We start from the raw sequence: 60948 nt of genomic DNA on the forward strand, positions 1-60948 counted from the left end.
GACTTTTTCTTCACTTTTTTCAACATACTATACTATGACTTTTTTGACTACTATGTTTTGTATCACTTTTTTCAACATACTATACTACGACTTTTTTTTTGTTGACATACTATACTATGACTTTTTCTTCACTTTTTTTCGACATACTATACTTTGACTTTCTTCACTTTTTTCGACATACTATACTATGACTTTTTTTGACATACTATACTATGACTTTTTCTTCACTTATTTCGACATACTATGCTATGACTTTTTTTGACATACTTTTTTCGACATACTATACTATGACTTTTTTGACATACTATACTACGACTTTTTCTTCACTTTTTTCAACATACTATATACTATGACTTTTTTTGACATACTATACTGTGACATTTTTATCACTTTTTTTGACATACTATATTATCACTTTTTTCGACATACTATACTATGACTTTTCCTTCACTTTTTTCGACATACTATACTATGACTTTTCTTCACTTTTTTCGACATACTATACTGTGACATTTTTCTCAGTTTTTGACATACTAAATTATGACTTTTTTTTATATACTATACTATGACTTTTTTTGACATACTATACTATGACTTTTTATCACTTTTTCAACATACTATGCTTTTACTTTTTTTCACTTTTTCGACATATTATACAATGACTTTTTTCGATATATACTATACCATGACTTTTTTTCACTTTTTCGACATACTATACAATGACTTTTTTTGACATATTATACTGACTTTTTCTTCACTTTTTTCGACATACTATACTATGACTTTTTCTTCACTTTTTTTCGACATACTATATATACTATGACTTTTTCTTCACCTTTTTCGACATACTATACTATGACTTTTTCTTCACCTTTTTCGACATTACTATGACTTTTCTGACATACTATGACTTTTTCTTCACTTTTTTTCGACATACTATACTTTGACTTTCTTCACTTTTTTCGACATACTATACTATGACTTTTTTTGACGTACTATACTATGACTTTTTTTGACGTACTATACTATGACTTTTTTTGACATACTATACTATGACTTTTTCTTCACTTATTTCGACATACTATGCTATGACTTTTTTGACATACTATGTTTTGTATCACTTTATTCGACATACTATACTATGACTTTTTCTTCACTTTTTTCGACATACTATGCTTTGACTTTATCACTTTTTTCGACATACTATACTATGACTTTTTTGACATACTATACTGTGACATTTGTATCAGATTTTTGACATACTAAATTATCACTTTTTTTGACACTTTTTTTGACATACTATACTATGACTTTTTCTTCACTTATTTCGACATACTATGCTATGACTTTTTTGACATACTATGTTTTGTATCACTTTATTCGACATACTATACTATGACTTTTTCTTCACTTTTTTCGACATACTATGCTTTGACTTTATCACTTTTTTCGACATACTATACTATGACTTTTTTGACATACTATACTGTGACATTTGTATCAGATTTTTGACATACTATATTATCACTTTTTTCGACATACTATACTATTACTTTTTCTTCACTTTTTTCGACATACTATACCATGATTTTTTTTCGACTTACTATACTATGACTTTTTTGACTACTATGTTTTGTATCACTTTTTTCAACATACTATATTATGACTTTTTTTTTACATACTATACTATGACTTTTTCTTCACTTTTTTCGACATACTATACTATTACTTTTTTTGACATACTATACTATGACTTTTTCTTCACTTTTTTTGACATACTATACTGTGACATTTTTCTCAGTTTTTTGACATACTAAATTATCACTTTTTTTGACATACTATACTATGACTTTTTCTTCACGTTTTTCGACATACTATACTTTGACTTTTTTTGACAACTATACTATGACTTTTGTATCACTTTATTTGACATACTATACTATGACTTTTTCTTCACGTTTTTCGAATATACTATACTTTGACTTTTTTTGACAACTATACTATGACTTTTGTATCACTTCATTTGACATGACAAAAAAAGTCATAGTATAGTACTATACTATGACTTTTTTTTGACATACTATACTATGACTTTTTTATCACTTTTTTCGACATACTATACTATCACTTTTTCTTCACTTTTTTCGATATACTATATTATGACTTTTTTTAACAACTATACTGTGACATTTGTATCAGTTTTTTGACATACGAAATTATCACTTTATTCGACATACTATACCATGACTTTTTTTTACATACTATAATATGACTTTTTTATCACTTTTTTCGACATACTATACAATGACTTTTTTCGACATATTATACTGACTTTTTTTATCACTTTTTTCGACATACTATGCTTTGACTTTTTAATCACTTTTTCTGACATACTATGCTTTGACTTTTTAATCACTTTTTCTGACATACTATGCTTTGACTTTTTTTCACTTTTTCGACATACTATGACTTTTGTATCACTTTATTTGACCTACTATACTATGACTTTTTCTTCACTTTTTTCGACATACTATACTATTACTTTTTAATCACTTTTTCAGCATACTATACTATGACTTCTTTTTATCAATTTTTCGACAAACTATACTATGATTATTTTCTCTTTTTCGACATACTATACTATGACTTTTTTTTATCACTTTTTCGACATGCTATACTATGACTTTTTTTATCACTTTTGTCAACATACTATAATATTACTTTTTTATCACTTTTTTCGACATGCTATGATTTTTTTCGATATACTATCACTTTTTCGACATACTATACTTATACTATGACATTTTTTGACATACTATACTTATGCCTTTTTTCGATATACTATACTATGACTTTTTCTTCACTTTTTTCAACATACTATACTATGACTTTTTTGACTACTATGTTTTGTATCACTTTTTTCAACATACTATACTACGACTTTTTTTTTTTTTTACATACTATACTATGACTTTTTCTTCACTTTTTTCAACATACTGTTGCGAGGAGCGAGGAATAGTGGACCCAAACGCAGAGATGAGGTAGGCAGGCAGGAGAAGGTTGTACTCAAAGATTTAATTAACAAAAAACGGCAGTACAGTGACTGGAAAACAAGGGTAAAGATACAAAACGGGAACAAGCTGACGGCACGAGGACACAAACTGACTGGGCAAAGACACAAAACAATCTGATAAGAGGAAAAGGGAACACAAAGGTTAAATACACGAGGTAATGAACAAATGAGGGACAGGTGATACAACAGGTGAAACACATCAGGGCGGGCCAGGGTAATCAACAAAGGCGGGAAACACAGAGAGTAAAACTAGACATGACAAGACAGAAAACAGACTATCAAAATAAAACAGGAAACAGGAACAACAGACAGAAAACATGACATCAACTAAACACAGAAACTTGACACAACCCAAGAGAGAACAGAACACAGGGATTAACCAAAACGTACACAATACAGAATAACCAACAAAAACAGGGAACCTACAGAAAACAAGGAAGCAACAGAAAAGCACAAAACACAAGGCAAAATACAGAAACCATAACAGAAATGTCCAAACCGCAACACATACTATACTATTACTTTTTTTGACATACTATACTATGACTTTTTCTTCACTTTTTTCGACATACTATACTGTGACATTTTTCTCAGTTTTTTGACATACTAAATTATCACTTTTTTTGACAACTATACTATGACTTTTGTATCACTTTATTTGACATGTCAAAAAAAAGTCATAGTATAGTACTCTACTATGACTTTTTTTTTACATACTATACTATGACTTTTTTTATCACTTTTTTCAACATACTATACTATCACTTTCTCTTCACTTTTTTCGACATACTATACTATGACTTTTTTAGACAACTATACTGTGACATTTGTATCAGTTTTTTGACATACTAAATTATCACTTTTTTGACGTACTATACTATTACTTTTTTATCACTTTATTCGACATACTATACCATGACCTTTTTCGACATACTATAATATGACTTTTTTATCACTTTTTTCGACATACTATACCATGATTTTTTTCGATATACTATACTATGACTTTTTTTGACATACTATACTATGACTTTTTATCACTTTTTCAACATACTATACAATGACTTTTTTCGACATATTATACTATGACTTTTTTTATCACTTTTTTCGACATACTATACTTTGACTTTTTAATCACTTTTTCTGACATACTATGCTTTGACTTTTTAATCACTTTTTCTGACATACTATGCTTTGACTTTTTTTCACTTTTTCGACATACCATGACTTTTGTATCACTTTATTTGACCTACTATACTATGACTTTTTCTTCACTTTTTTCAACATACTATACTATTACTTTTTAATCACTTTTTCAGCCTACTATACTATCACTTTTTTATCGCTTTTTTTAACATACTATACTATCACTTTTTTATCGCTTTTTTTAACATGCTATATTTTCACTTTTTTATCACTTTTGCAACATACTATACTATGACTTTATCACTTTTTTCGATATACTATACTTTCACTTTTTTGACATACTATACTTATACTATGACATTTTTCGACATACTATACTTATGACTTTTTTCGATATACTATACTATGACTTTTTTATCACTTTTTTCGACATACGCTATTTCTTTTTTTCCGATATACTATTCTATAACTTTTTCGACATACTATGCTAGTATTCTATAACAATCATCAGAAACTTGGTTATTTTATCATAATTTCATTTCAGACAAGTTGGAACATGAGGTAATAAGTTCTGACAAAAGAAGCCAAAAAGATTCATGAATGACTGTACATGGCACACATTTTTATTTTGGATATTGTATTATTAACCTGTAGTTGTGTTAATATGTAGTTGAGTTTTATGAATTTTTGTTTGTTGCAGTGCAGAAAGTATCAAAAAAAATTTCAAAACCATAATGTTAAAATGACTGTGAAGGTGAAATAATGTAAAATACCAACAGAAATCTGAAAATCCTGTTACTATAATACTGTAACACAGGTAGTAGTTAGTTCTTACCATTAATTCGACCTCTCAGTTACCTCTACAATACTTTTTAAGTATGGTAGACTTTTTTTTTAAATTTTTGTTTACCCATTTATTTTACTCTTAAACACAGGTGTAGGTGTCATAGTTCAGCACCTAGCACAGTGGTGTAACACAACAAAAACAATAGTTTTCATAAAAAATACAACATGTACTGTAAGCTTGACAATATGGCCAAAAACTTGGAAGACTTGACAAAGTAAGAAAACATTATATCTTTTAAAAAACTTTTCAGTTTTTAGCGGGAAATTAGCGGGAAAGGAGCTTTATTGTAGGAGGCTCGAAATCAGTTTCAAACCAGATACCAAGTCAAGTACTGTCATTTATGTTTTGCGTTTTTCTTTCCCTTTATCATTACATCCTATGTGAAGACAAATCTTATCTTATCTCTTCCCCAAATAAACAAATTAAGAAAACACCCATATCCACACACTCTTTACATGCTGCACAGTAGGTTGATGTTGCAAATATGGCTTTCATCACATACAGTATGGCCCAAAAGCAGTTTAACCATAAACATGAGAGGAAGGCCAATGAACAAAAAAGGGTATAAAAGGGTGACGTGGTGTACGTGAACTGTGGCTGTCAACTGGACTTGTGAATAGTTTTTTAAAATAATAAATTATCATGAAACATTCTTAGTTGGTTGTAAATATGCCTTCAACTGGCACTTCCTGAGCAGGGGCTTCCTCAACTGATGGCACTGGGGTGTTCAATACCAAATGGCCAATGGTGTTCTTAATTCTCAGTTCAATTATTGCCAGTAAGGTAGAGCATTATAGCATTAGGGACTTCCAAGGTCTCATCTTTTAACAACACAATGTCATATGAGTCCAAGTAAGATTGCTTCCTCTCCTCCACCTGAGAAAAAAAACAAAAACAGATGAGTAGTGTATTAAAATGTCAGAATATGACTATTTAACATGGTAAATATTGGGAGTGTACTATAATCTTAGAGGGTAGATGTGAATGTATTTGAGTTCTGACATTCATCTCAGGGCAGCAGGTACTAAATATTATTGTCCAGCAGAAAAAGTACAAAGTAGGAAAGAGTGCAAATAAACAATTATAAACAATAAAAATGATTAGTTAGGTGCAAAAGAATTGTACACAATGTCATGAATGTAAACAGGTTAATGGTAAGTGTCATAAACTAGTTAACGGTATGGAGACATTGTAAAGACCATGAGAGTGTGAGATTGTATTGACCTTGTCATTGAGGAACCCGATCTTGAGAATGTTTTCCATATCGTGCACCCCGTCAGCCATGGTCAGATCTCCCAGAGAGTCTCCCAGCAGTAGCACATTAGGCCGCGTCCGCAGCTCCTGGAAATGGCCAGTGTTGAGCAGCGCACCTTCCCTTTTGTTGTAGATGTGGATCAGCTCTCCCTTGAAAGCCCTCAACTCTCCCTGTACCAGCAGATCAAGATTCACATACATCAGTTCAATGCCTGGTGTGGAGATCAAATCATAGTTTGTGGTGTGGCTACTCACAGACTCATCAAAATCCATGTAGTTAGAGAAGACTTTGACGTTGGGGTGGAAGACTCCAGCCTGGCGAATAACCTCTTCCAGGATGTCTCCTATTCCAGCAGAGAAGATGAGCAGAGGGATGCTGTGCTCATACAGGTGGTCAAAGAGGAGCTTGTAGCCCTCTCTGTTAAAAAATATCACAAAAATGTCACAGTATTTTTTTGTAATATAGTATGTCATAGAAAACATCATAGTATAGTATGCCATAAAAAAACTAATAATATAGTATGCCATAACTGTGTCATAAAAAGTCACAAATGTCACAAAATATATCATAAAAATTCACAGTATATATATATTTTTTATAATATAGTATGCCATAAATATTGGTAATGGGCATAAGCCATAGTATAGTATGTCCTAAAAAATGTGATTAAAAAAGTCAAGTATAGTATATGCCATATGTACAGTGTGCAGTTTATGAACCCATGCTAAAGTTGACTAAAAAGAGGAATAAAAAAATCATCTTTTGGAAACTGATCTTAATGCCTTAATTAAAAAAATGAGGAAAAATCCAACCTTTAAGGACACCAATTTTCTTTGTGAATGAATAATATATCGTGAATAAATAAATGTTCTTCCTTAAAATACAGGGGGCATAAGTGAGTACACCCCTATGTTAAATTCCCATAGAGGCAGGCAGATGTTTATTTTTAAAGGCCAGTTATTTCATGTATCCAGGATACTATGTATCCTGATAAAGTTCCCTTGGCCTTTGGAATTAAAATAGACCCACATCATCACATACCGTTCACCATACCTAGATAATGGCATGGGGTACTTTCCATAAAATCATCTCTCAATGCAAATCAAACCAGCTATTAGGCTAACTGAAATAAAACCACGCCAATCTCTAGGTATGGTGAAGGGTATGTGATGATGTGGAGCTATTTTAATTCCAAATGCCAAGGGAACTTTATCAGGATACATAGTATCCTGGATCCATGAAATAACTGGCCTTTAAAAATAAAAATCTGCCTGCCTCTATGGGAATTTAACATAGGGATGTACTTACTTATGCCCCCTGTATTTTAAGGAAGAACATTTATTTATTTATGATACATTATTCATTCACAAAGAAAATTGGTGTCCTTAAAGGTTGGAGTTTTCCTCATTTATTTAATTAAGGGATTAAGATCAATTTCCAAAAGATGATTTTTTTTATTATTCCTCTTTTTAGTCAACTTTAGCATGGGTTCATAAACTTATGAGTGCCACTGTGTGTGTGTGTGTGTGTGTGTATATATATATATAAGTCAAAATATTGTATGCCATAAAATGTCAAAAGAAAATTACATTAAAAATGTCACAATTCATTATATGAAAATTGTATAGTATGTCACCAAATTGTCAAATCAATCATAATACAGTATGTCATAAAAAATGAGAAATAAGACTTAAAAAAGCATAGTATTAAATAAATGTTGTAGTCTTCTGACCTCAGCATGGCATCAGACTCCTGCACCACCATGGCCAGCAGGTCTTTCCTAATCTTCTGCTGTACCAGCAGTTCATGAGCTTTAGTCCACCTGTGAGATATAAGTGCAGCACAGTTTATGAACACATTAAAGTACACAATATCGTATTTTTACTAAAACCTTTATTAGATACTCACCACTCCACCATAAGGGGCAGCTTTTCTTCTATTGACCGTGAAGAGTCGATCTCTATAGGGTAGTATGTGAGCAGTTCCTTCAGCTGACGGAGACAGGATAATACTCAGTAAACCAACTGGCTTGTAAACATCTACAAAATGGCTGCATTTCACCCAATTAGAGTGGGGGATGATCTTCAGTTTACAACTTGTCAGATTATATCCTAGGGGTTTGGGGATGATGTGTTTCTGTCTATGGTTACAATACTAACACATTCCAGACAGTATCTTGAAATTTGTAATATTTTCCTGCAAATAATACTTGAGCAATATGTGGTTTTATGGAAATAAATGCCCTATAAAAACATACAAAAATGTACTGAGGAAAAAGATTTAATAGCATGAAGACTATAACAAGCACTCTTCACATTTCTGCTACTACTGAATAGATCCAAGTCACAGATCAATGTTCAATCTGTGTGTATGTTTTAATTCTTCGTATTGCACACACAGACTATATTAATGGACAGCGCATGTGTGACGTTATCGAATTTGCCGTTACGGGCGCAGCCATCCTGGTTGCGGATGTGAGGATTTTAGATGAGAGGGAGGAGTGAGGGAGGAGCCCTTACACTCTACGTTACGTTAAACACTTTCACTGGCAATCACATCATACCCACGCCCTAAAACACCCCCTGCTTCATCGCCGATTTTAAAATCAACGAGACCATAATTCAAAAAATGAACATCATTCTGTGTTGCAGAAGACTTTAAACTAGCGATTGAGACCATAAACTCATTATGAAAATGTTTACTGAGGTAATAAACCAAGTGAGAAGTGGGTCACTTTCTCATAGACTTCTACAGAAACCGACCTCCTTTTGCAACCGCACGTGTCGCCCCCTGCTGGAACTCAGATAGAATGCAGGTTTAAGGCACTTCCGCATTTGCAGCACTTCGCAGAACCGGATGCTTTGTCCATTAATATTAACAGTCTATGATTGCACACTACAGGGCAGACAGACTAAATGATTGACAGAATGAATGGATAAATAAATGATCCACCAAATGAAATGAAATATTGTGAATGTTTATAGGTAGTCTCCTGCTTAAAATCGGAACATAAACATTTCTAAAACTTTGCAAATAAAAGCATATAAACGCGTATCGCACTTGTAAGAGCTAAAAAGTTTAACACGCATTATGATGTCTCTGCTGTGGCTTACGTGTGGAAAAAAAGACATTGGAAATTGTCTTAGTGGCAATACTCCTACCAATGAAAAACCTGCTTTGGCAATAAAGTCTCATTCCTACCTCTATTTTGCAGTCATTGGAGATGAGATTGCTGTTGTCAAGGATATCTGAAAATAAAATACACAGACAAAATGACAACAACGTTTAGCTGAAAACCACAAACTACAGTTTAGTGGACTTACTGTGACACGTAGGGCACCTTTTGCCATTGTATGCAAATCTTGTCAGGGTCATGTCAAAATCTGAGATCACCTGGATGAAAAATAAAAAATAATAAAACATCACTCACACATATTGTTCATATACAAATACTGCAAATACTATAGTGACACTGAAACCTTTCGTAGATCTGGATGTCGTATACCTGCACGGTGTTGGAGCCAGCCTTCACCATGGACTGTAGGATCTCCTGTACCCTCTGAGGGTCCCTCATACACACTGAGGGGTTGGACAACTCTGGAATCTTAGCATTGAAAATATGCTGTGTCAATGCAACTTAGAGAAAAAGTGGGTAATACACCATATCTTAGACATGCAAAACGCATTGTCCCTTCGGACATCAAACAGTAACGTTAGTCCTGCTGGATAGTTATAGTTATAATATTAATAATCTGTATAGTTTGTTGCAATTTACTGAGACGATACAGCGTTAACGTTAGCTAGCTAGCTAATCTTAGCCATTAGTGGTGAAGCTAACGTTAAGATAGCTATAGGTACGTTTAGCTAACCTAGGTAACTAGCTAGTATGCAAGTTTGTAGTTGTAGTGTGATTTAATTGTGGTGCTTGGCATCCCGCTAACAACTTTAATTTGAAAGAAATATGATTACCATTTCCTTGAAATTGGTTGCCGCTCAGTTAAAAGTTAATAAAGGCGTATAATCATCTGTTGTCAGTCGCCGTTGACGTTACAGGGACAACAAAATCATCTGCTAGAGCAGTGATGCTGCCTTCCGGTACTGTCGAAAGTGTCGGGACTTTTTTAACGTGACAAAACGAAGTGGTAACGATAGACAGTTCCGTTTATTTTTAATGATTATCCCATGTGACGTCTACTCGAGACCATGGATGGAAACCGTCTACTCAAAATATGAAACAAGTGAAAATAGATGTCATGTGGCCTAAAGCGACTAAACATTTCTTTACGCCTGATATCGAGCCTATGATAAACACGTGAAGGCAACACCACAACTTCTATTATCCCTGGTGGGATTGTATGTAATCTTCCCCCCAAGGCAAAGGCACTGATAGAAGGTTCCCACCCGTTTCTCTATTTTATACAGTCTATGCTCTCCACCAGGGTTTCTCTGCGAGGTGAATGTAGCTATACATTTAAAATGAATAAAACAAAAACAAAAGTTATATTTTTCATGAAAGCCAATACCACTGATTACATTACAGTGTGGTCGCCATAGTTTTCTAACCACTGGAGAATGACATTTAACTTTGTAGCTTCTTATTGTAACAACTAGAACTGTGAGACTAAGCAGTTAACACTAATTCAACAGTCTTATAGTAGATGCAGATTACATCAAGATTTGTGGGTAGTAACTCCTTTAACTAGTGAAGTCCAACACAGAAATAACCATTTGTTTTACAAAACAACTTTAATTGTAAGTGATGACATTAGCATTTCTTACATCCAATATAAGGTTATGTCAGGCTATCACATGCAAAGCAAATTACATAGCTTATTCCACTTAATATTTGCAGTGATATTTATGTTGGTCATAAAGTGGAAATGACTGTAATGTCTGCGCTCTGTAACCTTTATAACTTAATAGGTGCTGCATGGACAGCGGGAATTTCTGAATGTCAGTCACAACACATTCTTACAAACAATCCTGTTTGTTTTGCCTATACGTCAGATTCCTTTTCATCTCATTTCTAAGTCTCTTAACAGGGAGAGAGGAGACCACAGAACAACATAGCAGATCTGTAATATAAACCCAGCTGGAAGTTAAGTACAATAACGTTTAACAAGACATTTAATGTTGGAAATAAATCTGCAAATAATGATAACGTGTTTTTTCAAAGAAGATGAGAACTTACTGACTTGCTGGATGAAACAAAGCATTTCCAAAATACAATCACCTTGTTTGATATGAACAAATTAAATAAGCAAAGTCAAAGTGCAGTGGCAATTTATATCCCTAAGCTTCTGTAAGACTTTACAAACAATAAGATGTCAAAAGGTGCAGTTGTAGAAAAGCTCTGATCTGCAAACACAAATCATACACACTCCCTAACTCCCACATATATTTTCAATGTATTTTTGTTGAATGTATGGAAATATACTAAGCAAGAGACTGCCAGAGTGCAAAAGAATGGAATGATTGAGCCATTGTCAGTGAGTGGAGCTAAATGCATTTGGCCAAATGTTGAGATAACTCAGAGGAATCATGTTATTACATCTTATCACATCTTTTCAACATCACAGTTCTCGCATAATTTCAACTCGCCAGAAACCTGGAGAAAAAGTACTATTTTTCAAGTGTTAGATGAGCAACACAAAAATAAATAATTAAATATATTCTTTTGAAGGGAAACTGCAATCTAGAAGTAAACTAGTCTACAGGATTTTAAGATTCACAGCCGTTCTGAATTAATTTAAATTTAGTTGTTTAGGCTGCACAATAACAAGCAGAGCCATTCTAATATAGCGATTACGATATCAGTTAGAGTTAAGACATTTTGACTGATGTTCTACTTGCATGAAGAGATTGTCACAGTGTTAAAATGGAATGAGACTTCAATAAGCGAGTTGGATTGAATGTAGGAATGCAGTTACTGGTAATGTCACATACTGTAGCCTCCCCAGTAGAGGCATACAATAAAGGAATGTAAAATATCCATATAAATGTTTACATATACAGATTTATACTATTTATATACAAACAGATAAACAGCATCTATACCAACATACTTGACAAAAGGATATTCTGTTGTTGGCTGCTATATAACACTCTTATTCACATGTTTACATTCCCTTATCCCTCCTCACAGACCACCAGACACCAGTCCACACATTTCATGGCTTTCGACATATCAGCCATTAACAGAACAGCATGAGAGCTGATGGCACAGAGTTCATTTTAATGAAATCCAGTATGAGGGCAACAAGAGGGTTAGGGTTGAAGATGGCTGCAATGGAATGGATGCCTGCAGTGTATCCTCGGACAGAGCCGTGTAGTTCTTGGATTAAGCACCGACTTGCTCAGCACTCTATCTGTGACTGGAGCTGCCGGCGTAAGGTGAGCGTGCGCCGGTGAAGCTGCTGCATCTGCTGCATGCGATCTCGCTGGCGGGCCAGGTTCTGGGGCATGGGGTAGCGCTGGCAGCCATACAGGAAACGGTAGGGGATGCGGACATGGCAGGCGGTGGCTCGGCAGCGAGGCTGAGGCATGGGTGGCAGCAACATCCAGCGTTTCCTCTCAGCACAGTAGCGATAAGCCTCCTTGCGGTACTGCTTGTCCACATCATCACTGTTCTTCCAGCCTCCGATGATGAAGACATCCTCATCGAAGTGGCAGATGGCAGCACCCTCGATGCTGGTAACCTCTGGTGGTAGGCTCTCCAGGATCTCATCAGAGATGCGCACACTGATCTTTAGCTTGGCAACCTCATCCCGCTCTGTGTAGCTCTTGGGGCAGCAGGAGGCCGTGTGGTAGAAGTTAGTAGAGGCTACAGCCATCTGGAAGATGCAATAGTTGTCAATAAGGGGCAGGGAGTCAACATCTTGCCACTGGCGGCTCTCTGTGTCATAGCGAGTGGTCACCGTCTTCAATCCATCATCATTATCTGTATCGACAGGTGTGCGTGCCGTGACGTACACATAGCGGTCCTCCACACTCACTGCCTTCACATCCCGCAGGATTTTGGGTGCAGATTCCAGATTGTGCCACTTGTCCTGCTCAGGCTCATATATACTGACGTCTTTAAAACCTGGACTGAAGTTTCCATGGCCACCAATGCTGTACAATATATCCTTAATACAGGTGAGGCCAAAAGAGTGCTTGCGTGTGGTCAGGTTGCTCACCTGTTCCCAAGTGTTGCGATTAGGATTATAACGTTCCACCGTTTTAGCAAAGCCTGGTTCCATAGAACCGGCTACGTAGACGTGAGACTCTGTGGCAGCGATAGCATGGCCGTCCAGGTGGTTGTGGATGTGCGGCAGGTTGACCCAACGGTCCTCGTAAATGAAGTAGCCCACACACTCACTCAGGTAGTCCCCCCCCTCTGACACACCGCCTACTACCATGATAACGTCCATGTTCTGGCCAAAGCGCGGCTGAAAGGAGGCCATGTGGGAAGACCAGAACTCCATATCAGTTGACTTGAGGTTCTCAAAGCGGATAGCGTGGCCCTCTACTGCCTCCGACACCAGCCGGAGGCAGGCCTCATTTGCGGACACCAGCTGCTCGGTTTTCACCACCCTGGTCAGGTAGGTGGGCTTTATCTGTGGCAGCCTCAGGAGACGGAACAGCTCCTCAAAGTAGCGGCTTCGCTCCTCTGGGTTCTTCTGCACCCACTTGACCACAGCCTCAAAGAGCACCTCTTCAGAATCCACTGTGATCTCTGCATCAGACAGCCAGTCACGAACCAGGTGAAAGGGCAGCGTATAAAACTCGTCATCCTGGATAACCTTGTGGAAGTTGCGACGGATCATGTCTGCGGCCCGTAGAGCCAGCTGGTCCAAGGTGTACATATGGGCTAGACTGTGCACCGCCACACAGTTGGTCAGGCTCAGTTTCTTCTTAAGGAACTCACCACAGAAATCCTTCAGCTGCACCAGGAGGAACCTAATAGAGCCAACAGAGAAAATACAGTATAGGGATAGAATGAGCAGTTCTTGTAACTATAGATAATCGACTACTATTCTGTTTTAACTGGTAGGGGCCAGGCCAGTCTTGTTTTCTGCAAGCAGAGCACAAAACAATACTTTTAGGCAGTCACAGGAGGCCTCATGCTTTTAAAATCTCACTGACACAAAAACGGAAATGTTACAGACCATACCTGTCAGCAAGCTCCAGTACTTCATGTACATTGCAGGTGCTAACGCGTATTTCTCCAGTGTACATATACTGGATGACACTCTCCACCGTATCCGGGTCCGGCCCCAGTTCTGAGCTCCATTCCTTCATCTCTACCCGTCCAGACAAGGACTCGGAGAACTGTCCTCCAAGCAGGGGCGTGAAATAATCGGTGGCCGCAGCCAGGACAGACCTGTGGGCTGAAAACTCACAGCTTTGGACGCTCCCACTAGCCGCCCCGCTGCTGAAGGCCAGCGTCACGTCGCAGAACAAGCCCTGCTTCCTCTGCTCGTTCTGCCGCCGAGACAGCTCCGAGCAGTGGGAGGAGGAGGTAAAGTCCTCGGCCTCTTCCGCGTCCCCTTCTCCGGCAAGGACGCTGGGCGTGCTGGTGCCGCTACTACTGCTACTGCTGCTCCTGGCGGAGTCCTCCGGGTTTGGGGCCGCCGCTGCCATTCTGCTGCCGGCGATGAAGGTGAGCAGTGGTGGGGAATGAGGTAAACTAGTGAAGGAAAGGAGGCGACATACGCAGCCACACATACATGAGTCAAAACAGAGAACGACAACGAAGCGCGTTTCGTATTTGTAGCTTCATATCAGCGACTTAAGGGAGAGCATGGGTCAGTGTAACCATCTTGACAGTTCAGTTTTCTAAATAAAAAAAAAAATGGAAAATTGAATTCATTTTTTTTAATTGCATTGTTCGTCAGATTAAAAAACAAATATATATATATATATATATATATATATATATATATATATATATATATATATATATATATATATATATATATTTCGTTAATATATATTAACGAAAATTTTCGGAAATTACAAAAATGTGGACATGGTTGGATAGAAAAATGGAAAAACAGAAAATCTGAGAGTTTTATTTCTATTTTTGTCTTGTGCTGCCTGAGAGGGCGGTCTATAAGCTCCCAAATCAACTTACGTCTGATTGGCCAGCTGTGGCTGCCAGTCACGCTCCCATTCCAGTGAACCACCGTGGGGCCTCATGTTAGCTTTGTTAATATGTAACCAATGTATTGTAGTGACACATAGTTACAAAGTTGACCCTTTCTTTTTCCCTTAATACATCTTTTAGTGAGATATTATATTTTCCTTGTCATGACACCAGTAATCCTTGAATGCAGAAGTGATGAGTGTGCCCGGCCAACCAGTCAGACTTAAATTAAGTCGGGTGCCCAAGAGCCCGCCCTCTTAGGCAGCCTAAATAGAAATAAAAACTTGTTTTATTAATTTTACATTTTTAACCAACATTACACAAATAGAAAATTATAAATATAAAATCCAAAATGTTATTTAACATTTATCTGACTAAACAAAAATACAATTTTAGAAAAAAACTTCTGTTCAAATTTCTTTCTATTTTAAATTTTTTTATATTGAAAATTTAACTGATAACATGGTTTGCTTAAAAAAATTGTCACAAAGATATCGTTTTGTTATAAATGCAATATTATTCCGAAATCAAACAAAAGGGGTCAGTGTATCTTTTGGTCATTTGATTTTCCTTTCATAAATGGTTATTAAAAAACAAAAAAAAAAGAGTGATTGTTTGATTTTCGTTTTAAAATACAAAATGTAAAATTTAAATACAAGGCGTTTTTTCCTTTTCATGGTCAAAAGGGGGTGAGATAAATTTAAAATATGCTTTGATTTTTATTTTCTATTTCATTTAACAAAAAATAAAATCACTAGAAAACAGAAATAAAATAAAGGCCTGTTTTTTTCATATTCTGAGATTGGATGTTGTCATTGCCAAGGCAACAGCGCCAGTGTACCAGTGTTTCTGGCGTACCCAGCCTAAAATAGCTTTGGATTCCTACTCTGATGTGATTTTAGACCCAAAAGGTACATTTTACGTCAAACTAGATATAACGCAGCAATTATTCAAGGGACATAAATAGCTACATGTACATAATAATAACAACGGAATTACTATGCACAATGTCTAGGGTATTATTTGACATACTATTATTTGCATTCATAAACAAGCTAAGCACGTACCTTTCTTGTGTCAAAGTGATTGAAGCGTTGGGAAACGACGAATAAGGAACCAACTTCATCTTAGTAAACACAGACAGCTTCACTGACATGCGCAGTGGGTGAAAGGCGTAACCGCGTCTTTGACGTCAGTGGCTGGTTCCCAGTGCAAGCCGAGCTTTGCACATGGTGAGAAACTTGCACCGACATGCATAATGTTTGCTCTGCAGGCTCAGGGAAGGTCGAGCCATTCGAGCAATAAATGCACAGCCTCATACTGTACAACTTAGTATGTATAGACTCGTGTTCTAATCACTACTATATATTTTCTGCCTAACGCCTTGTGGCCTGAAATATGAGGCAGAAAAATCACAGGTGTAATTAATAGCAATATTGGTGGCTCTGTGATTAGGTGCTAGTAATTGAGCCAGATGCACAATAGCATGATCTGGCACACCTACATGGAATGCAAACATTATCATGGTATTACACCTGTTTCAAACGTTAAAATGGCAAGAGGCATTTATATTTATGCATGGTTGCAGATTCTACTGCACTTTTACACTTCATATAGTTTGCATAAAGCATGTTTACCTTTAAACAGGTGGAGTGAGTCTAAATTGATAAAGGGTGTGCAGATTTGTTTATCTCAAATGGGAAATAAAATAATTAACCTAACCCTGACATAGCAATTAAACAATTAAATCTAGGCAGATGTTGACTATATATTTAAAAGATAACTCTGCACATACAGATTGTATAACATTAATTGCATTTTATTTTACTCAATTACACAGTTGTCAACATACAACAAATCAGTACAGAGGCACGTTCAGTTCACATTGAGTAATAAGCACTGCGACAACACTGGTAAGGTTTCTGGTTGTCCGGAGAACTTTTCTATTTTTGTAACATTCACATAATAGATGACACTAGTGATGGTTGCCACACATTTTCTTTTGGACCTCAAATTGTGGGGAAAATGTAAAAAACAAATTTTAAAAGGCAATTAAAGAGAGTTTTGTCCTGCAATCAGAGTGTAATGATTATGAACAGATTGTCTACAGAAAGTTACTGTCCACTGGATACAAACATAGCAATCTGAAAGGGGTGTCACATTTCCTAAGGTGAGACTTATGCTGTCTGTCTCATACAATTGGTTTTATTCAAATAAAAAAAAAAGTCAGTGAGTAATAGATGGAGCAACATGTTCAATATTGGGCATGTAATGAACTTTAAAATCCCTAGTCTAACTGACTGAAAATTCACAATACACATTTAGACATTCATGTGAAAAAATACGTTAAGATATTAAATATATCATTGCATTTAACTGCTAAAATGATTTGCCATCTTATAGTGTTGATACAGAAATATTGTAATAATAATTCATGTTATTGTTATGAGATTAGTGCATTCATGTTAAAAAAAAAGCTTTCTACTAGCTGAGAGAGAATATTTCCTGGGGACAGCAGCACCTATCAGGAATTACTCATAAATTGGTCCCTTTTGCCACAGTAAGCAGACTTCATTCACTTGTGTATCAAAAGCATTAAATATAATCAAAACTATAACATTCTTGTACCATTTAATTTCCACTATTAATACACCTATACATAAATAAAGCTCTGATCTACAGTATGTTCTCATATTATAGGCATTATTGCACTACATGTTCACTCCTTGTAGCAAGCTCATAATTCTCAAGTGGCACAATGAAGAGAGCTGCACATAGACACAATAGTCTGTGATACATGCTAGGTTAATACAACAATGATATATGTTTGGGATAAATAACAGTACTTCACTAGCCATGAGAGTGGTGGTGGTCAGTCGTTGAATAATTCTCTTTTACTCCCTCACCTGATTCATCTTCAAATCTCCCTCAGTTGTTTTACTGGAGCTTCACAGTTTAGCACATTTTACTTAAATTTTACAGAACTGCAGCACTGACAGCTTTCCAAAACTAAAAACATTCTCTTTCTTTTTAATATTTGCAATTTACAGCTATATTAATAGTAACATGTTCCCTATATTACGCCACTGCTTCCGGGTGACAGATCATCACAGTTTGTGTGAGGAATTGACGGCTGGGGTGAGGGGATTTCGGGGACAGAAGGCTGACACTCTGGTTTAGTCCCTCTGATTACATGGACATATGTTCTGGGAGCACATAGGAGATGTCATCCCAGGGGTGGCGATACAGACCCTGCTTCAGCCTCTTCTGGTCCAGGTAGTGTCCTGAAGAAGAAGAAGAAGGATTGATTGTCATACAAGGTAGAAGTGTTTGCAATCTTGCATACGTTACCGTAGCAGTGTGTCAGCACACAGAAATGACTCACCAATAAATCCCATGCTACGTCCCAGGACAAAGATGCCATTCAGAGCTCCAATTTCCACAAACTCATCAGCTTCATCCCTGTGGTGGGCATGATGGACAACAAGGATAAGAGTTGATGAATTTAAAAAGATGGCTGCACACAATGTAGGCCTTAACTTTTGGCTGCTTCTGCGTCGAATCGATGGCGTACCCCCGCAGACCCTACGTGCACCTCTCGAAAAGCTAATCGCCATCACTCTCTCACTTCTCCCTCGCTCTATCACCCCCCCACACACACACACACACACACACACACACACACACACATAAACATCAGGCCACTTATGTAGGCTACGGCGAAAGCTCTGCGTGGAGCCTCCGCATAACCATAAAACAGGCTTTATACTACTTTATACCTAAACTCAGACATATTGACAATAAGTGAAGTGTAGGCGAACACTTAATTTATAGCAATTTTGGCATTAAGTGGTCATTTTTAGTATGGACAAATACAATGATTCCTTGTAGTCCCAGCATTTTATCCCACCAATTTATTATATGAATGTATAAATGACTACACTTAAGTACGTTTGGCTCTAAATTACTGCAAGGCATTATGGAGTAGAAGCATGAAAACAAAGAGAGTCTGAGTTGTCAAACAGCCTTGGATCTCCATTCTCCTGCTACATGGCTTCACCATAGAACTGTAACTTGAATGCCTGTTTCTCTATTTTGTCTTAAATATAGTAAAGATGTGTGAGAAACAAGGTGTAAACTGTATAAAGACATTGTAAAGATCGACAGTATTTAATGGCTCACCGTGTAAAGCCACCACAAGTCCTGAGCAAATCCACAAAGGCCACACCAATGAAGCCGTCCACATTCAGGATCAAATTGGGTTTCTAATACAACAAAATCAACACACCGGGAAAAGAGGATCATGTAATTTAAAAAATGGAGCACGTCACCGTTTACTAAAGGCTGTGAATGACAGGATGAAGTGATAAATCTTACTTTGGATGTGGTGATCTTCTCTACATCTAGAGCGTAGTCCAGCAGCTGGGTGGAGGGGAAGTGCTGCTTCACAAAGTCCTTCAAGATCTGGACTCTCATGTCTGGATTGTTAATCTGGGGAAGCATTCAATCAATCTGGTTTTCCTCTATCTCTAGTATTTGTCCATGACATTATATTTTTAGCAGTGTAGTACAGCCCTGTTTTCTGTATTATTCAATAATAACTCTGATTTAAAAGATCATTCTGCTGCTGTCTGCACTGGATACACACATGCTGAAGATCCATGGTACTCACCGACTTGACTCTGTGTCCAATGCCCATGATCAGCTTGCCATCCTTCTTCATCTTGTTGACAAACTCCATGGGCAGCATACTGCTGTCAAAAGCCTTGCTGAACTGCTTTGCTGCAGCATCCAGAGCACCTCCAAAGCGGTCACCCTGGAAAAGGAAAAACACATGCTCATGGTGGACTTTTGCAGGTCAGTAAATCAAGTACATAAATCACAGGCTAAGTCTTACAATGGTGAGAAGGCCGGAGGTGAGGCTGGAGATGAGATCTTTGCCAGCTCGAGCACAGACAATTGTGTTATGGGCACCGGAAACAGCAGGGCCATGATCAGCGGTCACCATCAGGCACATCTCAATAAACTGGCAGGCATACCTCGGCAACCTGCACACAAAAGGGGTAAAAAACAATGGTTATGTGGTACAAGGATTTCTCAAGATTTTGTTTATCACAACTCCTGGGTTAAGAGGTTTAAAGGCTGACCTCCTCTGGAACCAGAGAAGCCCTAGAGTTCCTCCCAGGCCTATTTCCGACTTGAAGACCTCAGTGATGGGCATGCCTGCGTAGATGAGCTCCTGACCCCTCTCGTCACAGATGCTGGTCATGAAGGAAGCAGGCTTACGGATCAGACCCAGCTCCTGCAGGGTAAGAAAAAAGGAAAAACTTTACTGAAGGGCTGGGCAATCGATATTATATCGACATCGACATATGAGGCTAAATAATGTCTTAAAGTGTTGTCTTTTCCTGTTTTTAAAGGATGCATTAAAGTAAAGTAATGTAAATATCTGAACTAACCAGAATTACTGGCTGTTTTATCATTTGCCTTTACCCACTTAGTAATTACATTTATATTACTGACTCTCATCATGAAAATATTTTGTGAAAGCACCAATAGTCAACCCTAAAATATTGCCACAATATCGACATTGATGTATTTGGACAAAAATATTGTGATATTTGAAATTTTCCATATCGATAAGCTCAACTTTACTGCGTATATTTGCTGTGATCCATCTGTTTAGTTTTAAAACAATATCATTTGTTTCAGCTTTGTTTTGCACTCATCTGATAGCCAGGAGCTTGATTCAAACTGTTCACAGGCTTACTCACTCGTGCCCAAGAGTAATCCATCGGGACAGTGGGAGGAGGCATCTCTTCAGCTGGCTGAATAACTCCTTTGGCAACAAGGTCATCATAAACAGAACTGCATGGATGACACAGAAGACTCAGGAATCATTATAAAAGAATACATCATTTTTTGTCATATGGTATATTTATATGAGCATGTTGAACTGAAGGAATGAATATGACAACGTGCACTGACTTGATGATCTCTCCCAGCTCATCAAAGCTCTTGGGGACGAAGGCACCAGCCTCCTTCAGAGCCAAGTTCTTAGCTACTGCTGTCTCAGAGGCCTGGCTGGCACAAGCTCCTGCATGGCCAAACTGAACCTGAGGGGGGAGGGAACAAAAGGTGCAACATGGGTCAGACATTTTATTAAAAATCTCTCATTGTGCAATGCACCAGACTCCACACCTGCCCTCTCACCTCTGAGGAAAACATGGTAGCACAGGTGCCAATACACCAGCACACCACTGGCTTTGTGATCCTGCCCTGTTTGATAGCCTCGCAGATCTTGTACTCCTCTGTGCCTCCAATCTGTGGAAGGCAGAGACAGATTCAGGATGTAGCAAATCAATAAAGCTGCAGGCACCAGTGTGTCTAGATTTGTTCCTCACCTCTCCCAGTACAACAATCATTTTTACTCCAGGAGTGTCTTGGTAGCGCAGCACATGGTCAGTAAACACAGAGCCTGGGTATCTGCAGAAAAGACCAAAATTAAAAGGCCAATTCAAACCCACATGCTTACATACTTAGGCAGATACTACTATACTATACTATACTATAGACAGATAAAAGACCGTTACATACCTGTCCCCACCAATGGCCACACCTTCAAAAACACCGTCAGTGGTGCGCGAGATTATGTTGTTGAGTTCATTGGACATGCCACCTGAACGAGACACGTAGGCCACACTGCCTGGGCGATAGAGCTTGGAGGCGAGGATGTTATCCAGCATGCCTCCTGTGTTCCCGATCTTAAAACAGCCTGGCTTAATTCCTCCAACCTGGACAAAAACACAGACGCAGAGAGTTGCTGGTTTGCTCAGATAAAAGAACAGTCAAATCACTATAAATCTAATGAGAAGTGAAACAAGACTAACGGTTGCTGGTCCAATGATTGTAACACCCTTCTCATCTGCAACCTTGATGATCTTCCTGGTATGGGCTTCAGGGATTCCCTCAGCAATGATGGCAATGGTGTGAATCTGAAAGCAAATGAATAGAAAGGCTCAACTTTATTCCTCAGCTGTTACGTACCTTGCAGATGGTGCAGGATGATGGTGCATTATACCTGTGGGTACTGCATGGTCTCCATGGTGCTATCAAAGGCTGAACGCAAAGAGGCAAAGTTGATGAGCACGTCCACATCTGGGTGCTTCTTCATGGCGTCACTCATGTTCTTATAGACAGGGATGAGGATCTCTTTATGGCCCCAATAGTACTTCTGTTTGTGGTCTCCACTGAAAGGCAGCCATGCAGAAAAGACATTTGTCAAACAGTGAAAGGACACCGTTTACTTAAGAGATTTTTATTACATTAAATTAATTATAATGAATTAAGAGCAATGACATCAGAACAAAGTAAACACAAACTAAAGAGGAAGGACAGAGCACACTTACGTGAACGGGTAGACCATGGCTGCGACAGATGGCTCATCTCTGGAGCAGACATAGTCAAAGTCCAGCATGCCCTGTACTGCCCGAGTCTGCATACCCCACACTATAGACTTGGTGTGTTTGCTGAAGAGGTTAGTTGCCTTAGCTACAGGGGAAGGAAAGACACTGAATTAAGTTAAAAAATAATAATTATAACACCACTGACATGAGGATTAACAGAGGTCAATGAGGCCTTTTCGGGCGTCAAGATCAATAAAGTAGACAGAAAAACTGGTTCAGCACCATTAAGCTTCTTTTTTTTATTAAACATAATTACAGCAAACAATAAAAGACACGTTGATCTTTGGATAAGGTGTGTATGTGTCTGCATATATCAGTACAATGAACTTCCATTTTAATGAGTTTGGATTGCAGAGTCTTCCTGCTGTCCAAAGGGGGAGCTATAATACCTAAATTCAACCATGTATGATCACAAGGCGTGCACCTATCATGCTGCCCTGCGGTGGACCCATGTATGAAAACACATCAAAGCCTTAGCATTCAAAGTACAAAGATTTCCCAGTGCAATGTGTGTGTGTGTGTGTGTGTGTGTGTGTGTGTTTTTTTTTTTACCAATGGGAGCTCCAGCTTTGACCTTCTTGGCTGGTGAGCCCTCAAGTCTGGCTCTGTTTTCAGAGAAAGAAGCAGTTCTGCTGGATACTGGGGTCTAGAAATGAAAAAAGAAGATTCATCTATTTATTTTTTATTCTGTTATGCACATTTTCAAAGGTGTGTGTTAATGAGGACAGCTCTGTTGAGAAAATGATCTGCTTTAACTGTAAAAACTGGCACAACAGTGGTCCTTTATACAGGGTTGTACAGCTTCATAAGAGTAAAATTCAAGCACTTTGACTTTTGTCATTTCAAATATAAAAGTTTTGGTTTACATGAGTGATTATGTAGAAACACCAGATTATATTGAAAATCAAGCATTTTTTCAAGGAGTATATTTAAAGTCTAGCATATTCCTAACTTTAACCTTAAGCATTTCCAAACTTTCAAAACTTTGTACGAACCCTGTTTATATAAGCTTGATGAAACAGCAGGGTAACCTCAAACCTTCAGGTTATTTTATAAGACAATACCTGCATACAAGTTACACAGTGAGTCTTAGTGTTCTTGATTTGTCATGCCATCGGCCACACAAGTAGAGCTTCGGATGAGCAACTAGATGTAAGTGCTTTAAGCTTTAGAGTGGAAACTTTCACTCAATTCTTAAACAAAAGCTTTAACAAACTCTGGTCATATAATTTGATAATAAAAAATGCATACCGGTACTTTTTTTTATGACTTTTGTAATAGTCTCCTATTCTAATCTAATCTAATCTACCTCTTCATTTGAGGCAAATAAATGCGTGTATGTGCACACATGTGCAGACACACACTCACTTTTTCTGAAAGCCTACGCACTGCACAGCCCTAATGGCTGCCTCGGGGCAGCTGCAGTGCATTACCGACTGCGGCCACGCAAGTATTTGAGTGAGAGCAGCCCACAATGCTCCGCAATGCTCTTATACAAAAAAGCCATTGGGCTTCTGACAATCCGGTTCACTAAAAGGACGAGACAGTAACTGAAACAGAGGCTGTGGCATGCAAGTCTTCTGCTCCCTCTGTCACTAAACTGCACAGCACTATTGGTGGAGTTGATAATATAAATTCACTGCACAGTGAGCCGACACCACATCATGACAGCCTATTCGTCTCCGTGGAGTTAGTATGTGTCATACCGATGTGCTGCCACTGGAGTTGAGAAGGAAGTTGGCAGTGTGGGCTGCAACAGGAGGCTGGTTAGGGATTGGCCGGTGGCCCAGTGCCATGCCAACAATGGCAGTCATGTGAGTTTCTGTGCCAAAGACATGGATGGGGATCCCAGTTGTCTTGCCTGAGGAGAGCAGGCAGAAGCAAATTAAGTGTGGTGTATGAAAATCAGCAGTTGCTTGCAGATAAAAATGCACTCATGCCCTCAGAATAAGATAAATATAAATCAGTGTAAAGTACATCATACAACATACCGACTTCTCCCATCACTCTGAGACCTTCCTGGTAGTTGGGGCCTCCACGACGAACAAATATGGTGACCTCATGCTCCTTCAGTGGCACCTGATAGTCTCTGATGGCCCGAACAATCCCCTAGCAAAGACAAGGATCTGCTCAGTGAATAACTTGATATTGAGTACGTAATATTAAGGCTACTACATAAACAAAAGGCAGGGCAATACTTTACCTTAAATGTTGCTGCAACATTTGTGAAGTTTGCAATGCTTCCACCAATGATCAAAACCTTTCCTGGAAAACATTATTATAGAAACATAATTATATATATATATATATATATATAAAAAAAACACTTTGAGTACAAAGAAAGTTTGGACAAAACTGTTTTCCTACCGTCAGGGTGCTTTTCTCTGGTCATCAGAGACAGAATAGTCTTGGCGTAGTCATAGGTCTGCTGTTCGCTTGGTGCTCCTGAATACTCCCCATAATTGGCCAGCTCGTTGACGCCACCCAGGTCACAGATTGTGTCACTAGGAGAGTTTTATATTAGTCACCCACACAGAGGAAAAAGCAACAGCAACAACAGCTGTGTGTCTTCTATGCTGGGACAGTCATACCAATATTTTAAGAAAAATGAAACGAATCAGCGTCTTAACTTGCATTTACCACTAAATGCACTTTTTTCATCTGCTCTCAATTAATACTGCACTGCAAACAGTCACAACAACTTAAGTGTGCCCAGAGGGAATAATTAGTCATGGCTGATGTACATGTCACGCTTTACACCTCTGACAGACGACACCGCTCATTCCTCCAGACTCTCACTAAAATGTCAACATCTAAGAATCCAATTTAGCAGTCAGCTGAACAGGCAGAATCTGAGCTGCTGCACCATCAGTCTCACTACTGCATTACTGGCATACACTCCTAAAGCTAAACTCATTCATGCGTAGTGTAATCATGTAATGAGGATAAAGTCAGGGGACAATTTAAGCAGCCAGAAGAAAATATCCAATTGAATTATTTTTAGATCCATGGCTACTGGCATCTTATTTATTCAGGCTTTGCTTTATGTAGTCCTGATCTGGCACTGTGACTGGGTACCTGTACACCACTGAGGCACCTCCTCCTGCCACCATGGTCCAGATCCTGCCTCGGGGGTTGAGCAGGGTCAGTTTGAGGCTGGCACCACTCTTGGCATCAAGGTCGGCAATGTAGGCCTCCTGCAAAAGTTAAAGAAAACAGTCAATGAAGAGGTGAGAGACAGGTTATATGAATGCTACAGAAGCAGGTGTGTAGGTGTGTGTGTGTGTGTGTGTGTGTGTGTGTGTGTGTGTGTGTGTGTGTGTGTGTGTGTGTGTGTGTGTGTGTGTGATTGCAGCCTTAATCAGAGCAGGACTTGCACAAGCACCTCTCCATTTGGCCACAATTAATTTCCTGTACTCGCATTGATTTTTAAAGAGCTATTAGTTGGAAATATTGTAGAAATGTTAAGAGTGGATGTGATGTGCACCAGTGTTTGTTTGTGACTGTCAGGGCCACAGCTGGTGGCTGAGAGTAAAAAAGCTCCCAATTAAAAGGCACCTGCTGTCCCTCATCTCCACTCTAGACTCACAACAGCCAATTAGACCAGCCCGTCTGGTACACAGACAGTACATCTCAAACCAGCTCCTACGCGCATCAGCCAAACATAGAAAAAAAGTCCTGTCTACATATTATTAAGCTCTGTCGTGCAGGTGATTTAGATCACACTGTTCAATAGTAGACACTGAGGGGTTTTAAAAGACAATCAAAAAAACACCACACAAACTCAGATCTTTTCTAACAAAGCATCTCATACATCTCATTACAGTATAGTAAATGACATCAACATATTGAGCTTTTTTCCCTCTTTGGAGCTATGTAATGCAGACAGATTGGAATCTGGTGGATTGCTAGATCTGTCTTTCCATTCCTCCCTCACCTCAGGATAGGCCTCCCTGCCGAAGGGTGGAGGGAACTCCACGTCACCCCACTTGGCCTTGCAGATATAGTCAGCTGTGGCATCGATCTTGGCTGCCATGTCCAGCACGTAAACTCCATCTTTTGTGACCACTGAGAAAAAAGGAAGAAAAAAAAAGTATTGTGATCTATACTCCTACAAGGTTTACAAACACCCACCCACTGAGTTTCATAGTTTCGTTAGCCTGGGAGGACCGTACTTGGGCGCAGGTGACCACAACCTTCCTGCTGCCCCTGCAGGAGGTGGAAGGAAAGCATAGATGGGGAGGAGGTTGTATGAAATCAAAGCAGGGACAGCCGGTCTCAGCAGCCCTGCTACATCAACAAAAACAGCTGCCAGAAAGCACAAACTCGTGCCCAATTACTCCATTATAAATACACGCTGCCTCCATCAAACAGGAAGTGCATGCATTATTTAGTGGTTTCCTCCCTCAGTGTAAAAAATGGGGCAGAATAAACTTCTGCCTCTTGGTTTTAAGATGATGTTTTATTATGCATTGATGTTTTCATCTCCGATTTCCTTTTGATGTCCCCTTTCCAATTTCATAATCTGACAACATATTTATGAATCTGCGTTGGAATAAAATGTGTATGCTATCGTGATTGCTTGTTCAGACATAAAACATCAATGTACTAGGGATTTAAGAAAAGCAAACAAACAAACAAAAAACAACCTACCTAGTGGATTGATCTCCAGGTATGTGAAGAACAGGTCCTCATACAGGTTGAAGAGCCCAACAATGAAGCTGGCCAGGACCCTGCAGAGAGACAACATTCAACACATGAAACATCTTTGGATCTGTTGCTGCAGCACCAGAATTGACAGTGGATGTAAAACTAATCATGTTACAATGTAAAAATGAGTTATTGTCACGTTACAGCTAAAATAATTAGTTGATTAATCGATCGACAGAAAATCAATTTGTAACTATTTTGATAATTCACTATTCATTTGAGTCACTTTTCAAGCAAAAGTACCAAACATTTGTTGGTATTGGCTTCTTAAATGTGAATATATTCTGCGTCTTTTGTGAGGAATTGAATAGCTTCAGGTTTTGGGCTGTTGGTCAGACAAAACGGCTCTGGGAAATTGTAATATGCATTTTGTCACTATTTTTTGACATTTTGTGGACAACAATTGATTAATCGCGAAAATAATTTGTAGGTTGACTATGAACATAATTAGACTAGCTGCAGCCCTTAAGGTTTAGGATCACTGTCACATTAATAGTTAACTGAATGCACAAATGGCGATTTAATCATCTTCTAACTTGCTAAATATTCACAGCATTGTAAAGAGCTCCAAAGCAAACTGTACAAATAGTATATATATATATATATATATATATATATATATATAAATAATTCTGAAATGTGTATATTTTTATACTGCTTATATGTTTTAGATCAGTGATCTGCAAACCAGATTTCCCAGAACACCAACAGAGTAAAGCTGAAGGTATTTCTTTCTTAATTATAGTGCTCATATTATGCTTTTTGGCTTTTCCCCTTTCCTTTATTGTGTTCTATATCTTTTTGTGCACGTTATAGATTGACAAAGTGAAAAAGCCCAAAGTCCACCCCAAAGAGACTTACCATCTCCAACAGAAATCACTGTTCACGAACTGCTCCAAACAACTCTATTGTAGTCCAGCCTTTACTTCCGTGATGAATGTGCGTCACTTTGTAACACACGTTATAATGCTCGTCTAGCTGCTAGCGTGGCACGCCCTCACACTCTGCTTCTGACTGGCTAGTAGTCCTTACCTAGTTACTGCACATGTGCGACTCCCAACAAAGATGGAACAGAAGTGAGACGTCTCACTCTGTAGCTAAAACAGAGAGCTCAACACACAGGGTAAAAAGAGGAGCTGCAGCAATATGCAGTACAACAAGAATATGGTATTTTTTGAAAATTAAACCATGTAAACCTATCCTGGTACAACATCTAAATACAATTATGAAAGAAAATAAGCATAATATGAGCACTTTAATACTGGGCTATGGAATACACTGTTCCTGTACAACATATGCCTGGTGATTTAAAAAAGAAATGACATGGCCATCATACATTATTATATACTAGTAATTATATTATATTTATATCATCTAATTTCCACATTATTCAAACCATAAACTACAGGCAATATCATTGACAAATTGTTAAGGTTGAACTGAACAGGAAACAGTCCATCTGTAAATTAGCTGCATTAGAGAAGGAAAAATCTATCTTCTTTATCTTCCTTAACATGTCAAAACAGAGCAATGAGGAGAGAGGGGTTGCTGGAGGAGGTGGGGGGAGGCAGTATTTTGCTCTCCTGCCTGTCAAGTGTGCCGGCAGCTCTGATCCATTGTAACCATGTCAGCTTGTTGTCAGGGCTCCGACTGGCCTGTGGGGGGAAAACTATGACCAAATCCCTGAGTGACTCAGCTTACTGTGTCTGCTTTTGATTGGAGGGCAGGAAAGCTGGCCAAGTGCCACTTTTGTTTTTAATCCAAAGCGCGAGGAGAAAAGTGTATGGGGTGAGCTGGGGTTGGCAGAGTGATGTCAGCCAAGACAGTGAGTCTGGCCAGAATCTGCCATCTCCAGAGGACTGCTGGAGCGATAGATAGGAGGGGGTGAACCACTGTATCGCACCCATCAAAATAAACGGACGTGCTCTGAATGTGGCTGTAGTGTTAAAAAACGGCTGGGGGTGGAGGCTGTATGAAGCAAGGCGAAGCAGAGGAGAGTCATTTGTCTAATGGAAATCCTCCGCCCATCTCCACCTGCTCCCCCCACATTTACTGCCAATATTAAAGTGCTTTCTCTCACTTCATTTGTGTGACCATCTTATTTTCTGGCCTTTTTTTGGATCTTTTTTAGTACGGGTAGTTTAGTGTTGAGCTATCCAAATACATTGGTAGTGAAGTGTATCTAAAAATCTTGAAGAGTGCTTTTGTTTTGAGAGCACAGAGTTACTGCTTCAAAATAAAAATTTGTCATTTGATAATCAGTTTGACATGGAAATCATGCATCTAAACGGCTTGAGCTTTCTGCATGGGTATCAAAGTTCTACAAAAGCCAAATATGCACCAGGTGCAACCAATGAATATAAAAAAAGAAGATAATTCTATTAAATATTAAGCTTATGAAATGTAATGTCAATTGGGAACATTATCACAGAGCTCTTGGTTTAACTCTAGAGCCTGATTTTGATGTATTAGACTATTATTGTATTATTTTTTAAAGTGGCCGATCTCCACCTTAGTATACGATGCAAGCAACACAAACACAAACTATAGCACCGAAAATTGCCAGTGTTGAATAAATACATCTCTAACACAGACCCACTATAAGCTTTAATCGGTTATATTGTATTTGATTCTACATGTATTATATTGTCAATATTGTGTCCACTCCTAGTATTTTTTACTCTCTGTCATTGACACAAAGCTAAAGTTTTGCATGCACTACAAATACTTTTTTTTCTCCATCTAACTCACCCTTTCTTGTCTTTTGGGACGTGAGTCAGCAGCTCTTTCTTCACAGAGTCTTCACTGATCTTTTCATCCACCCCAATTAGCAGCTTTTTCGCCTTGGCATCCACATCTCCCACATCCACCCCTCCCTCATGGTGAAACAGCACATAGTCGCCCTCGCGGCTGGCGTAAATGCACACGTAGAACTCCTCCTCCTGAACAATGGGCCGTTAAAATGACACAGACGTCAGTTACAATGTTTCTTTACAAGACATTTTGTATTATCACTGCTTCTAGAGTCCCCTTGTAGTAGTGGTGAAGTATAAATAAGGCATGATGAGACGGTAGATTTGTTTACCTGCTTATGGGGGACAAATGGCTCGATGAGGAAGTTCTTGAGAACACCCTTGGCTTTTCCCACCTGAGGATCAACAAAATAATTACCTTAAGAAATGAAATGCTAAGTAGACAATGTATTAGCATTAACTTATTATTAATTATAGATTGTGTGCGTTTCCATATTAATGCATCAGTCCCAACACATATTTTCAGACATTCTTTCATGGACTGGTGGGAGGAGGGGACAAAAGGTATATTAAATCCAAATGATTAAATAGGTAAGTCAATTACCATTTCAAAAGAAAATAAGGAGACAGGTTGAGAAGCAGGAGAAAGAAAATGTCATGTATTACTCTCTGCAAAGCCCCGCTAACACAGCCATAGCTCATTTGGTGAGGCTGTCATCATTCCTCTGTTAAAGGCCATAAGGCATAAAGTAACCAGGGACCAGCTGAGAGCAGCCAGCCGGAGAGAACAGAACAAAATAATAAAAAGCGCAGAGAGGGAGTTGCCATTTTGAAGTGTGGAAATAAAAAGGATATTGGTGACGGGTGAAAAAAAGAAAAAGAAAGCCTATCTGATTGGAAAAACCCCCAAGGGGCTCAAGCCAATTCAGATAGATGAACTGACACCTCCATTACTGCCTCAAAGAGGAAAAAAAGAAAAGCCATTCATGTTGTGAATGCAATTTGTGTATGAATGATTCAACTGAACCACTTACTGTATGGTAACATGATTATACAAAATATGAAATACTCATTTAATAAAGTGAAGCATTACGGGCAACTGCAGCATAGAATATCATTGAGCAACTTGTGAATAACACATGGAAAGAAAGGAAGTGAAAAAGGAAATGTAAAGTGTAAGTGGCTGAAGTTATTCACAGCTGCTGGTATCTAGTCTGACTTCCTGACAGAACTACTGATGATTTCTCTAAGATAAGCTCAGAGGCCAGCTAAACAGAACAAGAAGTAGACTAGAAGTAATAAGCAGTCACGTAAGACACTTCTATGCAAGTGGAAACATGCTAGAATACAGTTTTCTAACCCATCATAAGACCAAGATGGTTGCATTAGGTTACAGATTCATTCATACCATACAAGCTGAAACACTGCCCGCAATACAGCTGTAGCCTTATGTATTCCTATATACTGCCACCAGCAGCAGCTGTCAGCTTCATCTCATCTGTGAAGCAACACACACGCTGACACTCCATGCTTTATGAACCATCCTAGTCTCTCCGTAACTTGCTTCTTGGTTTATGAGGCAAAGCAGCATCTCAGTGGCACAGTGATGTATCTATGTATTGTGGTTATGCTGACTGGATACATGGACTGACTGTATATCCACTAGCGCTTCAGCTGACTGGACTGATTTAGTACCAGCGGACTGATACTGAACCCCTCAGCAATCTGGGCAGCTGTTCAGGGAAACACACATCAGGCAAAACAAAAACACACAAACCAAATGCATCAGTGCAGAACAGGGAAGGGGGGGTGAAGGAAAGGGCAACAGAAGGAAGGTCTGAATAAAGCTCTGGGATAATATTGATCGAAGGGGTGTAGAGGGGGTGGGTGAAGGCAATCGGCTGAGAACCAGCAGAGAGGGTGGATGGCGTACTGTTGTCTCTTTCATGAAGCGGGACTTCAGCCACTCTCTGACGCCGTTCAGGTCCAGGTTGACGCCGACCAGGCCCAGCTTCCCTCGCCTCTTGATCAGCTGGTCCGGCTTCACCACCAGCCTCTGGAGGAGGAAGATAAATAATTTTATATATATATATATATATATATATATATATATATATATATATATATATAGATTGAAAATCTGTGCTCTGAATAAAATATATTTCAAGGGAGTAAATCTGGAAAATTGATCAAGATTACAAAATTAATCTGCAACCATTTTGATTATAGATTAATTGTTCAAGTCAAAAATACCCAAAATTCATCAGGTGCAATTATCATATGTGAATGTTTGTTTGCTAGTTTTCTATTATAGTCAACCTAGTGTTTTGGACTCGTGTCCCGACAGAACAAGCAATTTGAAGTTGTCACCCTTGGCTTTGGGAAATTGTGTGATGGGCATGTTTTACTGTTTTTTTTGACAATTTATGGTGCAACTGATTCAGCAATTAATCACAAAACTAAAAAGGCAGATTAAAGAAAAAAGATCGTTAGTTGCATCATCACAAGACAGGATTCCAGCATGGAAATGTGTTTGATAATTGCATTTGAAAAATTGCATTGACACAAAATCAATATCATTCAGAGATATCTGGGGTCATCAGCAAATCTCAGAAGTGAATGTTATTTAAGTATGAATCTCTCCCATCTGATGCAAACACAAAATTACATCCAACCCCCACTGACTGAGCCCGCTTCCTCTCTTGCAAGGCAGATAAAGAGAATGATTTATGACAGCGGACCCATTAGTATCTGGATGCTCGCCAGTGAGCAAAGTAAGAGAGGGCCGAGGGTGGAAGTTAATGCAATTTTCTAATCAATTCTACCGCAGCACATATCTCCATGTATCTGCCCACCCCATCTTACTTGTACCTCCTAGATAAAAACCTTCAGCCAGGAGGGAGACACAGGGGGAGAATGTCATCTTCTCCTTCAAGATGAGTCATGAAGTTATTCAATTAACTTCTATTACAGCCGGTCTATCTGCTAGTGCTTCGCTATGAAGAACAGTGAGAGTTGATCTGAAAGCAGGGCGATGCGACTGTCCTGCACCCGGAGAACTCGGAAATCGGTCCCTAGCTGAACTCTGACCACCCTGTTGACAGAGCGAGTGAGAATTTATCTGTTTACCAATAAGGAATGGAAGAGAAAAGAGCATTTTTCTGCCATGTTCTCTTCTGCATTTAATCTTAATTTCTACTAACAATGTACCATAGCTGCTGGATCGCTCTGCTGTCTGAGACCTTGTCTGCCAACCTAAGTCATTTTATTTTATTTTTTTGGTTTATTTGATAGGGACCATGCATATTTATGAACATTGTTGTATAAAAACACCATGTAAATATGTCAGAATTAGTAAAAATAACTACTTTTCATCTGCAGTCCCTAGGCAGGTAACATAGAGACAGCCAGCAATCATACAGCACTCATTCACTATACACTAAAAGGTACATATAATGGTGACATATACATTGACAAAACAAACAAAACAAAACAACAATACATGACGACACATTTTCTCAATAAAGAGGAGATCATTTTCCACAACCTTAAGGAGGACTGCACTTTAGGCATTTATGGGCTATACATTTGTGATATAACAAAGCTTAAGAACATCTTATTTTTTTAAATCTAATTTTGTCATGACTGATTCTTCTGCTTCACCTGTGTGAGCAGCCATGGGTGATCTTGCGCCAGTCGGTCAAAGTCGGTCTCGGCAGTCACGTTGGCATATTGGAATCTGTTCTGAACAGCTGCCGATGTGCAGATGTGCTTGTAGAGGAACTCCTTTCCCGTCTGCTCGGAGATGGCTTTGGCCGACATGACTGCTTAGGTTAGACTGGCCTAAGAGGAGGGGTAGACAGACAGAGAGAGATGGATTGGGAGATACACAGGTGAGCAGTGAGATGGATGAATACAGAAAAGCAGGCATACACAATGGGTAGAGAAAACAAAAACACCATGTTTGGCATCCTCTGCTGTCAGAACAGTCAAGAAATTGTCTGTTAGCCAGGTGAAAGACAGCATTGTAATTTGTATTGTCCATGAACTGCCTGGCATAATGCAGTTAAACTAAACTAAAATCAGATTACATACTAACTACAGATTCAGGCCTTCTGTCCTTTTGCAGTCAGATTTTTTTAGTTTGCTGAACCCAGCAAGACACAGTCAGTGAAGCCAATGAAGCTAAATCCAACACGATTAGCCTCATTTTGTTTGACCTGCACACTAATAAGGTAGAGAGCACTTATTTGCCACTCAAACAATCAGGTTTGAGTGTGCAGAGTGTAGTAACTGGACTCTCACCACCAGTCTACAACTGCAAATAATCTACAGAAGGTTGATGGTCTGATGTGAACAATTAGATAGACAGGGTTAACCCTAACCCTAAGCATAGACAAGAAATTGTTTTTGCAGTGCATGAACTCATGAACACGTGAGTGTAAGAATGTGCCGGAAGTAAAGCAAGAAATTCAATAAATTATCATGTAATAGCATCCATAAATTTTACTGCAAAAGGGAGGAGTTGTGACCTTTACACTTTGGCCACAAGCGTCACTCAATTAGGTAATCTCCAACAGGACCAACACGCACAGCTCACAACAGAACATCAGCGATGAATTTATGAATTCAGAAAAACAGTGATATTCCACCTATGAGAACTTTCATATAAATAATCCTATAAAACAAAACGTGAATAAATATTTACAGCTATTTTCTGCCTATATACAGTACAGAGGCTCCTTTATCTTTCTAGAGGATACACATAAGACGCAACATGGAATAATTTTTCTTCAATCACTTACCAAGATCAAGAAAAACTGGAAAATCAGTTATGTTGTAATTTAGAACTACATCACTTGCAAAGATATGGCGCAGCCTTTAAGAATGCTACTTCACTGAACCTCATCCCTGATGTTTGTCATTCTCTTTTTACATTTTCAAATTAAACTCCATCCTAAAATCTGGCTACTCATTGTTGCCTTGTCTGATCAGCAAGAATATACTGTACATCCTGCAGAAATGCAGCTTTTGACCTGATCCAAAGTGTTTAGGTTTGAATGTACTGGCAAATTTAAACTTACTGCAATGCCATTATAACATGTATATCTGATACTAAATACCATCTCTCTTAAATCAAAGCAAACTCTACATTTTCTACGTGGTTCATGAAGCTGAAAGCCCTGATGTTGGCTCAAATAGGACTCCCTCCTCAACACTGCAATTTCTTAAATGGATTAATGGGACTGTCATGGACCTTTTACACTATTGATCATCGTCCCTGAGTCACCACACCGCTGGTTCCAGGCCAGGCGAGCATTTATTATCCAAAGCTCAGGTTCCATGTATCATCCACATTCTCTGTACAACTGACCTGTCAGAGGTATTACATACCACTGCTTCACATCAGCAATAACAGATAACTGATGATGATGATGATGATGATGATGACGCAGCATTACATCTAAAAATTATGGGGTGATGGATGGTCAGTGAGGCAAAAAAGATGAAATTTCCATATTCCCTTTTAACTTGAACACTTCTGACCAACACAAAACCTGCAGGACTTGGGTCATATAGAGAGAAAGGTTTCAGCCAACTGCTCACTCATTTACAAACCGGTTAGACAGCAATGCATTTGTTTGGCAAATCCACATACCATCTACCAGAAATCTTTGTTATTATATTATTAAACTTGATCATCATGATGTAGCAGGAGTGCAGGTGTAACGTTAATGTTGGTTGACTAACGTTATCGTTAAGCAGTTCGACTTGTTTTACATGTTTTGTCAGAGAGAGACAGAAAGAAACAGGGAGAGTTAGGGGACACAGTAAACAAGTATTTGCTTAATTTAAAAACAATAAGTAATTTACCTTTTTTCTTCCTTTGGCGGTTCTAGAAGTTTTTTGCGGTTGTGTTATGTGAATTTTCTCGACAATGTTGCTTCACTCTTGTAGACTGTGGATACCAGAGGTGCCGGCGGAGAGCTTCCTGGGAGTTTTGTCTCCATAGCCCATCTGTCGATAGGCTTGGCTGATGTTTCCTTGCTTCTGATTGGTTCATTCCACACCATGCTCTATTGCTGCCTTCAGTGACACTGGGAAATATGAAAATTAGGAGGTGGGTAGCACACGACAACGTTGTTGCAATCATGTTTGATCAAAAGCACAATCATTTTCCACAAACTTCATGTTTGATTACACACACACGCACACGCGCGCGCGCGCGCACACACACACACACACACACACACACACACACACACACACACACAATTACGGAGAAAACAGGTCGGATGTTGATTGGCTGATATTGTTCTTTATCTACACAGCAGCCAATGAGTGAATCACTTCATATTGCACACAACCATCGAGTACGGACCTTGACGTGAATGTAGAGCACCAGTTCATGGTCTTTTACGTGTCCTTAACCTAAAACTGACCTAAACCAATACCAGGTATTTTTAGTTTATGTGGAGAGTAAACGCACTTGTCTCTTTTTCAGTCACTTTTTAAATTTGGAACACAATCAGATATTTCAGTAATTCCTAACCAGGGGTGCCTCAGGTGATACTTCTGCTGTTGCCAGGGGGTATTTAGAGAGATTGTGGAGCAGCTCAACTAATTTAAAAGAAAAATAGAGATTGTGATTTGAATTTTTTTTTAAATCAGGTGGTAATGAATACATCGTAGAAATAAACAGCTAAAAATATTGAATAAGTAGCTGAAAGGGCTAGATAAAAGTAGGCTACAGACTAAACAGTTCCAACAGCAAGCTAAAAGTAATAGATAGATGGTTGAAACATCTATCCAGCTTTAATCCAAGTAGAAGTAGTACTGTAGTACAATTTCTGGCCAAACCAACCTAAATATTGACAGTTCAATTGTGTGAAAAATAACAATATCCACTTTTGTATAATGAAGTGTTTTACATTTGGAACAAAATTGGGAATTGATGAAGGGGTACGTGAGGTCATCTGACAGGGCTGTGGGTGTACCTTCGACCAAAAAGAAGATAGGACTTTATTAATCCCTTGGTGAAGTTCATAAGCTGCCTAGTACAATACACAAGATGAGTACTAAGTATATTTTGATGCTAATACTTTTGTACTTTTTCAAATTCTGAAATACTTTGACTTCCGTGTACTTCTCCCACTAGTTTATGAACTGTAGTATAAAATGTCTAACCCTTTGTGTCTTTCCAGACAGCAGGAGCAGTATTTGTTGTAGATTGTATTGGAACTGTGGCTGTCACTCTGATAAGATGCAAATGTAACCTGACAATAACTATAACTATTATGTAAAGCACACATGCAGTATGATAGAATTTGTGGATGCTAACCCGATTAAATAATTAGAGCTGTGATGGGCCAGAAATTGAGTGTGGATATTACAGCTGAACACTCCATCACCAGTTATTTTTTGGCGACTATACAGTCTGATACATTTTGTATTTTTACTGTGTCAGATTAAGCAAGGGCAACCTGTAGGGTGATCAGACAAATGGCGCAATCCAGTCTGAGGTACAATGTTTGAAAATGCAGTATTTGAATAGTCCTGAGGCAATTATCCCTGTTGAAGCCAATTCTGACACAATGAACAAGAAGCTAGATATCAAATCAAATCTGAATGAAAAAAAAATCTTACTATAGATGTCTTTAGAAACACTACACAAAGGATGAGTACCCTCTGCTGGTTTATATGGTCAACTACAACCACATGCTTTGAGAAAATGAACATATAAACTGTCGCAGTTACCAAGCTGCATGCTAGTCACCAAACTGCATTAGCAGTACTGAACACACAGAAAGTTGCATTACTGGAGCAAAGCATGTTCTTTTTTATTAAGTGTACAAAACAAGTGCAAAAATAGTGATTCATAAGAGCTACACAAAGTAGGAACTGTCCTTCAAAAATTACAGTCACAATAGTCGCAATACATGACGTGCTGTTCAAGAGAATAAAAGGGAGCAGTCTTGCGCAGTAGAAAAGATTGCAAAACATGAACTTGGATTCACAGCATTAGATAAGTACTAAGTGCAAGCTGCTGAAACAAAATGCCAAATTCATCAGCATTCTCCCTTTCAAACTACACACAGTGCAAAGATTTTACAAGGAAGGACCTCTATAAATGACAATGATTCTAATACACTTAATCAAATAGATAACTTTGGCCCATATGCTATTGTAACAATTACTTCCTAGACATCGCACACTGAAATGACAGCTAATCTTTTTCACTTACGACTAAAAAGAAAAACTGCCAAACTGCCAAAAGAAAAACACCAGACACATTTTGTTCTAAGGCGGCAGAGGTACTTTTAGCAGGGCAGAAATGCGTTACTATGCTGATACCGTTAACCTGGGATGCATGCAATGACAAGTACCTATTTTTTTTTCACATCTGAATACTGAGAGACACAGACATGTATAGAAGAGGAAATCTAAGTTTTTAGATTACTGTTGGGCTGTGGGAGCAGGCTATACTACCATAGTCTAAAACTGCAGCTAACACCTCAGCAAATAGCCAGGTTCTGCAACTCTGGCGTAGATATGTGAAACAAGATAGAACAACGTTGACAACAAGCCTAACTGGATTGAAGGCATCTTGGGTTGTGGTGCAAATCAACAGTAAAAAGGCACACAGCTTGTGGATTTAGGGTGGCTATAACTGAAACCCTAAACACTGCACAAACACACAAACCTTGCACAGAGTAAGCCTAAGTTTTAATTCACCAGTCATCCCGGCCATACATCCCCATGTTTGCCATTTACAATATGGTGCACTTTTGCTTCTTTTTCTTCTCGGGTTCTTTTTTGGCCGGATCGAGCTCCTTGCGCCCATAGAAGCTGGAGAAGCAGGCTGAGGAGCAGATAGGCTCTCTGAGAGTGAGCAGCCACCTTCCTTCTCCGTAATAGGTCAGCGAGCCAAGCTCCATCTCCTCGATGAGCTCCCCCTGATGGCCTTCCTGCTGCAGTGCCAGGATTTCGAGCAGATCCAGACCTGTTTGAACTGGCTCAACACCCTCAGCACATCCTAGAGTAACATGGGCGCGGCTTCCCAGAGGCAGGGAGGCGGACCCTGCCTCCTTTTCGGCATCAGCTGGCCACAGCAAAAGCTGCTCCTCTGTGAGGGACACTCTGGCACCAACAGTGCGAGGAGTCACAAAGAGAGCACTCAGTGACAGCTCGAATGCAGAACCATATAAATCTTTAACAGCCTGGAGAGCGGAAAAGTGGAAATGATAAGGAAATATCACAAGATTAACTTTAACATTGTCAAACATTACTATGCTAGGATGTTGCTCTTTGAAATGTTCACTCAACAATACATGACATAAAATGAAAAGTAATAAATTAACATGCCTACAAACAGATGTAGCCATTAGATCTATATTTGTCCGATTACTTACTGCAAATTTTTTATAAGCACACAATTTAATGACAGGTTTCTTACTGGTTTCTCTGCATACTCTTTGGCACCTTCTGCTTTTCCATAGTCACAGAATTTTGTTGTGCAATGGAGGGTTCCTTTGGCTTCGAAGTACTCCTCCAAATCCACCTCCTTCTCAGCTTTCCCAGTGACTGTAAACACAAGGCAAGATCAGTTACATCTTAGAAATGCCAAAGCTTTTAGACATTAATCTGCTTAAAGACTTAATATTTGTAATACCTTTGCCATAAATGAACATAACTTTAAATACACTCACAGTCAATCAAGTGTTTCTTGAAGGCCTCCAAGGTGTCCAGCGTTTTAAGGAAGTCCATTGCTGTGCACCTAACCTTGTCCTGGATGGAGGAAAGAAGAAACCAGCCAAAGTAAAGAGGAAGGGACACTTCCTCAAGTTGACCTCTCATGGCTTCCAGTTGGGCTTCCTCCAGTCCACGCCTGGTCTTCTTGGTCAGCTGCGCTGGATCTCTGCTCCATTCAGTACGCGGCTCCAAAAAGACCGCAACAAGGTTGTGTTGCTCGGCAATCTCCCCCAGGCGGGCCAGTCGATCCTGGGTGTGGTTGCTGTCATCCACCACCATCAACACAGAGGAAGCGGTTCCTGCACTGCAGCAGGCTACCACAGCCTCATCCAGGGCCTTGTATCCTTCCACCGATGATTCTGGATTCTCTGGCTTTACCCCATGCTCATCAGCACAGACGACAGAGCAGTGGTCTTTGTAGGCATCAGCTATGGCGCGTGCCAAGAAGCTTTTACCACTTCCTGGAAGGCCCCTGAGGACAACAAGGGTACGAGAGGTTCGCAGGGCGCCTATGGTCTGCTCTTGTTCCAGGAGAGCAAAGGACAGGGAGCCAGATGCAGGGACTGTTTCCTCTTCCTTTTGAAGCTCAGCATCATTCTTCTCAGATTTTACACTTTCTGCTGCTGCTTCAGCTCCCTTCAGAGTATCAGCGTCAACTGATTTTTCTGGTTCAACTTCCTTCTCGTTGTCTGCAGGTTTCACACTTTCAATTTCAGCTGATGCCTCCTCCTTTGAAGTCGCAGCTTCTGTTGGCTTTTCTGAGGAAAGGTCTGCCAGCAACACAGTCGCTTTTACTGCATCTGCTGGTTTTTCTCCTTCCACCTCCCTAATAGGCTCAGCTGCAACATCTTTTTCTGCCACTTTTTTGGCAACTTCTTCTGTATCCATTGCAGTCTGCAATTCTGTCTCAGTTTTCACTTGTTGTAACACTTTTTCCTCTTGGCTGGGTGGTTGTGTATCTACTGCCTGCTGCAGCACAGTTGGTTTAGGGATTGTTTGCTCTTCTAGTTCAGCTTGTGGAACTGATTCTGCCAACTTCTCTGGCTTTGGTTTAGGGGCACTCTCGGCCAGAGGTGTTTGCACAGGCAAAGGTTCTGGGTCATTCTTTGGCGCAGGCTGCTGTTTAGGCTGGGCGTTTTCTGGTTCTGTGTCTAAAGCTGCAACTGGGTCAGAGATCTTTTTAGATGACTCATCTGGTTCTGGTGGTGCCACCGCAGGCACTGCCTCCATTTCAGATGTTTCTTTGGGCAAGCTGTCCTCAATCTTCATTTCTGGTTTTTCCTCAGACAGTGTAACATTTTCTGTCACAATCAACTCTTCTGTTTCTTCCATGTTCATGACTTTTGTATCATGACCATTCAGTGCCAGCTGCTCGGTCTCTTCATCGGCAGCTGGTGGCTTCTCAGGCTCTGTGAATTCCTCTGGTGTCTCCAATTTTGACAAAAACTCTTTTTCCATTTCAGTCTCCTCTTGCTGTGGAGTTTCTGACACACCTAAAACCTCGCCACTCTTTTCAGCGTCCATGTCTTGTTAAAAGTCTGACTTTACACACCACCATGTACCTTAAATACATAAATAAAAGAAAGAGAGAAAGTGTCTATTTAGACCAATGATGACTGAAATTGTTTAAATACAAACAAACTTAAGCAACTTTTGCCCATGTGTCTAAGTTAAATGTGAATGAAATGTGTTACTTTTGATAAAATAGGTTCTTTAACCAGCACTATTTAATATAGTCTGACGTACAGGCTTGTTTTTACGTAATAAATGTGTGAATATGCTCATAAATACTGTCACTTCTGCATGCCACATACCTTTCTAGAGGCCAAAACCAAATAGTTTTATAAGGACTGTTGTAATTATTTCTCAAACAGGAAGTTACTCAATACCCATGATTTTAGAACGAGTGGAGTTGTAGGGGGTGGATTTTACAATACACATTTTGGAAGTGCAGGACATAGATACCATAATATACAGTATAATCTGATGCAATCCGATCCAATGACTCTGCAACAACCTTAGCCTATAATGTCCATTTGTGTTCAGTAGTGGTGTTGTACTCTTGTGCACACAGTAGGGGTGTTGGCAACATTTTGGCCCTACAGCTCATCCTAATTTTAAATTTCCATTTGTTAAGCACACAAAGACAGTATGCCAGTGATAAAGAGACACAAGCAAAATGCTGTATTTAAAACCTTGTTTTGCTAAATTAACTTCGCCCATCCTTGCCAGTAGACATACTGTATAGACAAAGGGTAGTTAAGAAAACGTGGCATCGCGGAAAAATGATGACTCCATAGTATTACATTCTCCACCGTGTGGCAGGTTATTTTAAATATCAGTATAAAATGTGTTAGTAAAGGCTGGAGTAAACAGATGTGTGAAACCACATCGTATCATGAGACAGAAGGGGAAGCTCTCACAACCAATGCCAAGGTAGCAACAAAGACAAACAAACAGTATTTTTTCCAGCTAGGGAACACATAACCGAAGCTAAACAGATGCAAATTGGGAATATACACTTTCAGATGTATTAAACTTGATCTTATTCGATATAAAAAGCAGTGTACAGTAAATGGCGCAGTGAGTGAGAGGATGATTGATTTTGTGTTTATGGCAAGTTTGGACTAAATACATTACACGAATAAGGATAGTATGAATAAGTGTCCAATACTGCGTCCAAGTGTGTAAAAACGTTGTTTTAAACAGAGAAAATCGACATTACATTTAATTAACCAGCACAATGTGGCCAGGCGGGGAGTGGCGTGCACCTAACGCTAGCACGCCAGACAAAAACAATTTAGCCTGGCAGCCAGTAAATTTGGCTATAACGTAACCAACTACAGCGCCACGTCTAAACAAGTTTGATGTTTTTCTGGTGATTATAAATCACTGTATGTTATGGAGCAACTTATTTTAGACTGTTTTGCAAAAAACTAAAAATATATGGACGAGATGTAGCATCCTGTATGAAGGGCTTTTGTTTGCTAAAAATGCTTACCAGTTACGTTGCAGTGGAGCTGTCGGTAGTGCCGCTGACCACGCGTTTCTTTCTGGATAATGACAAGGCAGAGCTTGGCACAAACATGCACCCGCTTCACTCTTCAAGAAGGAAAACGGAAATTCTCGGGAACGCGCAACTGGGCGGGCCCACGGACACGCCCCTGAAGACCGGAAGGACGATACTGGAGAAGATTTTTTTTATACACCCCTACCACATATCTTTAAGTTGATTTGTTACCCATTTGTATTTAGCATTTTAAACCTTTTTAAGAGCATGAATAAAACATAAAAATAAGGCTACAAAGTCCACAAATAATAAAGATGGGTTTACTGTATGTTTAGGGTTACTCTGCCCATTTTCAAAGAAAAAAATGTTTTTGCCTCGCCACCTCCTTTTGTAATGTTTTTCCATTTACCACTATTTACCATTTTTCAGGTCACAGTGCATGTCTATTTGTTAATGCTTAATACTATTAGTATTTATACACCTTGAGCTGGTGAGTGATGCCACTCCTATAACCAAAAGTAGGCCTGGCATACAAAGTGTTTCAAGACCACAGTGGTTTGGATATGAGCACAGCAATGTATCAGTAAAACCTTCCTCAAGATTCATTAAGACTTAAGCTTTGGAACATGACCAAACCCTTCTAATTAAAAGATACACAGTGCTTAGTTGTACATTCATTATCAAACTTTTAGACAAAATGAGGTACAACCAAACAGCAGGCAATGCCCATAAATTGTAGTTCTACTGTCTCTGATCTACACACAAACAATACACTCATAGCGTGAACCCTGCAAGGAAGCATTAAACTGTGTGTATATCACCCCATGTGTGCCTGGTGACAGATGTAATTGAGATGTGGCAAGGGGAAGTTCCCTGCAGCAAGTAGAGCTCTATATGGGAAACGTTTAAGTTATCAAAAGGCAAAAGGACTTCATGGTTGGCAGGTTGCAGTGTGCTTGTCAAAAGTGTGTGATAAGATTCCCCCGTATCTTTGTATATAAGTGACCCATTTTCTAGATAAAAGATGTTTCAGTTTTCATAGAATTCTGACAAAAATGCAGCCTCAGAAATGGATTTGGACTGTAATTGAATATATTGGCAATACTTAAAATAAGGATGCAGGCCAGATATTGAGCTTTGAATCACTTCCCCAAATACATGTTTTTTTTTTAACTTCAGAGAACAGTATCACTTTGCACAATTCACCACTGCCTATGGTCTATGACACTGTGAGACCAATGCTCTCATTATGAATTTTACAGTATGATCTTATAAAGAACAACCCTGAGATCCAGTGTGTTTCATACTGAACTGTTTTTATTTTGACCTTTGAGAAGTTACTACTCAAGCCTTTGTGCACTAAGACCTATAAACAGATACTGGGTCTTATTTATTATTATTGAAAAACGTGTTTCTAAGGTTTTCAGCAAAATGCATTCATGCATTTTAAGCAGTGTTTGCATTTATAAAAACTCAAATATTTCAGTTAACCGTTTGAGGGAGATGACTTTTATTGGTCTCTTTTTATTTTTTAACTTTTATTTGTAGATTGTTGTCGTCTGTAGGTCTTTTTCTCACTTAGCAGTCTGAATCACAACGTATCACAATGCATCTTGACTGAACATCCTCACTGTGGTAGGTGTTTCTTTGCTTCATCAAGGGCCTGAAAGCAGAAAGAAAAATGTCAGCAATAAAAAATTAAATTTAAATGGAACTATAAAGATGGCGAAGGGAAAGCTATATGACAACAGAGAGGGAACCTTCTGAATGACATTCATGGCAGAGTCATCCTCTTGCAGTTGGGCCAGGGTCAGGGCTCTCTCAAAGTGGGAGACACAGGATTCAAAGTTTCCAAGTTTCACTGAGAAGAAACAGAAGGGAATTGAGTGATCAGAGATCAGGTCTGTAGTTTGTACAATGACAACAGCACTGAAGCATTAAAAAAAAGCTTCCAAATTTCCAGCAAATAAGCTGACATTTCACAGTAATTGGTTTTGCAAATATTAGAAAAATAAATTATTACATTCTGATTGTGCCACCAAAACATTGGCATTTATCTGCCATTTCTCATCAGCAATTTCATCAGCTGCAGCAACTGAACGGACGCCACAGTCTCGGGCTTCTTCGTGGCGATTGAGCTCCAGGTAACACCAACCAATCTCATGAAACAACCAGGTCTTCTCCAAACCACCACGGACCAACGGAATCTTCTTCTCCCAGCTGAATTGAAAATATACAGAGAAAATAAAATGAACATAACTTTAAATACACTCACAGTCAATCAAGTGTTTCTTGAAGGCCTCCAAGGTGTCCAGCGTTTTAAATGCTCATCAAGAGAGGCGTGACTACAAGATTACCATCAAAATAACGTGCTTAGCAAAAGACGGCAGTATCATATGTTACACAAGTGCAGCTGTTATTCCATTATTTACTTACAACTCAATGGCCTGTGAAAACTGTCCAATTTGAGCATAAACCCGCCCAATGTTGTCCAGAGCCCTGGACATTGCATCTGGGAGTTTGCTGTTGATAAGAAACATTACTGAACATTTGAACTATTGTTGTATAACACATTCATTCCTATTGTGTAATTTTCTTCAAATTCTCACCACTGTTTAGCGAACTCCAAGTCTTTTTGATGATGGTCTAAAGCTTTGCCTAGGTCTCCCAGGTCGATAAAGGCATTCCCAATACAACTGTGCAGGCTGCCCAAAACCTCTTTCTTATTAGGCACCTCTTTCTCTGACCAGCCCTGCACAATCTTCATGACATCTTCTGCCTTCTTGAGACTACCTTCTGCATTTCCAGATGTCAACTCTACAACAACGAACACACAATAAACATTTGATCAACTAAATAGGACAGGAGTTCAGCCAGAAGCCTGCCTTACCTGCATCAATGTCATCCAGGCTCTTCAGTAGAAAATGAGCAGGATCAGAGGGAGTGCTTGGAAGAGGTTTCTGCTGCATGAGCTTACGCTCTTTTTCCTGTGCAGAGATAGGTTTCTCCTGGTTCCAGAACTCGGTGCAAGTGTCGAGGTATGTGAGGCAGCCCTGAATGACGTCCTGCAATCGTTCCCCACCTTTCGTCTTGCCTTTTACCAAATCTGCAGATCATTGTTTAACAGTTTTAATTATTACTCTATTAAAAGTGAAAAACATCACTGTAGGTGGGTTTAAATAAATATATTAAACAGTAAGGACTGGTGGAGTAACATAAAGATAACACTACTGTATACTAAATGCACAGTGAGGTGTGTAAAAAATATATATTGTGTGCCCTAAATGAAATACCACAGTACCTTCATCTTTAAGCAGGTTTTCTAGATATTTTTTGTCACTGTAAAACTCTCCCAGCAGTTGTTTGGTTGTCTTCTCACTCTTAGGGGTCTTCAGGGTCTGCTGTTTTTTCTTCGTCGTCAGATGCTGAATAGCAGCAATTGGCTGTGCCCTCTTTACCCGTCAGTCAAGAAACATAATATTGTGCATCAGATGGGAAGGCCAGGGTTGAACTTTACATACAGATAACTGTACAATCTAGGAAAGTAATCCTTTGTTACTAGGTGTTTTCCTGGCCAAGATTGTATGTGTACAATTATTCTTACCGCAGCTCTACTTCCAAGTTTTCCTGTTGAATACTGAGTTATTAAAGAGGAACACAACAGACTCACCTCCTCATCTTTTTGGAGAAATGAGAGGTCTCCCTTAATCTCCAGTTTTACAAAGGAAGGATCTAGAAGATGCCAGAGAAGAACAAATTGTTTTAGGTGTGAAGAGGATTTTCATATGCTGTGACTACAATTTAGTGTAAGCCACAAAATAGTATTGAATTACTTACTGCCAACAGAGTTTTCTATGGCCTCCTGTGCTTTCTGGATACCCAGTCTGAACTCCTGTATTTGTGGACGTAGCTTTTGTCCTCTGTGGTAAAACACCAGCGCAAATTCAAATTCTCCCATGTAGTACAATGCCTCTGCCTTCTGGTACAAACCCTGAAACGAATCATGAAAAAAACAGTACATAGATTCTATACTTAGATATAGTTATATTGGTATTACATAGACATACATTATACTGTACATATAATTTATGTATTTGTTTGTCTTGCCAGTGAAAGGCAAACATTACTGTAACCTGCTGTTGACCTCGAAAAATGACTTGTCTTCTTTGAGTGAAGCCTCTGCATCTTTTAAAGCGTTGTCAGATTGCCCCATCTTCAGGTAACATTTGGCTCGACCAACAAAGCAGGTCTTGTCATCAGGCTTTAAAGTCAGTGCCTAAACAAAGACCAAAAACAAGATATCCCTACATGCTTTTGAAAGACACAAGAACAGTTTCTTTCCACAGGCTGTCACTCTGACGAACAGTTAAAATCAGTCATACACTAAAACATCCACTTACTAGATTATATTTTTACTTAAACTGCACATCATTTTTAACATGCACGTCATCATGTACTGACACTGTCAATAAAAATCCTACATGCTGTATAGATATGTATACATGCATACTGTACATATTCAATATTTATTACTTTGCACTATTTATATTGTGACCTTACACTTACAGAAACACTTGACTCGTATACAAATATTTAATTTATGTTGCTGGTCAAAATGGTTTTATATACTGTATATATAACATTATTATAATTACAAAATGTTCTGTAGCTATCACAATAGGAGGATGATAAGCTTCAGTTGGTCAGGATAACGTGCCATGCCTAGCTAGCTAGCCATGTAACGTAAACGTTAACCATGCCTAGCTAGGTAGCTAACGTTACTTACCGTTGTGTAGCTATCTATAGCCTTTTTATACTCTCCTTTAGTGTACAGCCAATCCCCATCGGCCATTAAAGTAGAGAATACGCCCTTCGGCCTCTGACCATCGTGAACTCCGTCTGTGTCTGACATTTTATGCAAACTTTTGTGTCATAACGCTTGCAGACTACTCAACTATCTAAAACGATTAGCATCTCCGGTCAACTGGTATCCTAGCAACCACACTAACAAACCAAGAGCGGGCAACAGTGCCATCTTCTGCTAGCCCGGCGTAGTACAACCATGGCTGTATTATAACATTAAACAACCATCTCTCAAGTTCAATGCAGCAAAAAATAAATGACCATGTATTTGTTGTTGATAACGACCTTGTTACCAAATACTACTAATATTGATCTAATTATTAACACTATGCCACTAAAACAAAAGAAAACAAAGAATTTAGGGGAAACCCAGAGGATGTCAACTTTATTGAAATAGCTGATACTTTTCAAGGATAAAGAGAGGATGATTTCACCATAAGGGCAAAAACAATGAGCAAAGATGAGGACACTTTTCTTGTCATCATTAAGTGCACCATGAGAACAACACACTCATCATCAGGAAGTAACTGAACATACAGGTATCCATCATGCCCTAATTACTTTCTTCCACAATAGCAAACATCATATTTGTTCTATTCTTATGCTTATCTGTTACATTAAGTAAAATTAAGACAGCTTGCATCACATTTAAGGAACATACAGAGTATTATCTATTTCTGCACAATATTTCATGTAGACCAAACAAAACAATTATCTTCCTGAATTTGTGTCAAAGGGATGCTCATAATCAGTCTCTTTCAAACTTTTACATAACAGAAAGGTGTCCTCATCTTACATCGATGATTCCATCAGACAGCAAATTTACAATAAATATACATATCAAAATAAAATAATGGAAAAAATTATCATCACAAATGAACACTTTACATTCCAGTAAAATGTGCAATGCAGCAATCTGTGAATGGCAACATCAAACATAAAACTTTTGAGAAAAAGAGGGAGGGGGACTTTGCTGGCAACAAAACCAGCACAGCTGTCTCCACTGCCATCTTTCTAATGTGCTTCAGCTGTACTGTACGTGTAGGTCTAGGCTCCAGCTGTAAATTAAAAAAAAAAAAAAAAAAAGTGCTCTTGTTGGCTTATGACAAGGAGGCAGTTTTCAGCGCGAATTCGTAGCAGCCAACTGTCTGTCTGGCACATTCTTCAAAAGGGGAAGGTGCTGCTTGCCAAGTGATTTTCTTCAGAAATCATTAAGCAAGTTATTAACTTTCATGCAAAGAATGCCCTCTCAAGTTGAGACGAGCCAGAGGATAGCTTGCTAAATGCTCAGTTGCATCTCAAGAGTTTCCCCAGGATGTCACTTCCTGCATGGATCCCTAAAAGCTCTGATACAATAGCTGCACAATCTCTGCTAGCTCAAAAATCCAGAAAATATTTGGAACAGTGTTGCTAGCCATTACTGACTTTAAAGTTTGTTTGATTCTGAAAGGAAGAAAACCAAATCCAAATCTAAAACCAGTAACACTATCAACTCAGTCTGTGCCGTCTTGGTGTCCTTGCTATACAGGCTTTAAATCATTTGTTGCATGTGGTCATTGGGTAGCATTCATTCAGTCAATGGCATAGACGGGAATCTGACTTGCAATCAGTCATTAAATATGGATGGTGGGTCAGGGGTTGACATTGTTGAAAAGTCCTGATGTTGTAACTGTTTAGGTAGACGAATCCTCCAGTTAACCAAACTGGAAGAAGAAATTTCCTGGTCCAGATGCTAAAACAAACAAACAAACAAACAAGTCGATTAGTGATGTTATTGAACGTCACTTTAAATGGCTGACAGTAGAAAAGCATCATTTCTCACAGCTATGTAGTACCTGAGTTACCTTCGAAACTAAACCCCCCCGGGCCTCCAAAGAACGCCTTGAAAATGTTGTTGGCATCAAAATCTGGTGGAGACAAAACGCAAGTAAGAATCAACATCAAAACAGAGAACTTTCCAGCCAGATTCTCACCATAAAAACAACAGCTGTTTAATAATAAACACGTGGTTCATTAGCTCAGAAGTGACTTGTACTTTAATTTGTCCACCCTTAAGACCCCCACCCCCACCCAAGGCTTGCCCAGGTGCTGACCTCCCATGTTCATGCCGTCATCCTCCAGATCCTGACCGCTGTCATAGCGAGACTTCTTCTTTGGGTCTGAAAGCACGCTGAAAGCCTCGCCCACCTCCTTAAACTTCTTCTCCTCTTCCTTCTGCAACTCAGGACTAGCTCCGCTGTGACGGTCTGACGGGAGGGGGTGTAACAGTCATTCGGGCCGAGGGACAAGTGTATATACAGCATTACATAAAATTGGACAACGATTGCTTTATTATTTCGGTTAGGTTAAGCACCTGGGTGATGTAACAGCGCCCGTTTGCGGTAAGCTTTCTTGATCTCATCTTCTGTGGCATTCTTATTCACCCCGAGCACTTTGTAGTAATCTTTCCGCTTACTTTTCTTCAACTCCAGCTGGGCATGTTTCAGAAAGTGCTTGTGTTCTAGAGAATAAAGAAGAGACAGGACATGTTATCAAACAATTAAGCATAATAAGGAGGAAATGTCTGTGCTGAGAGCTGTGTCAGCTCAGCCACGACAGAGGAGTCCGATTCTCACCTTTTGTCTTCTCTGTCTGGTAAACCTTCTCATAATCTCGCACTGCCTCTTCATACTGCTCTGTGTCCATGTAGCTGCAGCACAGTATGCACAAGTCTGTTACTGTTTCTCTACCCAGTTTGAACAGTAAAATATATAAGTGCACATAATGACACTTTCTTCCGTTTGTCCAGGTCTGAAAACCACAGGACCTACTGTCTTCTATTAACAACCAAGTTAGAAAACCTGGGACGTACCACTGTGCTCTCCGTAAATAGGCCTTGATGTAGGTCTCATCCAGTTTAATGGCCTTTGTGCAGTCTTCAATGGCCTGTTCTAGTTTCTTGAGCTTTCGAAAGAAAAAGAAAAAAGTGTCTGCATGCGCGGCGGAGACAGAGAGTAGTGGTCTAGTTCTCTTGATGTGACAAAATAAGGTACAATATGGCAAAGATACCAAAACACCTTACACTATCAGAGGGACTGAATGACAACTTAAATCAAATAACTTTGAATAACTAAATGAGGGTGTGTATGTATGTGTGTTATGTACATGGGGTATGCTAATATATCAATGTATGCCTGATTCATCTACCATTATAAAGACTAATTCATAGGTTGTGGTTGTTTGACTGTGTTCCTATCCATCTAACAATCTTGAGTCACTTTTTCCCTTTTCTCTTTACTTCTCTGTATTTTGTTTGTCCCCACCGCAATATTTACTAATCTTATTTACTAATTTATGAATACAAGTATCCTAACTTGGATAATCACTGAGCAACACATTAGCCCTCAGTGTCCCTTAGCAAATAGCCACCAAGGATGCTAAGATTCATTTTACAGTTGACCACCCAAAACAACTTGTCAGATGTTGATGCAACCAATGGCATCTCTCCTGTGCATGTTCCTCACCTTAGATCCAACAGTGGCCCTATTACAGTACAGCTTGGCATTAGTCTTGATGTTGTTGGGGTCTATTGTTAGTGCCTCAGAGTACAGCTCATAGGCTGCCTCAAAGTTTCCCTCCTTGAACGCCTTGTTCCCCTCCTCCTTCTTGGCTTTTAGTGCTTTGGCATTCTGGAAAGACAATATATAAATACATAGGACAATGTAAAAAAAAAAGCTACTCTACCTTAACAGCAGTGTCAATCAGACTTAAATGGATGAGAAAAAAAAAAAACACTTCTTGGGCAATTAACACTCGCTTTTAGAGTAAAATGTTTCATTAGACATAAATGTAATGGTCGTATTCATAGGAATTCACTTCTTTTGTTTACATTTTTTATTTATAAAACTCTTATCTACTGAATGACTCACTCTGCATGCGAGCCGAGCCTTGTCGTGGTCAGGAGCCATGCGCAGGGCCTGGACAAAGAACTGGACAGCCTTGTCAATGCAGTCCTCATAGTACAGACAAAGACCACGCACGTACAGTGCATCTGCATTAGTGGAGTCCATTCGCAGAATATCACTACACAGGAACAAATAATACATATTAATGCTAACAGAAAGCATATATAAAAAAATAAGATAACAAATATGGTATTTGTGCCATCATCTTTAAAGGTTTAGTTGACATCTGAAAACTGCAGTAAACTTCTGATTTATATGCTTCCCTGCAGTGATGGGACAGTTGACAAGCAACTGATGGATCATTAGCAACACACATTCATAATGTTGTTGGTTTTATTTGCTGTTGACTATTAAAATCAAAAGCAAGCTCCACACAGTTCCTGAAGGAACCCCCCAGAGAATATTTATTTGTAAGGCAAATTAACAAGGTTGGGGTGGTCAATTTAAGGATGTGCCATTTTTCGGGAGCTTTAATTGCAAATTTGTGGAAAAGCTTATACTTCTTAGACCCATGTTTTTAAAATCATCAGGTGTTAAAGCCCACAGCTTTAGTAATCTGGTATACTTGTATTCACTTAAGAGTCAGCTCAAGAAATTGTAATATAAGAAATAGTAAACCTGGTGCAGCCAGAGCCTAACATTTATTAACATATTCTGGCTCTATTGCAGTGTCTTACTTTTCAGATCTGTGTATTTTACGTTACTTCTTTCAGTTCATATATCATGATTTTCCTGTTTCTACATACCTGGGATACAGGATTACTCATTTGTTGTGTCTAACTGATAAGCATTTCACTAACATGTCATAACGAGAGCTGCATGGCACATGCACACCCGTGTGTTATTCTGCTTTCACCCTGCGCTCATTGTGACAAATTCCAATAATGTCAATTAAATAAGTGAATTACCAAGTATTTTTTTCAAATATGCTGTCTTACCTGGCTACAGACTGAGCCTCAGGGTAGCGTCCCAGCAGGGCTAAGCACTCTGCCTTCAGTATCTTGAACCTGTGACAGGCTGCGGCAGACTCCAAGGCACGGTCCATGCAAAACACAACCTAGAGACAACCACAAAACACCCGCAGTCTGTGTGTTGCTTGACATTGCTGTTACTGTTGACTGGCATTCCACACAATTGAAAAAAAGCTTACCATCCTGAAGTCTCTCTTCTCAAATCCAATCTCTGCCATTCTCTCATATTCAAGGACAGAGTCTGCATTCTTCAGCTGAAAGGAATTTGTGGATTTTGTGGAATTCAGTGACAATTTCAAGACATGTAGTAGATTTGTTTATTTACCGCTACCACTGGCCTCTTTTTTGTGCCATGCTTAGTGCTTGTAAAACCAGGTCAATGCAAGCGGCAGTAAGTCTGTGAATAACCTAAGACTTGCCCCCTGGCCTTCTCATTGAGAATTAACAGTAACTCTAGTTGATCTCCCCGTAAACCGTTAAGTATCAGACTTTTTGCACTTTAATTGCACTTGCTTGGCCAAAGTTGATCCGATAGTGGATAGTCATATCCAAGTTGTCAAATCATGCTCTGTCAAACTGAGGCCAACTCACCTCCTGCTGGACCTGGCTGTTGTCAGGCTCCAGCTCCAGAACCCTCTGGAAACAGCGGCTGGCAGCCATAGCATTGCCAAGGGACAGGTGGCACTTGCCCTCTCGCAGATGGCCCTGTGGGGAAAAGACTTACAGTTCACAAACTGCAGTGATAAAGTCCCTCAATTTCCTGGTTGAAAGCAGTTGGGCACTGTGTCCCAAAAACTAAAAAAAGACTTGCTCTAATTTACATGTTTGTTACAGGACACACCTTTTTCTCCCTTTGGCAACCCACTGAACTACTATAGGGATGTGCTATAGCTTATGTATGGAGGAGCCACATAGCACTGTAAACAAAAATGTATACATGCATTAAACTGGTCATTCTACAAGTTAAACATGTACATAGCTCTGTGATGTAGTAAACAGCTACACTCAAAGATCAAGGTCAAGATCTAAAACCACCTTCCAAGTTAATTATATCTTATGATAGTATAAAGCAAATGCTATTTACACAAATTACTGCTAAATCAAACACACATAAGTGACTTTGAGTTCGTGAAAAGCGCTATATAAATTCAATTTATTATTATTATTACATGCCATGTCCTTTCTCTAGTAATTGTCCAGAGCATTCTAGAAAATGTAAGAAATCATGTAGCAAAGCATTAGTAGTGGAGACAGACTGAGTGAAAGAGTATACAGCAAAACAAAAATAACTCTCAGAACAAATTCCACATTGCAGAGTGAAAATGCTCAACAATGTAAGACATTACATGAGTACATGTTCCCCCTCTACCTTCATGAAGTCGTTATCTAGTCGTACTGCTTGCTGGGAATCCTCTAAAGCCTCTCTGTACCGACACAACATCATTAGCGTGGCTGCCCGGTTTCCATAGTAACTTGCATTCTTTGGACACATGTCTGTATAACAAACAAGTTATTGACATCCTATCAAGGACAGACAGAATTCAAACGTTTATTTCTTATCCAAACAGAAAATCACCATAATCCCATCGACAAACAGGAAGAGTGACTCAAATTATTTAGGGATAATTACCTATGGCCTTGGAGTAATAATTGAATGCTTCTGCATAATCCTTTTTGATATAAAAGGCATTGCCTTGCTCTTTGAAGCCCTCCGCTTCCCTGTGTAAAAGTGGACAAAAAGTCATAAAAAAGCGTGTAGTTATAAAAAGAGCAGAACTATACAGGTGTGGGTTGTTTTACAGATTACTGAACTTCTTGTCTGAAAAAAAACAAAACTTTAAAGTGTAAGACCGTTAAGTTTGAGCATCACATTCGTAATCATGTGTAGAGCATGTCCAGTATTGTGACTGAGTTAGCTAAACATAGCCTGAGGGCAGAAGTGCCTACTCCAATCAAACACACAGCTATTTTGTGAAGCTGACAGGGAGCTGAGCCAGGAACATATGACACCATGCTGTGGGCCACTGCCGTTACTTTTTTTGGAAGTCTTTCATGTTTTACATCACGACCACACAGTGAGTGACTGGTGTCATTAACTAGCTAGCTAGCTAGTCACCCAGATAGTAGCACACTAGGAAAAAAATCACAATCATGTGAAAGCAGTACTCCTGGTAGGTAACGACAGATGTATAGATATTGTAGTTCCCGACTGCAACCCAGAAATCCAGCACAGGAGCTAGCTAAGAGGAGGAGGACAGTCAAGCTAAACGCAATCCGGGGCAGAATTTAGCTCAACAGCGGTGGCGCGCTAGGTAGCTTTAATAGTGCGAAGTGCGAAGACAATGAATACAGGAAGGACTTTTGATTGCACATGCCAGTAAGACGCTTCCTTATAGATGTATTTCTGCCGCTGACAACAACGCATTACTTTGTTTTACCTTTCTAATTCTTCGTCACTGAGCAGTTCCATGTCAGGGTCCATGTTCACAGCATCACAATTCTCCGTCGCCATTTTGCCGTCAATGGGGATGGGCGGGGCCACATACTGCAGTCGTTACGTACACTGTAAACAAGGAAAATAGAAAGAAGGAACCGTCATACGTCACTAGATTTGTGCCATGGGCCATGGGGTGACAAGTCCCATCGTATTTGTGTTGTTTTCATCTTTGGGTGAAAAATGCTTCCACATAATAATAACTAACTAACAAATAATGACTGATTTTTGATTTTTTTATCTAAATGTGTGTTTTTGTTTTCCTTGTTATTGGTCTTCAACAGATCATGTCCCTGTCCAGCAGCTGCAGTCCATGTTTGGTCCAAGATAGCTGCCACATCATGATAAATGACCAAACAGGGCAAGTCCAACACATCAAAAGACAACAATTAAAAAAAGAGAGATAGATATCACTCATACCTCTCCCTGTTCTGACTGGCGGTAAGTGTTCAAGAGTGGTCCAGATATATTTTTGTTTAGATTATTTTCCCTTTTATTATGAAGTGACAGTGGATAGACATGAAAGGGGGAAGACACGCAGCAAAGGGCAGCATGTCGGATTCGAACCCGCGCCGCTGCAAAGGACACAGCCAACATGGGGCGAACGCTCTTACTGGGTGAGTTAGACCGCCCAGTGGTGCAGATATTTTAAGGCATATACAATTTGGCGATTAGCGCCACATCCTGACATTAATAGCAAACATTAAAGATAGCTAATGTTAGCCCTCCGGGATATAATGCTCTATCACAATAGTAACCCTATTTTAAATACTACCAGCTTGGCACATAGGCTTGGAAATGGGCTTGGCTCCAATGACGATTGTGATGACTCTTCCTTCTTTAAGTTTCCTGGACTGTAAACAGGAAGTAGTCCCAAGTCCGTTAGGTAAGGAAAGAAGTTCTTATATTAAATCCAAGAAGAGAAGCAGTTTTCTTGGAAGTACGAAATATTGTTATAGCTAATACACAACTAGCTGCAGGTAGATAATATCAGCGTATATGTTTTTGATGACACGAGTTTTAGTCGAGTTACATTAGCTAGCTACTTGATATGTTATATCGTCGCTCTGTATCTCACCGAAAGCAAATGCTAAGCTATTTCCTAATTTCATTGACTGGAGAAACGTTAGCATACTCAGCTAGCTTACGTTACTGAAACATACCAGCATGACTAACGTGCATTGTTTATATTTTTGCTACGGTTTTATATATTCTCTCTAAGTTATACATTTTTTATAACATTATCAAATTTTTGCATTGTTGTTACCTAAAACGCATGTGTAGTGCAATGCTATGCTATGTACTGACATTGTAACATATTTTTTGACAGTATTCTATTTGTGTATCTTCTCCGAAAAACAGATTTTATGATCCGAGAGTAAGTCATGGGCAAAAGCTGTAAGGTGGTTGTGTGTGGCCAGGCTGCAGTTGGTAAAACAGCTGTATTGGAACAACTACTGTACGCCAATCATGTTGCAGGTATACTGTTTGCCAGTTCATATATGACTATTTACCTGCTTTTGATGCACTGCATACATAGTATACACTTTGATTGTCAAAATTATGTTACAGATATATTATTTTAATTACAGTATAGGTAAATTACAATACATAGTCAACTCGCTCATGAAGATTACACATGACATTTCTTTTCATAAAGCATGTTTTTTGTTGTTGCTTTTTTTGCAGTTGGATATCTTCCTAGTTTCAGAAATTCACCAACCCTAAGACTTAATTAAGTCTGTTAGATACATTTGTGAAAGTGTAAAATATTTTGTATTTTCTTTTATTGTATTTTATTTTTTAGGCTTCTGCAACAGTGAAATGCTGCTTTGCTTTCAGTCCGGCATAGGAGCAACCAGAGCTTACAATGAACAGCAGATAGCATAAATGACACACACACACACACACACACACACACACACACACACACACACACACACACACACACAAAATAGCTGCCAAATTAGATTTCTTTGAGGTAAAAATGACTGCAGTTTGTAACTCCAGATTAAGACTCTCATGTGTAATGTTAAATCATACAAAGTGTATTTCTATTTGTTTCAAGTAAAGAAATGTAAAAGTGCTCAGTTACAATGTATTAATTACAAGCCTTTGTCTTAATACTTACAGTATATAGTATATCAAACCATACGTGCCTGTCTTTGTTTATCAATGGTTAGGTTCAGAGCCCATGGAGACCCTGGAGGATATATACATCGGCTCCATAGAAACTGACCGTGGCACACGAGAGCAGGTGCGCTTCTATGACACCCGCGGACTCCGGGATGGGATGGAGTTTCCTCGACATTACTACACTTTTGCTGATGGCTTTGTACTGGTCTACAGCATTGACAATAAAGAGTCCTTTAAGCGGATGGAGGTACTCAAGAAGGACATTGACCGTCACAGAGACAAGAAAGAGGTGAGGACTCAACCCATATTTGGTTGGGAATAGGGATGTCACAGTACCAAAAATCTAGTAGTTGGTACCGATACCACCAAAAGTACACAATTCTCGATACCAAAGTCAATGCCACGGTGTGTAAAAAAGAAGAAAAACAATGATACATAAACATGAATTTCTTTATTCAAACATTTTTAGTTTCAACTTTCTGTCACTGTTTTGGTGTGGCATGGAGGGGACAAGGAGAGCATGATTTACATGTAGTCTGGAGAAAACGCCACCAGTCTTCTGGACCCACAGGCCGCTGCTCTAAAGCCTGGCATCACCACACAGCCAGTGGTAACGTCTTTCATGAGTTCACCTGGAACTCCCAGACAGCAGGCATGTTTAGTTAGTTAGTTTCTCTTTGCTGTTGTTGTTTATCACATAGAATCAGGCTGGTTAAAGTTAATTTAACCCATGATAGACCTCCGCTAAAACAAGCGTTAAAGCGCTATCGGAGCTAACAGACAACGGCAGAGAAGAAACAGACTTTACTTTGGGTTTGCGAGCCCCAGGTGAAGTCGGGAAAGCCGTTGCTGTAGATGTGATGTTACTGTAAAGCCAGAGGCTGACGGCGGACTAGCCATCGCACGGCAACGGAGATGCTAGTTGGCGTTCATCTTCTTCTCCAGCAATTAGCGTCAGACTAGAACCCTTGTAGGCGTATACTGCCCCCGTCATGTCCGGAAGAAGTGCATCCCCAGTACCTACGGTACTGTAGAAAAACGAGTACCGTCACATTTTCAGAATTTGGTACCGACTTGGTACCGAAGTACCGGGTCTTTATTTAGAGGGGGCCGACCAATCTAGAGAACCCACAATAGTTTTCTTCAATTCCAATTATTGGAATGCGATCTGTATATGATTAATTTGAATGTTATTTCTTCTGATTCTCTTAAGTCCCAACAGAGAACCGGCCATAGCTGTTACTATCGCTAATATTGTAGCTGATGTAGTGAAGCACACCGTTGTGGACAGAGCTAGACATTACGCTGACTTGGGGCTAACCTGATGATCTTGATCCACAGGTGACCATTGTTGTGCTGGGTAACAAGCTGGATAAGCAGGATGAGAGGAGAGTTGACTCTAACATGGCCCAGAACTGGGCGAAGAATGAGAAGGTGCGTCTGTGGGAGGTGTCTGTGGTGGACCGGCGCACACTGATTGAACCCTTTGTCTACCTGGCCAGCAAAATGACCCAGCCACAGAGCAAGTCCACTTTCCCTCTCAGCCGCAATAAGAATAAGGGCAGTGGTTCTACAGACAGCTAAATGACCAGACACTGTTGTCATGTTCAAGAGGGAAGCAAAGGGAGAAGAGGTGTGTGAAAGGGAACTTAGTTTAGCTAAAAAACTATTTAAAAATGATGAAGGATTGAGGTAGTAAGAGTTGGTTAGGAGAGTGTGGAGAAATGGCAGGATGATTGTATGGATATTTAAATACAGTGAGTGCTGTTGGTATTAGTATAGCATCCATATTTGATGTTTTGGTGAAGTACTTCAATTATACCTGAGTGAAAATCTTTTATCAGAAATTGAAGTGTTTTTGTTTGTCATTCCCATTGTATTAGTTTGGATTCAAACTACTCATCCACATTCTTTGCAGTTACTGCTGTTAACATTAGCAGTCATGTTCCGACCTACATAATGTAGTTCTTAAACTAATGACAATCAACATTTAGATCTCAGTTTATACTTAAACAGTCCAGCGTTTCAAGATATCAGAGACTCATGGTGCTCACTGTATAGATAAATTGTTCACAAGACATGTTCACACATACACTGGCTACTATTTTATTTACATGTACACTATATATATTCACAGATTGAATCAGAAATGGCGGCAGTTACTCATGTTACCTAATTATTGCATCACACAAATGCTGAATTTCACATTCTTGTAAAATATTTGATAGGTGAAGGTATTTTATTGATACATTATTGATGATGTACAGTAACTACACTGATCTGGAGATTTGTTACACTATATATGTTCTTTGCTGAGATTCACTGTTGGGTGATGTGCAGTGAATGATTGACATTCCTTACCACGTATTGCCTTCTGTACAGGCTTTAGAAATGTAAATATCAGAAAAAGAAAATGTTCAGATGAAAGGTGGTTTCTGCAGGCTCAGGGGCTACTTTTTTCTGGTTGTGACACATGAAAGACATAGAGCACTCTATATGATAAAATGTCTTGGCATAAACATGACTCATAATCATTTAGAAGTTGAAGCTGGTATATTTTATACTAAGCTGTAAGATACAGTATTCATTAGCCGTTTTTTTCAGGGTGCAACATGCATAAAAATATGAGCAGCTTTTAATGTTTGTTTATTTGAAATGGGGAAAGTTGTTGATATAGTCTTTATTAATTTGTCTGTGCCTCAGGCTATCAACACTATGTATCATATTGCAACTTTTTTAAATGTCAAGCTTTTATGATATTAATATCCATAAAATGTGTTCACTTGATACGTTTTTAACAAATTAAACATTGTTTTCTCTGCCTAACCAGAATTTGCTAAAATGAATGACGTAATTAGATACAGCACAACTTTTATTTCATCCTGGTAATTATTAAGCATTTGAAAATGTTCAGGCATCACGAAAGAACATCCGTCAGTTGTGACCTGACAAGGAGGGATCTGTGACGTGTAACCTCCTGAAATGTAAAGGGCAAGAAACATTTGGAGTTTAATGACAAAAGAACTCAAGTAATAAACCCAACCCCAGTCACTGATTGTCACTTAATTTACGTTGTAGTATGGCCAGTAGATATCTGATCAGAGCATGAGGAGATCCACGTTGTTTATAGAGTCCATAGTGTCTCTCGGCTTCGTTTTAAAGGGAAATATCCATGTGTATACAATTCAATAACATTGGGATCTCTGCACTAGGCTGTAACAAATCTGCAGTTACAACAATCTTTAAAGAAGTGGTATGAACATCTGTAGCAGAGTAATTGGAGCTCCACACCAAACAGCTGCTATTAAAACAGCTATTTTTAATACAATTATTACAAATACTGATGTAATTAATGTTATTTGTAATAACCACTCTACTATGAGCTGCAAATACTGAT

The 60948-nt window shown here is 39.1% G+C and overlaps 7 protein-coding genes across 15 annotated transcripts; 1 reads left to right on the forward strand and 6 right to left on the reverse strand.

Moving 5' to 3' along the window:
- Positions 1-4812: 4812 nt before the first annotated feature.
- Positions 4813-10494, reverse strand: LOC116059660 (cytosolic 5'-nucleotidase 3). 2 transcript variants are annotated; one of them, XR_004896260.1, is made up of 10 exons: positions 10291-10494; positions 9827-9925; positions 9645-9714; positions 9523-9569; positions 8230-8312; positions 8054-8143; positions 6576-6738; positions 6291-6491; positions 5776-5942; positions 4813-5676 (listed from the first exon to the last, which is right to left on the reverse strand). XR_004896260.1 is itself a non-coding variant. In XM_031312890.2 (9 exons), exons 1-9 carry the CDS (start codon positions 10291-10293, stop codon positions 5832-5834), a joined length of 867 nt encoding a protein of 288 aa, XP_031168750.2. In that variant the 5' UTR covers positions 10294-10494; the 3' UTR covers positions 4813-5831. The 2 variants fall into 2 exon arrangements, 1 of the variants encoding a protein (XP_031168750.2); XM_031312890.2 differs by having other exon boundaries at positions 4813-5942.
- Positions 10495-11042: 548 nt separating this feature from the next.
- Positions 11043-15071, reverse strand: LOC116059566 (kelch-like protein 11). The gene is made up of 2 exons (XM_031312741.2): positions 14477-15071; positions 11043-14262 (listed from the first exon to the last, which is right to left on the reverse strand). The coding sequence occupies exons 1-2, from the start codon at positions 15028-15030 to the stop codon at positions 12678-12680; spliced, it is 2139 nt and encodes a 712-aa protein (XP_031168601.2). The 5' UTR covers positions 15031-15071; the 3' UTR covers positions 11043-12677.
- A 2183-nt stretch (positions 15072-17254) lies between these two features.
- aclya (ATP citrate lyase a) lies at positions 17255-36429 on the reverse strand. 3 transcript variants are annotated; one of them, XM_031312677.2, is made up of 28 exons: positions 36255-36429; positions 34044-34223; positions 32314-32436; positions 30713-30775; positions 30379-30569; positions 27571-27650; positions 26855-26985; positions 25996-26114; positions 25285-25421; positions 25121-25182; positions 24909-25026; positions 24624-24778; positions 23470-23563; positions 22861-23002; positions 22533-22701; positions 22342-22446; positions 22049-22245; positions 21856-21937; positions 21665-21775; positions 21440-21567; positions 21226-21319; positions 20599-20753; positions 20349-20499; positions 20124-20267; positions 19829-19942; positions 19634-19716; positions 18837-18913; positions 17255-18735 (listed from the first exon to the last, which is right to left on the reverse strand). In XM_031312677.2, the coding sequence occupies exons 2-28, from the start codon at positions 34200-34202 to the stop codon at positions 18641-18643; spliced, it is 3279 nt and encodes a 1092-aa protein (XP_031168537.1). In that variant the 5' UTR covers positions 34203-34223; positions 36255-36429; the 3' UTR covers positions 17255-18640. The 3 variants fall into 3 exon arrangements, with proteins under 3 accessions (XP_031168537.1, XP_031168538.1, XP_035852735.1); XM_031312678.2 differs by having other exon boundaries at positions 34044-34225; positions 36258-36393; XM_035996842.1 differs by lacking the exon at positions 34044-34223 and having other exon boundaries at positions 36255-36393.
- A 1762-nt stretch (positions 36430-38191) lies between these two features.
- LOC116059487 (2',3'-cyclic nucleotide 3' phosphodiesterase) lies at positions 38192-43299 on the reverse strand. 4 transcript variants are annotated; one of them, XM_031312586.2, is made up of 5 exons: positions 43135-43299; positions 41504-41695; positions 40091-41449; positions 39838-39965; positions 38192-39601 (listed from the first exon to the last, which is right to left on the reverse strand). In XM_031312586.2, the coding sequence occupies exons 2-5, from the start codon at positions 41655-41657 to the stop codon at positions 39152-39154; spliced, it is 2091 nt and encodes a 696-aa protein (XP_031168446.1). In that variant the 5' UTR covers positions 41658-41695; positions 43135-43299; the 3' UTR covers positions 38192-39151. The 4 variants fall into 4 exon arrangements, with proteins under 4 accessions (XP_031168446.1, XP_031168448.1, XP_035852662.1 ...); XM_031312588.2 differs by having other exon boundaries at positions 40091-40891; positions 40949-41695; XM_035996769.1 differs by having other exon boundaries at positions 40091-40894; positions 40949-41695.
- Positions 43300-44623: 1324 nt separating this feature from the next.
- Positions 44624-48184, reverse strand: ttc25 (tetratricopeptide repeat domain 25). Its single transcript, XM_031312369.2, has 11 exons — positions 47930-48184; positions 47288-47419; positions 46981-47134; positions 46814-46875; positions 46445-46595; positions 46034-46249; positions 45753-45960; positions 45580-45666; positions 45167-45363; positions 44904-45004; positions 44624-44806 (listed from the first exon to the last, which is right to left on the reverse strand). Exons 1-11 carry the CDS (start codon positions 48053-48055, stop codon positions 44771-44773), a joined length of 1470 nt encoding a protein of 489 aa, XP_031168229.2. The 5' UTR covers positions 48056-48184; the 3' UTR covers positions 44624-44770.
- Positions 48185-48363: 179 nt separating this feature from the next.
- dnajc7 (DnaJ (Hsp40) homolog, subfamily C, member 7) lies at positions 48364-55495 on the reverse strand. Of its 3 annotated transcripts, none has more exons than XM_031312367.2 (14): positions 55360-55495; positions 54552-54640; positions 54291-54415; positions 53513-53626; positions 53101-53175; positions 52889-53007; positions 51915-52068; positions 51510-51674; positions 50858-50949; positions 50622-50695; positions 50360-50506; positions 50100-50252; positions 49851-49913; positions 48364-49738 (listed from the first exon to the last, which is right to left on the reverse strand). In XM_031312367.2, exons 1-14 carry the CDS (start codon positions 55431-55433, stop codon positions 49701-49703), a joined length of 1482 nt encoding a protein of 493 aa, XP_031168227.1. In that variant the 5' UTR covers positions 55434-55495; the 3' UTR covers positions 48364-49700. The 3 variants fall into 3 exon arrangements, with proteins under 3 accessions (XP_031168227.1, XP_031168226.1, XP_031168228.1); XM_031312366.2 differs by having other exon boundaries at positions 49842-49913; XM_031312368.2 differs by lacking the exon at positions 55360-55495 and having other exon boundaries at positions 49842-49913; positions 54291-54442.
- Positions 55496-56265: 770 nt separating this feature from the next.
- nkiras2 (NFKB inhibitor interacting Ras-like 2) lies at positions 56266-60338 on the forward strand. The gene is made up of 4 exons (XM_031312370.2): positions 56266-56355; positions 56778-56894; positions 57599-57840; positions 58893-60338. The coding sequence occupies exons 2-4, from the start codon at positions 56801-56803 to the stop codon at positions 59133-59135; spliced, it is 579 nt and encodes a 192-aa protein (XP_031168230.1). The 5' UTR covers positions 56266-56355; positions 56778-56800; the 3' UTR covers positions 59136-60338.
- The last annotated feature ends 610 nt before the right edge of the window (positions 60339-60948 follow it).

This window comes from Sander lucioperca, chromosome 21, assembly GCF_008315115.2.
Source record: "Sander lucioperca isolate FBNREF2018 chromosome 21, SLUC_FBN_1.2, whole genome shotgun sequence".
NCBI lineage: Eukaryota > Metazoa > Chordata > Actinopteri > Perciformes > Percidae > Sander > Sander lucioperca.

Bases quoted from the DNA above. Each gene is read 5' to 3' on its own strand.
- dnajc7 (XM_031312366.2), bottom strand. From the start codon at position 55,433: ATGGCGACGGAGAATTGTGATGCTGTGAACATGGACCCTGACATGGAA. The intron at 50,507-50,621 runs GTGAGAATCGGA...TTTATTCTCTAG, and splicing joins CCAGACAGAGAAGACAAAAG to AACACAAGCACTTTCTGAAA. The intron at 49,739-49,841 runs GTACTACATAGC...TGTTTGTTTTAG, and splicing joins TAGTTTCGAAGGTAACTCAG to CATCTGGACCAGGAAATTTC.
- ttc25 (XM_031312369.2), bottom strand. From the start codon at position 48,055: ATGTCAGACACAGACGGAGTTCACGATGGTCAGAGGCCGAAGGGCGTA. The intron at 47,420-47,929 runs GTAAGTAACGTT...GTCTTTGTTTAG, and splicing joins CTATAGATAGCTACACAACG to GCACTGACTTTAAAGCCTGA. The intron at 45,961-46,033 runs GTAAGGCAGGCT...TCGTTGTTGTAG, and splicing joins CCTGGATGACATTGATGCAG to AGTTGACATCTGGAAATGCA.
- aclya (XM_031312677.2), bottom strand. From the start codon at position 34,202: ATGTCGGCCAAAGCCATCTCCGAGCAGACGGGAAAGGAGTTCCTCTAC. The intron at 27,651-30,378 runs GTGAGTTAGATG...GTCTCTCTGCAG, and splicing joins GTCCCAAAAGACAAGAAAGG to GGTCCTGGCCAGCTTCATTG. The intron at 22,447-22,532 runs GTATAATGCACC...ATTTGCTTTCAG, and splicing joins AGACCATGCAGTACCCACAG to ATTCACACCATTGCCATCAT.
- LOC116059487 (XM_031312585.2), bottom strand. From the start codon at position 41,657: ATGGACGCTGAAAAGAGTGGCGAGGTTTTAGGTGTGTCAGAAACTCCA. The intron at 39,966-40,090 runs GTGAGTGTATTT...TTGTGTTTACAG, and splicing joins CAAGAAACACTTGATTGACT to TCACTGGGAAAGCTGAGAAG. The intron at 39,602-39,837 runs GTAAGAAACCTG...TCCGCTCTCCAG, and splicing joins AAGAGTATGCAGAGAAACCA to GCTGTTAAAGATTTATATGG.
- LOC116059660 (XM_031312890.2), bottom strand. The intron at 9,570-9,644 runs GTAAGTCCACTA...TTTTATTTTCAG, and splicing joins AAGGTGCCCTACGTGTCACA to ATATCCTTGACAACAGCAAT. The intron at 6,492-6,575 runs GTGAGTAGCCAC...CTGCTGGTACAG, and splicing joins ACATGGATTTTGATGAGTCT to GGAGAGTTGAGGGCTTTCAA.
- nkiras2 (XM_031312370.2), top strand. From the start codon at position 56,801: ATGGGCAAAAGCTGTAAGGTGGTTGTGTGTGGCCAGGCTGCAGTTGGT. The intron at 56,895-57,598 runs GTATACTGTTTG...ATCAATGGTTAG, and splicing joins GTACGCCAATCATGTTGCAG to GTTCAGAGCCCATGGAGACC. The intron at 57,841-58,892 runs GTGAGGACTCAA...CTTGATCCACAG, and splicing joins GTCACAGAGACAAGAAAGAG to GTGACCATTGTTGTGCTGGG.
- LOC116059566 (XM_031312741.2), bottom strand. From the start codon at position 15,030: ATGTGTGGCTGCGTATGTCGCCTCCTTTCCTTCACTAGTTTACCTCAT. The intron at 14,263-14,476 runs GTATGGTCTGTA...TGGCTCTATTAG, and splicing joins GTACTGGAGCTTGCTGACAG to GTTCCTCCTGGTGCAGCTGA.